Raw genomic sequence first — 64,505 nt, 5'->3', positions numbered from 1 at the left:
AGGGCAGCAACTGCAAAGGCTCGGTCACCTGTTGTACGAAGTTTGGTCATAGGGGGGTGAAGGTGGTAGGTATTTGCAAAACGGAGGTTTCTTGTAGCGTATTGTAATATAAGGAGTTCCTTAAGATATTGTGGAGCATTTCCATGAATACACTGATGAGTAAGCAAACAGAGTTTGTACTCAATATGGAGGTGAATAGAGGGTAATGGTATGACCAGAAAAGGAAATACAATTTACAGAGAAACGAAGTTGATAGGGGTTACCAATTAAATGAGCTTCAGTTTTAGTGCTGTTCAGTTTAAGGAAGTTCTTGGACATCCAGGCCTCAATCTCCTCCAAGCAGGAGGAAAGGGTTAATGGAGGTGTAAGAGAAGTCGAATCCAGTCTCTCATAGAGCTGCATATCATCAGCATAGCAATGGAATGAAACTCCATGCTTGCTGATGATGTGACCCAGGGGTAGCATATAGATGTTAAAAAGGGTTGGCCCAAGGACTGATCCTTGTGGAACCCCACAGGTGACAGTGTGGGTACAAGATTTAGCATCCCCAAGAGCCACATACTTAGCCCTATCTGTGAGATAGGACTCGAACCACTCCAGAGCAGTGCCAGAAAGTCCAGTTATATAGTGAAGACGATGGAGAAGAATATTATGGTCTACTGTTATCAAATGCAGCTGTGAGGTACAGGAGGATAAGGAGTGATGGAGAGCCCTGGTCAACAGCCATCAGGAGGACATTGGTGACTCTGACCAGGGCTGTCTCTGTACTGTGAGAAGATCGGAAACCAGATCGAAATTTTTCAAACAGATTGAATTTTTTAAGGTGATCCTGAATATAAAACTGTATATAAAACTGCAAAACCTCCAGTGTCTGTGCCTGGGTGTAATGTCGTCTGCCATCCACAAGAGGGCTGTAAAAAAAGAAAACAAGAAGCACAAAAAAAGAGGGACGTAGGCTAGAATAGCTGGTGAAAAAGGTTCGTAAATTTATGACATTATCGAAACAGACAAACATACCATTGTACCTGTTTTAGTAAATGGGGATTTCTCTATTCTAGTAGTGAATAAAATAAAACCTTCAATTAGTTTAATCTGATATTCCATTATAATTAATATAACACTTACATGAATTAAATATTTAACAATAGCGTACTAGAATTGGATGTTATGGTAATCTTTTATTTCTTTATTTACAGTCATGGGCTCAACTATTCCTTATTTTTCAAAGAGTAAAATTGTATATTGTATACACAGAAGAGACTTAAAAATATTAATCAAATATGACTTCTGATACATTTTCTGTAGAAAAAGACTTACAATGACACAACAAAGTCTGGTTACTGACATGCAGTGTCACGCCTCTCTGTATCTGCTCCAATAAAATGGCGACAGGGTGCCTTGCTTAACATGGACTTGGTAAACGCTCACTCAGGAGGAGAATTAAAAATTTTTTAAAAAGATGGGAAGAATGAATCTACAAAAATCAGCATTCTAGAAGTGCACCTATATTTTAACTTGCTAACCCCAAGTACTTTCTAATCCCAACACTCCAGTTCTTTTTCATGTATGTGCTCTAACCACACTTGGTATGACGTGTTAGTGAAACACTGCATCAGTGTAAATTTGCAAATTTATTATTTATAATTTGCAAGGTTATTGCAGCACTGAAACAAAAGTAAGGCTAAGAGATGCAACATTTTGGCTGTGTAGCCTTTATCAGATGCATGACTGTAAAGAAAAAAAGCAGCTTACATCTATAGGAGGGAACAAATCCACAGGAGATAAAAGGAGCTATTAGAAAAGATAGAAAGATTAAAATGTTAGGTGGTCCTTAAGTCCAGGAGAAGTAAGATAGATAGATACTTTATTAATCCCAAGGGGAAATTCACATACTCCAGCAGCAGTATACTGATAAAGACAATATTAAATTAAAGAGTGATAACAATGAAGGTATACAGACAGACAATATCTTTGTATAATGTTAACATTTACTCCCCCCCGAGTGGAACTGAAGAGTCGCATAGTGTAGGAGAGGAACGATCTCCTCAGTCTGTCAGTGGAGCAGGACGGTGACAGCAGTCTGTCGCTGAAGCTGCTCCTCTGTCTGGAGATGAAGCTGTTTAGTGGATGCAGTGGATTCTTCATGATTGACAGGAGCCTGCTCAGCGCCTGTCGCTCTGCCACAGATGTCAAACTGTCCAGCTCCGTGCCTACAATAGAGCCTGCCTTCCTCACCAGTTTGTCCAGGCGTGAGGCGTCCCTCTTCTTTATGCTGCCTCCCCAGCACACCACCGCGTAGAAGAGGGCGCTCGCCACAACTGTCTGGTAGAACATCTGCAGCATCTTATTGCAGATGTTGAAGGACTCCAGCCTTCTAAGGACGTATAGTTGGCTCTGTCCTTTCTTACACAGAGCATCAGTATTGGCAGTCCAGTCCAATTTATCATCCAGCTGCACTCCCAGGTATTTATAGGTCTGCACCCTCTGCACACAGTCACCTCTGATGATCACAGGGTCCATGAGGGGTCTGGGCCTCCTAAAATCCACCACCAGCTCCTTGGTTTTGCTGGTGTTCAGTTGCAGGTGGTTTAAGTTGCACCATTTAACAAAGTCCTTGATTAGGTTCATGTACACCTCCTCCTGCCCACTCCTGATGCAGTCCACGATAGCAGTGTCGTCAGCAAACTTTTGGATATGGCAGGACTCTGAGTTGTATTGGAAGTCCGATGTATATAGACTGAACAGGACCGGAGAAAGTACAGTCCCCTGCGGCACTCCTGTGTTGCTGACCACAATGTCAGACCTGCAGTTCCCGAGACGCACATACTGAGGTCTGTCTGTAAGATAGTCCACGATCCATGCCACCAGGTATGAATCTACTCCCATCTCTGTCAGCTTGTCCCTAAGGAGCAGAGGTTGGATGGTGTTGAAGGTGCTAGAGAAGTCCAGAAACATAATTCTTACAGCACCATGGTCTCTGTCCAAGTGGGAGAGGGATCGGTGTAGCATATAGATGATGGCATCCTCCATTCCCACCTAAGTGATCGAGAGCTGAGATTGAGCTGAAAGCCATGTCACATTAGACTTCATTTACATGATCTTATTGAGTTGGAGGCAGTTGGCAGTGCACTTCCATGAAAGCAGTTGCCTAATGTGACATTCCCAATGACTCACTCCAACTACTTTGCAACTTGCTCAGATGTCATAGGGGTGGGCTCTGTCAGCATGAGAGCTGACAACAAATGAAAGCTCATATGGAAGTGCAAGTCATATAGTGCAGTGATAAGGAATGAGGAGCATAGGTGTTCTGAGCCTCACAAACAGAAGAGAAGTTCATCTGTCTGGTATCTCATGTTTTACATAACATGACAGAATGGAAAAAGAAAAAAAAAAAAGGGCAGAGTGCAGCTGAATATGCCATACCTGTATGACCCTAGTACAGTGCAGCACATAACTGACCGTCAGAAAAAGAGTTGAGCAGAACTGTGCTGGATGATTGGTATGCGATCACTAAATGTGTCATGCTCGGTGATTTTCAGTCATGTAAAGTAAATTGTGGTCAGTGACTGCATTCAGCAAGTCTGACATACCTAATGCGACATTGTGCTTAGCTTCTTCTGTTTTTCTTTGAATCCTCTGAGAGGTCAACGTGGCTATGATCTAGGGATGTGAAGTATTCTAAGATAGGCTTTGGAAGGTCTTTGAACCTCACGTCTCGTATGTAGTCCATGGTACAATCTGCCAGCTGACTCCCAGTTTGACTCTTGTACATTAGATGAGTGGATACCTTTCACAAGAAGTGCACTAAGTAAGATTTTTGGACTAGCATGAGGCTTGTTGTTTAATATTAGATTTTCCAGAGAGACCAAATACAATGGTATTTTAGGTGACATATTTGTAAGTAACACAGTGGAAATCTTTCAGTTGTACAGGGTATGTAAGAGGGAAGTGTGACAGTGGTGAGGTCTGCGGTAGGAGTGACGGATGCATTCAACGTGGAGGTGGGATCGGCTCTGAGCCCTTTCTTATTTGCAATGATGATGGACAGGTAGACAGACGAGATTAGACAGGAGTCCCTGTGGACTATGATGTTTACTGATGACATTGTGATCTGTAACGATAGTAGGGAGCAGGTTGAGGAGACACTGGAGAGGTGGAGATATGTTCTAGAGAGGAGAGGAATGAAGGTCAGTAGGAACAACACAGAATACATGTGTGTAAATGAGAGGGAGGTCAGTGGAATGGTGAGGATGTAAGGAGTAGAGTTGGCGAAGGTGAATGAGTTTAAATACTTGGGATCAAAAGCACAGAGTAATGGGATTGTGGAAGAGAGGTGAAGAAGAGAGTGCAGACAGGGTGGAATGGGTGGAGAAAAGTGTCAGGACCGTAGTGAGACCAGCTATGTTACAGTATATGGGTTGGAGACGGTGGCACTGACCAGGAAGCAGGAGACAGAGCTGGAGGTGGCAGAGTTAAAGATGCTAAGATTTGCATTGGGTGTGACGAGGATGGATAGGATTAGAAATGAGTACATTAGAGGGTCAGCTCAAGTTGGATGGTTGGGAGACAAAGTCAGAGAGGCCAGATTGCGTTGGTTTGGACATGTGCAGAGGAGAGATGATGAGTATATTGGGAAAAAGATGTCAGGAAAGATGAAAAGAGGAAGGCCTAAGAGAAGGTTTATGGATGTGGTGAGAGAGGACATGCAGGTGGTAGGTGTAACAGAACAAGATGAAGAGGACAGGAAGAGATAGAACAAGATGATCCGCTGTGGCAACCCCTAACGGGATCAGCAAAAAGAAGAGGAAGAAGAAGACTATAACACTGTGGCTCCTGTTACAACTGAAAATGTCTGGCAGAGAACATGGCTCTGATTTGTGACACAACCTGCACAAGTTAGGAGGTCAACAGATGACAAGGGAGGATTGGAAAATAGGGCTACTGTAGAAGCAGTTTAAGCCTGTGAAAGGTGCTATATAAATAAAATATATCATTGTCATGTAACTTGGGCAACTAAGGAAAAATTCTATCCACCATGAACGAGTCTGGGTCCAACATTAACTCTACCAAATGCAAATTTAGTTTATGGAAAGGAACTTATTTGGGTAATGTGATTAGAACTAAATGGATGAAAACCCAGATGCCCAAGGTCATGGCTAAGACTCGAGGCTAAAAGGCGAATGCTTGCTATCCCTGGGTTTATGGGTCTTACCAAAGGTTTACTCCCCACTATTCAGAGAAAGCAGCCCTCCTGATCAAATTAATCAAATGGTTGCACAAAAACTAGCATGGACTCTCCAAACCAAGAAATCCCTCAGAGGAGGAGGAGGACAGAATTACATTTTAAACCGACAATGTGTACTTCAGATTTTTTATTACCTTCATTCTCCAGAAAGTCAGATCTGAGAAATGTCTGGGTAAAGTCCTGTCAAGCACAGATTTTCATTGTCTCACACATCTAGAAACAAAATAGGCAGAAGTGGAAAAGGAGGAGGTAGTGGTGACCAAGCACAAGTTTTTAACCACTAAGAAGGGTGTTCATTTTGGTGAAAAATCATGCTGCACTATAAAGTGGACTACACTTAATAAAGAAACCAGTGCAAGGGGATCATAGTGATTCCTGGATCTTCATTCATTCAACTTTACAATCGAGTACCACAGGAGTTTCCTCCACAATAAGGTGAATGCATTGTTCTAGATATATATTCAACTCCTACCAGTGGGCCAAGAGCTTGAGGAATGGTGTTGTGTCATTGTTCTGTTCTCCTTCTCATAACATCCAAGCCTGAAGCACAGGGAAAAACCTGGAGTACAGACAAGGAACTCCAGAAAGGTCAAAGCATGTTTTCTCTTCTATAAAGAAAGGACCACCAAATAGTTCATTAAGGAATGCTCAAGCAAGGATATCCAAAAATCTGTAATGTTAAGACTGCTTAGTAAAGTAAGGAATGGTCATAACAGGCCAGCCCCTTCTGGTCACTTGATGTCACAGACCACGATATAAGGGAGAGTTGGAAGCCAAGCCAGCTGTAATTTTCTGAATATTGTATAGAAGGGACGTCACTTACTACTGGCTGTTTCTCAAGATAAAGGGGGCTCCTACCTCTGGAGATTACAAACACACTGGTGCATGTGATGTACTACAAGTATTCTGTTTTACTTTGAAGGCCGCCAAGATACTTGAACCATCCCAACTAAATTTTACTTGTGGAAATAGATGTTGAGTTAAGGAATTTTCTTAGCAAGTGATTTCAACTGTAACTTTAGTCAAAAATGTTGCGAAACATAAAACAAAATGATTTGCAAGATTATCAGACCATGACCATGCACTGATAATATCATCTAATTGGGTCCAATGGCAAGTAAGTTCTGGTGCGTGATACCATTATGTGATCTTTCATCATCATTCTCCTGTCTTTAGTGATAGCTCACTTGACAGCTAATCCCTTCTGTAAGGACACAGGTCTTTCTATGTGTCTGTTAACAGTATTTCTGTACATACAGTAGGTGAAAGCACAGCAAAAAGGTTTTCTTGATGAATCTCTGGCAAAAGTAGGATGATAAACATTTTTGATTTTTATTGTGCATTTTTAAGAATATTTTTGTTTCAGTCCTTTACGTTCTATACATAAATTAAACCTAATGAATCACAGAATTGATAACATTTTCCTTCAGTTCATGACTTTAATACAACAATTAAATGATTCTGGTACACCTTCAAATCTGATACAAGTAAAATGTGTTACTTTGACTCGTTTTACAAATTTACTTCATTTAAATAGTAAGAGTAAGTGGTTGCAGTTTAAAATGTAAAACAGTTGTAATAAAATAGATATTCTGATTTATAGCTGTGAATCATAATAGGCTGATATAAATCTATTGCTGAAAATGTACAAAAAATTGAATATACTCCTAAGAATTAAAGAGGAGATATTATTCTTACAAATATGTTAAAATGCATAATGTTTTTTTTTTTGTACATTCTTCCTAAATGCATTAACTGCAAAAAATTGACCAACATAGTTGAAATAATTTAAAACTTTGCATTCTGTCTCAAACACTGTGATTTAATTTTTGCATTAATCAAATTAATTAACCAGTTGATTGGTTCCTTCTTTCCAGGTAACTTTTCAGTTGCTCAATTACCATCTCCTCTTCCTCCAAAGTCAAATCAAGATAGTCTTCTTCATGCTCTGGGATATCTGCAAGTACCTCTTGTATAAGATCTGCTTCCATTGGGTCATCCTCTGAATTTCCTGGAGAGCCTATTGGGAATAATGGACACAAATTGTAAAGGATTTGAGCGTGTGTGTGTTTGTGTTTTCAGTTTCAACACTTTTTAATTTCATTGTAATAAAACTAGCAATTGATAACTTTGAGGTTATTTTCCTCACAATCTACTGTTAAATAATCACACAGCTTCATTAAATATCAGGGTTAATAATAATAATAATAATAATAATATGAAGCACAAAATGAGCAGCAGGACATGCAGTTAAGAATGATAAAGATACAACCATGTTAAAGAAAAAAGTATGAAGCCTTAAAACATTTAATTTATCCCCTCGACTCCCCACCTTGCTAAAAGTGACACACATATTTGGAAATCTGCCACACAAAATTCTGACAGCACTGCCCATACAAATGAAACAGATATGCATCAGTCCTTAAATATTTATTCAATGGACTAACAGTTATGATCATTGATATTAGTAAATAGCTAGTAGACATCTTGTTAAAAATGCTTTCATAAGAAAAAAACGACAAAGAAAAAAAAATAGTCTAGACTTTATACTAAAAATTAATCAATAACCAGCAAGCAATACATCACTAAGTTTGTGTTTTAAAAGGCTTTGCAGATGTATACGCTCTATTTTTGCTCTATTAACACATTGATTTACTTTGCATTTACACATAAACATATTTAGCCTGCACTAAAGAAAAAAATATTTTACTTAATTGCGGGAAGTATACAAGTATTGAAACTACAACATTAGGCCCTTTTCAAGTATAAACATCCAAATTAGGAGCACTGATTAAGATGAAGGTCAAGCACAAGATTTTATAATATGTACCTACAGCTATATACTAAATGTATTACCAACTGAAATTGGTTAGATGGTTTACTGTACATAAGCTTGAAGGTGACTAGTATACTTGTGATGTACATAAAATTATGTGCAGATAGCAAGACAGGTATAATAATGAAACTTAACTTTCAAACAATCTACTGTAGCAGTCATAGTTATGTCCTGTATTTTGAACCACAATAGAAACAAAACTGATTAAAATGATAATATTTTCATTTCTTTTTATGGCTGAATATTTATGAACCCTTAATTACAGTATTAGAGAACAGTTTTTTGCAGATGAGTTTATCCTGACAGGAGCTGCTGATATAGCTGTACATACCATATCTGTTTGTTAGTCATTTGTACAGAAATATAAGTAACACAATAATTATAAACTATTACTAACCCTCCTCTATTCTGTTTTTTTTTTCTCGGTATCTTGAAGTGGTACTTGGTGCCACTGCTCTACTGCCTCAGAAAAAGGAGCACTGGAGTAATGGGCTAAAAGAGTCTCTCATCAGACTGGATGGCCCATCACAGACTCCACTATAAAATGCACTGGAGGACTGGTTTGAACTTTGTCTGTGACTTTCAATTTTTATTATAATCTTGTCCATTGTCAACTGGTCATATTGTAGTTCATCAATTAATCAATGGACAGATTTTGCTGTTTTCCATTTATGTTTATCAGTTTCTACTTTATATGTACTAATTTAGTATTTAGCAATTAGTGTAATCTGTGCTTGTATTTTCCCTGTTCATAGCACTCGAAGTCTGCACTCCGTGAAGAGCTCTATAAAAAAAGAAGTTGTATTGTAATGTACTGTTCTGAACAGTTTGGTACATCAATACAAAAATCTTCTAATTATATAATAGCATGACATGTATAACATTATGTCAATTAAAGAATGGATAGGCAGAACCCACATTTGACCAACATAAATATGGACAGGGTACACAAAATGTATTCATGCACAACACAGTAAAAGACACACATTAGTTTCAAAAATGGAAATATTGATAAATTAAGGCCCAAAACCTTTAAAACTTTGCTAAACAATATTATTTGAAATATCTTGTCACGTCCTTTGTGGTAGAGACATGAATAGGTTAGTTAAGTTTGCCATCTAGTGGTAAAAGACTTTATAATTGTGTACCAAAAGCAAACCTGTAGTGGTAACATTTAGATTCCAGCACTTCGCTTTTTTTTTTTATATAAAAACAATACAATGCCATAGGAAGGCTCATCAATATTGATAAACTTGCACCATATAATTGTGTAACCTTCATGTAAGAGTATCACATTCTGTAGAAGTATAAATGACTGTACATGTGAGTTAAGTAAGTCTATCAAACATAAAAATTAAGTAAAATGGGCTAGCAGTATACAAATATAAACCCTTAAATTCAGTAATTGTATAACAAACAAACTTGAATGTCAGAAGCACTTTGCATCTTATAGTACATAACTCTGAATAAATTCAGCAGAATGTATATTGTATGTATTTGCATGTTGTTTCCCTTTATGACCATAGGATTCCCATCTGTGATTCAACCACAAGTTCTACTGATACTGGTAATGATGTCTGACTCAATGCTTAACTCATACAAGCAAATTAAGTCAACATAAACTCAACTGTTCAGAAGGAATAATATCAGGTTATAGTCTCCAAAACTTGTGCATGTAGTTATGTAAGGTACAACAACTTATTAAGTATGGATTAATAGAAGAAATTACTTGTAGCTTTTTGTCTGATAAGCATGTTGCCTATTTGCCAACAGCAAAACAATACATATAACTGTACCTTATAAAGTGTAAAAATAAAGCTGTGTTTACACTATCACTTTCATGTGACTTAATTTCTGTTTTTCCATACAGATTACCGGTAGCTTTTTGGAGTGGTGGCTCTGAGGCTAAGGATCTGCGCTGGTATCCAGAAGGTTGCCGGTTCGAATTCCCGTCACTGCCAAAAGAGATCCTACTCTGCTGGGCCCTTGAGCAAGACCCTTAACCTGTAATTGCTCCAGGGACGCTGTACAATGGCTGACCCTGCGCTCTGACCCCAAGGGGTATGCGAAAACTAACAAATTTCTAATACGAGAAATCGTATAAGATGAAATAAAGAACAAAAAAAAAAAAAAAAAAAAAAAAACCCCAAAAACCACAAGCTTTCTGATTTTTTTGAGATTAATATGTGGCATTGAATTTCAAATAAATTGTTATCATCCATATACGAGACTTCTATCAAGGATGTAGAACTTGATTATGTAATTTTTGTGTATTATGCTACATGCTGAAAAGAGAGAGATGGTGTAGCTAGAGACAATTAAATAGATATATTAAAGTTTTTCATTTGATTCAAATGTTCTCCAGCCAACGGGAGCCATTAAAGTAGTTAACAATACTGATCCACCACTTGCAGCTCGTGTTGTGCATCCAACTTCTTTGAATGCAGGTGGAGGAAATTAGAGCAGAAAATACTAAGGCATATATTGCCATAGCCATTCTGTGCCGACTTACTGTATTTAGAAAACAAGCTCTGCTTCTAAAACGTAAAAAATTGAAAAGCGTTAGCAGATAAAGCATGCAGACCCTCACATTTATGCCTTATCTGCATCATAATGCATGTGCGGTGCATAAATTCCACATAAGCTGAATGTGTACATATATCCACAAGTCACATCTAGAAATTGTAATGTAATACCACAGACATCAAATTTGGAATTCTTCATGATTTCCGATTTGGGCATCAGGACCTGGTAATGTACTCCTCGCCTTAGATATACAATAGGCAGTTTTTTCTGCCTCAGTGTGCTTGCTTCTCATAAGCTTGCAAACTTGCACGTTAATGTGCGAGGCTTGGTATATAGTGGTCACCTAATAATGTACTATACACAGTCAAATGAAAATAAAAAAAAATAGTGAAATGAAACTTGATTAAAAGCTCCACATTCATCACTTGTAGCTCCTCATGAGCCATCTGCTTCACTAAATCTCCTTCCTCAGATCTGCCAAATAATTAAAATACATGAAAGTCACTCAGCTTTCAAAGAAAGCATTCAAACTCCAGCGTTACTAAGCTCTGCTTCTGCTTAATAAGATGGATATGGAAGGAAAGCAGTCTGCTTGTTCTTCAAGTTATTAAACTGCACTGTTCAGATTAGCTTCAAAACCAAAACTGAAACTGAATATTTCCCCCGTCCTTCAAAGGCAAACATCACCAAATGCAAACAAAGGGTGTCTGAAAATAAGTAAGGCTTACAACATTAAGTTGTAAAACATAAGAAAAAGTTTGGGAACCCCCCTCAGTCTGCATAATAATCTACTCTACTTTCAACAAAAAAGATAACAGTGGTATGTCTTTCATTTCCTAGGAACATCTGAGTACTGCGGGGTTTTCCTAACAAAGATTTTTAGTGAAGCAGTATTTAGTTGTATGAAATTAAATCAAATGTGAAAAACTGGCTGTGCAAAAATTTGCGTACCCTTGTAATTTTGCTGATTTGAATGCATGTAACTGCTCAATACTGATTACTTGCAACACCAAATTGGTTGGATTAGCTCGTTAAGCCTTGAACTTCATAGACAAGTTTGTCCAATCATGAGAAAACGTGGTCAATTGCAAGTTGTGCTTCCCTTTGACTCTCCTCTGAAGAGTGACAGCATGGGATCCTCAAAGCAACTCTCAAAAGACAACCCACAGATCACCTCTAAAGACCTGCAAGAACATCTTGCTGCAGATGTTGTATCTATATATCGTTTTACAATTCAGCGCAATTTGCACAAAGAACATCTATATGGCAAGGTATGGCCCTTTCTGCACTCACGCCACAAACAGAGTCACTTGTTGTATGCAAACGCTCATTTAGACAAGTCAGATTCATTTTGGAACAAAGTGCTTTGGATTGATGGGACAAAAATTGAGTTATTTGGTCATAACAAAAAGCACTTTGCATGGCGGAAGAAGAACACCACATTCCAAGAAAAACACTTGCTACCTACTGTCAAATTTGGTGGAGGTTCCATCATGCTGTGGGGCTGTGTGGCTAGTTCAGAGACTGGGGCCCTTGTTAAAGTCGAGGGTTGGATGAATTCAACCCAATATCAACAAATTCTTCAGGATAATGTTCAAGCATCAGTCAGAAAGTTGAAGTTATGCAGGGGTTGGATATTCCAACAAGACAATGACCCAAAACACAGTTCGAAATCTACAAAGGAATTCATGCAGAGGGAGAAGTACAATGTTCTGGAATGGCCATCACAGTCCACTAACTTGAATATCATCAAAAATCTATGGGATGATTTGAAGCAGGCTGTCCATGATCGGCAGCCATCAAATTTAACTGAACTGGAGAGATTTTGTATGGAAGAATGGTCAAAAATACCTCCATCCACAATCCAGACACTCATCAAAGCTATAGGAGGAGTTTAGAGGCTGTTATATTTGCAAAAGGAGGCTCAACTAAGTATTGATGTAATATCTCTGTTGAGGTGCCCAAATTTATGCACCTGTCTAATTCTGTTATGATGCATATTTTCTGTTAATCCAATGAACTTAATGTCACTGCTGAAATACTACTGTTTCCATAAGGCATGTCATATATTAAAAGGAAGTTGCTACTTTGAAAGCTCAGCCAATGATAAACAAAAATCCAAAGAATTAAGAGGGGTTCCCAAACTTTTTCATATGACTGTATTTGCCTTATAAACCCAACTTAAAAATAAAATCATCCACTTATAATTTAATGAATGATACTGAAGAGCCAAAAAAAACAAACATTTTTACCTCCTTTATTGTAGTACATTTTGCTACCAGAACTGTATATACTGAATTTATGAGTGAAACAGAAGAGCAGTACAAAACAGTCCTTTGTGGTAGTAAGACCAAAATTTGTTTTCTAAAATTAAAAATGCAACTAAACATTAAAATTTCTTGTGAACAAAAGTAAGCAAAGGAAATGCTGAATTAAAAAGATCACTGACTTGATCAAAAACTATTAAATAACTACTGTACAACAGGTTAAAGGACTGTTAAATGGTAAAAGCACCTGCAGAACTAGAACTGGGCTCCTCTGATGAAATGCTTGTGTCCTCAGGAGTGGAAGATGAAGTTGCTCCTACGGCCATTAAATTTTCTGGAAGATTCCCATTATAATGAAGAAGAAGCTGTATGGCACTCTCTAGGTTTCCATTTGCATGTCTCAATGCAGCCTCTGCAGAATCTTGGTTAAAACCAAGAGATACTACCTGAAATGAACATATAGCACAAGTAAAATAATTGAAGTTCTCGCTCAGTTGTTTACTTGTTGTACTCTGTCTTTATTTCAGCTTCAGCAGGGACTATAAAAATTAGTTGTCTTGGTAAATGTAATGTAGAAACACAGAAAAAGTCAGAATAGTCCGTTCACACCACAGCAACGACATCTAATCAGGTTCAAGAAGAAAAAAACAAGATTTTGTAGAGATATATCCTCTTCCTGAGTGTAATACAGAAACAGCGGTTTTTGGATGTTAATTTTTTTTTCTTGTGTAAAATAACAAACCTGCTATTTTCACAAAATGATCACCAATTTACATACTACATATATTTATCTATTAACATAAATCCACATATAGTATATCTGTGTCAAACAAGAAAAATGTCATGGAAAAAAGAATTTTTTGATGACAAAAACCAACTCTGGTAAAATTTTCTTGACAAAAGAAATTTAAGGCTAAAATTAAGTATATGGCATCTATCATATGTTGTGGAATTTAGAACAAGAAAATAAGCAAGGAAATTATATCAATAAAAAAAGACTTTTTCAAGCCCTACTTTTTCAAACTACTAACTATTGGTAGTTTTACAATTTTAAAGACAACTAAATAAAAAAGAGATCAAGATACACTAAGAACAGTGATTTGCAGTCCATCCAAGCCTTTTAAGACTGTAGTATTACATCAGGTTGCCACATCTAAGGATGAGGGATGGATTATGAAATGTAGAGATTCTTCATTTTCCATATTACCTTTTATTTTCTATAGGACTAAGTTTTTGGTTTTTAGATAGAGATGCATGTTAAGAGTGTAGCCAAAACAATCACAGGTGTAAAAATGTTCCCTCAAAACAGTATCTGCACTAGAAACAATTCACTTAATTTTTCATTTTTCCTTTGGAACTTTTGTAAAGTATAGTGTACCTGATTAATTTTTTCTTCTGTAACCATGTCATTGTTATTCAGCCTTTGGTTATTGTTTTCTGTTGCTATAAGCGGGTAGTTATCAAGAAGGTCCTAAATAGAAAAAAAGAAGGAAATGTTGATTTTAATGGTACTAGCAGTTTAAAGCAGAGTGGTATCTCGCAAATAATGGATGAGAAAAAAATGGAAAAAAAAACTTTCTATACATTTATTTTTCATCATTATAAGGTTTAGAGAAACAGGAACAAGGAGAGAATAAAACCTGGATGGGATGCGAGTTCACTGCATATCACACTCATATATACCACTCCTATTTAGAATTCCCAGTTAAACTCACTGGCACATCTTAGTGATAAGGGTATAAATAATATTCACTGAGAGAAGGTGAAAAGCCATGAATACTGTACAGTGGTGGTAGCTTTGCCATGAAGTAAACCCAGGACCCTGAAATTATCAGGCTGCAATGCTAATCACTGTACCACTTTCTTGCTCCTACTAAGAACATCTTTTGCAGATATTAAGCTTAGGTATGTATGTATAAGTTTGACAGCCAAACAACATTTATACATTAATGTGTGTTTCAGTTTTTACTGTTAATTACAAACACATGGGAAATAAAAGCCTGTTTGCTCAAGGCATTTAAGTCTGTGTAGGCTTGCATTTTTTTTAAACTATCTGTGTTAAATTTCACAACACAATGGGCCTCAGTTATAGTGCCATCAGTAAATCGAATGTACCAGAAGTAGTATGTAGCAAAGTGCTTTTCTGTATATGATATTCATAGGTTTTCCGATAAAGGCTAACAGTATTGATGGGCAGTGTGGTGTAGTGGTTAAGGCTTTGGATTGGACCCAGGACTTCAAAACCTAAGGTTGTGGGTTCAAATCTGGCTACTGTCACTGTGTGTCCCTGAGGCAAGTCAATTCACCTGCATGTGCTCCAACTGGAAAAACAGATGTAATGTAACTAATTGTATCTCATATGTTGTAAGTGGCCTTGGATAAAGGTGCCATTCAAATAGTAATAAAAATGTTATTAGATCACTGGAGCCACTTATTCTTGAACATGCTATTTACCAGGGGTCGGCAACCTTTCAACAGTGTCATGCCGAACCTATGTTACAATGTTATTCCGTGTGCCGACATAATTCTGCTAATTGTGTTATATATGGTACCAAAATTGGTCCAGTTACAATGAGCTTCAAAAGTATATACAGTGGAACCTCGAGATATGATCACCTCTGTATACGAGAAATTCAAAATACGAGGAAAGTATGAGCGAAAAATTCAGATCTAAATGCGAGCATTGGCTCGCGAAACGAGCCACGAGCCAGGCTGTGGGTATAGCTCGCGGCTTAGCGAGGGGGCGTGGTACCAGTTGCAAGCCGCGATCTGCGGTGTCTGCGTTTCTCACTTAAGTGCACAGGTGGGAAACTTCCCACATCCATGATTATTCCTGTGGCTGATGGGCTGCAGCTGCCATGTCCTCCCCGCATATATAGAGAAGCGCGAGCCGGTTAAGGGAGAGAGAGAGAGAGAGAGAGAAAAAAAAAAAGGCAGGCAGGCAGGCAGGAAGAAGTCGGTACGGGAGAGCGAGCGAGCGAGTGCAGGCTCGCGTGTAGCTGAACAGTGAACTGAACAGGCGAGCCAAACAGCTGAAGCAGGACGGTGTAAAGAAGGTCAGCTGCATTAAGAGTGTCTCGCCTGTTGCAGAGCCCGCAGGTGAGACGCTCACAGAGAAGAAGCACCGGGGATTGTCATCTGTTTTATAAAGACTGCATCCTTTTGACGTTTTAACCTCGTGTTAAAGGATTGTTATTCTTGTGTATTTTAAACCTCCACTTCACAACTGTTTTAAGGATTATTTATTTAAAGATTTATTGAATGCTCTACTGCACTTTGGACACCTGTTTTGATTCTTTTAATGATCAGTTATATTATTTACCAGTGTTATTTATTAAAGGTAGACTACAGTATATATAATTTATCAGTGTTATTTGTTAGGAAAATTGATTTTTATGTTAATATATTTGGGGTGCGGAACGGATTAACTGGATTTCAATTATTTTCAATGGGGAAGTTTGTTCTAGATACGAGAAATTCGCTATACAAGCTCAGTGCTGGAACGAATTAAACTCGTATCTAGAGGTTCCACTGTACTTTTGAAGCCCATTATAACCGGATCTTACTCATTCAACATTTTAAAATACATAGGATCATATATGAAAAAAATGTTTTGTCAAATGGTTTTATAACTGCATTTGGTGGCTTTATTTTTGGTTCTAATTATTTGAATAAAATAAGTAGTTTGTTTCTTAAAGCCAGAAACAGCCCTTTTTATAGCTTCACTTTTCACATTGGAGTTTTTAAACGTGGACTGATGTTTAGTTTGATAATGTCTTTGTACACAAGATGTACGACACACAACACTTTCACAGCATAATGCACAAACAGCACGATCCTTTTGTTGTACAAATCCATATCAATTCGTCCAAGAGTCTTGAAAAGAGCCAACATCAAGCTTTTGTCTTTTAGGAGTCATTTTAGGGCAGTATATTACTTAATAACAAGGTTTGTTTTAATGTTCCATGGCCTGCACTGAACACATTCTTTCCTTTTACATGTGATTCGCATGCGCAAAATGTATGTGGGGACATAGAGCGCAAACGCATGTGCTGTAATTAAAATAAAATAACAAGAGGTTGGTTTTAACGTTCCAAGGCCTGCACTGTACACATGGTTTCCATTTACATGTGAGTCTCATATACAAAACGTAGGTGAGGGCGCTACTGCGTGTGCTGTAATTAAAATGTATTTTCAATGCAACCAGAGTGCCATTGAAAATTGTTCTGCATGCCACATTTCGCCCATGTGCCGTAGGTTGCCAACCCCTGCTATATACAATTGCACATGAGTAAAACATTCCTGCATTAGATCTATTTCTGCTTTTCCTAGAGTCTTGGCTTTTGTTGATGGTCAATGCAAAATACCATTTTACAGGAAAATGTATTCTTTGAATTGAAATGGGTAATCAGTTGAATAATGTGTAATCTGAGTATAAATTATTATTATCAGATATTTACAATTTTCACTTGTTTATAATGTTCAGGCTTGTTTTTTTTATTTTATTAAATATTAAGCGGTTAAGAAGTGTGGAAAAGTGCAGTGGTTCAATTAATTTCAATGCTCCAGAAGAACGATATAAATACATTGCAGGACAATGAGAAGACATTCAATTATGTACTTTTGCTGAAGCTGGTAAATGAACTACAGAGTCATAAATTACAAAGTGTGAAGTTTAGACCTCATTTATCTGGCTCATTTTGTAATATAGCACATATTATTAGAACCTGGTAATTGTAGTAATACTGTATATATCACCTTTCCTATGCTCAAAGGGGAAAATAACAAACAGCTTACATTCTTTATGATGTCAAACAAACTGCATCTTTCATTTTCTTAAAGACAGCTTCAGGGTATACCTGAAAGGCTTTGTTCAAGTCCCCTCCTGCTTTAGCGAGTGCCTTTGCAGCATTTCTTCGAGAATAACCCAGCTGAGTCAATGAGGAAATATCATCCATTCTTTTTCTTCTCTTTTCTCTTTCCTTTCTTCTTACTGCTTCTTTTTCCTGAAAAAAAAAGAAAAACACTAAATAGGCAGGTTTACTTAGAAGAATTATTTCTGCGTGGGACAAACCTTGCATAATTTGCCCATCTTGATAGATTCTTGTCAGCAATTTGACTATCGCATTTAGCACATGATGAAAATCAGTTCTAAATGGGATAGCTGTCTATCATACAGCATCTGCACTCTCACATCCATATTTAATCACTGAGCTATTTTAGAGATATGAATTAACATGGTACAAATAACTTTGGGATAGGAAAAGAAAACTGGAATACCAGGACAAAAAGGGGGGAGGAACTCTGCATATGGGGTGCTGCAACTTAGAAATAAACTATATTTCAATTACTGTGAGGAACTCTAATATGTTATGGTGCATTATGCCAAAAAAAATTAGAAGATACCATACTTGAAGATGATTGTTATGATTTGCTCTGCACATATAATATTTCTAATTAAAATTCATAATTTTACTAAATTGTTTTGCCTCATTATTAATTATATATGGGCAGCCAGTTTCATTAAAAACAAGACATATTGTAAATTGTAGTACTTCAGACTATTACATCACAAAAATAGCTCATCAGAAGTATACACATTTATTAATGTTTATTTTTGACTATTACATAGTATCTTCTATTTATCAATATTTTTTGACATCCCTGCTTTAAGTTAGACATTTACTATGTAATTTAATATCAAATTTGAAAAGAAAATCCAATACTTCTTTTAAAAACTTCAAATAAAATCAACCTTAATACAACATGCCATCACATGAGAACATAAAACACTTAAACCTGCTCAGTCCATTTCCTTAAGGCAGCAGCACTAACCAATGAATCGCCTTGCCACCCCTGAATTTAGCAACAAAATGAACCACTGGTCCAGAATTCTCACTAGGTAAATTCAAGTAAGGAGAGAGAGAGGTTGGGAGCGTACACTAATTATAGTACGTTGCCACACCCACCACATGACAAACCACTCGGACTGGGACAGAGTGCAGCTGTATAACAGGTGACACCTCAGCACCACACTGGAACAGTGTGAGGTTTTTTTTTTCTCCCCCTCAAAGTGGCTGGAGTGTGAATCCTGCCACCAACCCCTTGTTTTCCCAGCAAGTTGCAGGACCTGCTTGCAGGGCTGGATGCAGGTTAATGTCAAACCCAGAACGAAGCAATTGCAGGTTAAGGGCTTAATGGAGTAGAGTCACTTCTGGCCTTTACAGGATTCGAACCAGCAACCTTCTGATTGCTGGTGCAGGATTCCTAGCCTCGGAGCTACCACTGAGTACGTGTAAAACTTACTAAATATACAGGCTACATTAGATAAAAACAATTAGTACAAAAAAAAAAAATGTAATTCAATGCGAACTGACTTACTACATCACCAAGAACCGGATATGGACCAAGCACACACAAACTCCGGTCAGGAAGGCAAAACAGCACTTTATCACCTGAGGCAGCTGAGGAAATTCAAGGTCTGGCCAAACATTTTGGAAACTTTTTACTTCAGCACTGTAGAGATTAACCTAACACAGAGCTGCACATCATGGCTTTGGAATGGCTCAGTCCAGGATCACAAAGCCCTGCAGAGACTGCTGCACTCAGCACTTCCCTCTCTGCAGGACATCTACACCAAGCGCTGCAGGACCATGCAATCAAAATAATTATGGACACTACCCACCCAAGCAACAGACTGGTCAGCCTGCTCACCTCATCCAAGTGGCTATGCAGCCTAATGGAAAAAACCGAGAGACTGATGAGGAGCTTTTATCCTCAGGCCATCAGAATCCTGAACTCTGACATGCCAACAAACATTTGAACCTAAAACTCATTTTAACTTACAGTGCAGCCACTTTAAACTTTATACTGTTTCAGATTTCAACTTAATTTCAATCTAGTTTAACTTAACTGAAATACATTTAGTTAATTTTATTTAACTTTTTTTGCACATTCTTGGAGTAGGCTAGCTTTTTCATTTCACTGCACCTTTTACCTGTATAATTGTATGTGTGACAAATAATTACCCTTGAGTAATTGAAAACATAAGATGCATTTTAAACTTACTTCTCTTCTCTGACAAATATGGTCAGCTGCATTGTTAACATTTCCATCACAGGCACGTAGACCAAGACGTGCTTCTTGCTCTGTGTATCCAAGATTCATGAGTTCAGCTATTTTACTAGAGTCAATACAGAGTTGCATATGTAGATTTTGTACCTAAAATTAAAATAAAAAATATCTTTATAGCAATCATTAAAATTGTTGCTTCAAATCATAATTATAAACACGAAGTGATTAAATGGTGCCGTTTTTTCATAATTAGTCTGTGCTTTCTGGACCAATGATCTTTGATGTATCACCTGGAAATATTCCAGGTTTTTAATTGATGTAAAGATATCCAAGAAACCTCAATTCCAAACATTAATGAAACCATAATATAGAATTATTTTTTACTATAGGGTACACACACATACTTAAAACACAGCTAAACTGGTAACAATCCTCCCAGCAGTTTCCAGCAATTTCTTTTTCCAATAGCATTCTGCTTTGATAATGTTTCGGATTTGCACAAGATGTTCTCAAATATCCTCATAGTACCGGCAGTTTCAGCTTTAGTAACATGGTACGTGCAACATTTTTAGCAATTTTTCACATAACTACAAACGTTTCATGTTCAAAGTATTTTTACTTTTTTTTTTTGATAAAATGGTGATAAATAATGTTGCATTCTAGTAATAGTTTTTAAATTCACAGCATAAAAAGACCTTGAAACAAATTAAATTTTACACAATGAGTTCACTGTATATGGTGCAATACTACAATTATTACTACTACAATATGCCATAATAAATATAAAATACAGCATTAAGCTGTTCTGAAATTCCAGGCATAGGCCAGGGAAAGACAATTAAAATGTGAAATTTTTGACTTTTCAGTATTAAGATTAATTCATAATCTCATTAGGAAAATGGTATTAAAATACAAAAAATAGTATTTTGATCTTAAAAGCTAATAATTACTTGCCATGTATTTTCTAATAAGTTCATTAAATGATACTTATGATTCTAACAAGACATCAGTTTAACTCGAACTACTCTGTCAGAAACCATTTCGATGTCTACATAACTGCAAAAGAGGAACCCTTATAGCAAATGTTTCCATAAAATTCTTACCTTGCTAAGTTTTTCAGCAGCTGCATTTTCATTACCTTCAATATATGATAACAAGCCCTGAAGCAAGTAAAGCCTTAGAAATAGCACTTCTTCCCCTCTAGAATTTCCCTGAAAATAATAAAAAAAAAAAAAACTGTCTTTATGTCGCTGCCAGTAACCACAGTTAAGCAAGCAGTCCAGTGTAAAGATTACAATTATTTTTAGATTATCAGGAGAACAGCATTTTCCTAAAATGTGCAGAAAAATATTTCTAATAGCATTTTATAACTGAGATAAGCCCTTGCCAGAAATGCCCCCAATTAAATTAGTGTACTAAAAAAGGCAAAATTAAATTAGCAGTACATGTGCATACTAAAACACCAGTTCTGAACAACTAGACCTTCAATTAAGGTATACATACAGTTACTGTATATGATAGACTTAATGTAGCATCTGCCTGATAAAATATAAATTGAATTACAAAAAATGGGGGGCTGGGTTCTTAAGATATATACACATATATTTTCATGTACCTATTTTCCCCCTAAAATTTGTCACTTTATTTTCTTATTAAAGCAGGATTTACTGTATGTTACTGGATGTGGCAGATTTGATAGATAGATATTTTATTAATCCCAAGGGGAAATTCACATATTCCAGCAGCAGCATACTGATAAAGAAAATATTAAATTAAAGAGTGATAACAATGCAGGTTGTAGGTTTTGCTTAAATTAATTCAGCAGCAGGTTAGAAAATGGAATATTGGATCACTTACAAAAAAGATACATTCAATTGATTATAAAAGAATAAATGCATTCACCAATAAATATTCTCATCCTGTATTTCCATTACAGCATCATGTTAAGGCATATTAAGCATGAAATGTAAGTAAAATTTCTAAGACACATACTGTACATGGTTTGCAATATTGATACAGGTTGAGTATAACTAATCCAAAATGCCTTGCATCAGAAGTATTTCATATATTTTTAGATTTTGTAATATTTGCATATACATAATGAAATACCATGGGTAAACCCTTAATCAAGTAGGGAAATGCAGCCACACCAGCTAAATGACAACTCTTGTGTAAAATTAATTCATATTACTGAGACATTATTATAATGTGCCTTGATGTGACAAATATATTAAACCTCTAAAGTGACTATCACTGTATAGACCTTATTTTAGCTTCAAATTGGACTCCTACCTACCCCCAACACTCTAAAAGTATAAATCAATTCTCACACAAATGTCATTCACACCCACTTTTTGGCACTACCATATTTTCATGCTCAAATGCAAGTAGTTTTATAAAAGTGACCCCTGCTGTGGACATTTCTTCTTGTGGCATCATATCAGCACTCAAAAAATTTTGGATTTTGGAATTTCAGATTAAGAATATTCAACCTACAATACATTTGATTGTAAACACTTTCAACTTTTTCCTGACTCATTTGCAAAATAAATAAATAAACAAATAAATAAACTAATTCTGATTGATTTTCAAATGTTAAAAATCGGTGTCAATTCCACACATAGCCCTAGTATAAAGGCACACCATATAAATTATGTTAGTGTGTCTAAAACTGGCACAACCAGTATCACTGCTGTTTCTCTGTCACATACACAACAACATACATAACAACATGGGCAATAAACATACAAATTAATGACAAACCTTAATTTGAACAAGTCTTTCTCTGTCCTTGCCATAGCATTTCAGGAAAGCATCTTCAGCTTTCTGCAATCTAGCCTTAGCATCTTCGAGTAAAGACATTTGCTCGAGAGCTCGATAACACCAAACAATGTCCAGCTGCAGAACTGCATAGTTGTCAACAGACTCTAATAAATCTGAATGACAAACACTATGAAAAAGGAAATAAAACAGTTTATTGTCATTAATCTTCTCAATGCAGTTTAAATAAAAAGGAGGGAGAAGACAACTGGGATAATAAAGAATAGCCCAAAAATGCATATTTAAAAACAGATAGAGAGCTAGAGAGATAGATAAATAAATTTCTCTCAGGATCAATAAGGTATCTATCTAAGTACTAGTAGCCAGGAGTTATACCATGTTAGATACAAACATTTAAGCACACACTATACAAATAACATGAAGTACGTACACTGGGGTTGTAATCTTACAGTCCAGTAAAGGTAATGTAGATGGTGCATACAATAATGCCAGTGCAATGGGAACTGTGCAAATAATAATAATAATAATAATAAATTTTATTTATATTAACATTACTATCAAAATGGCAGGTGGCACAGAATGATGACTCATGTATCAGTATTAGTGTAGACAACTCTTTGGTGATTTAGACTTAAGTATATAACATTACTATTTCAAACTCAGCTATTAATTACTGTGTAATCCAGGGAAACTTGCTTAGATCACCAGTAATTCAAATATACAAATGTTTAAATATTTACATGTTTGTTAAATCTTTCATTGTTGCACTACAAGGCGACAAACATGTTTTCTAAATAATGTAAGAAACATGGAAGAATTAGTCACTTCTAAAAATAAACCACAGATCATTAACACAAGTGTAGAATGTTTGGAAATATAAACCAATAAAGAAGAATATATAGTGTAAAATTAATACAAGACATTTTTACTAAGACTAGTATTTTTTGTACTGCACCAACTTTTGTCAGTTGTGGTTACCACAAAATGTTCAAATTGCCTTTACGTTTTGATATACCCACATATTAGTGTTCACAAGAAAAAGAAATATAACAGAATATTTAATCCTACCACATAACACATGCTGTGATTGAAATTTTACATTGCTACACGCTTCAGTGAAGAACATCGGATATGACAGTCTTCGTGATATTATTTGAAATTAATGAGACTGCTTGGTTACAGGTCTTCATGTTGTCAATGTACTAACACATTGCACAAAAGCAATTTCCAAGAATTCTTTCAGGGATGTTAAAGACTGGCACAGAATAAATTTTACAATAGAATTCTCTTTTACATCAGTCTCATTAATGTCATTACAGACCTCACATACATATGTATGCACATACTGTACACAGTGTATGTGCATTCACATATTATAAAAATTGTCTTACTCAAATTTCTCATCTGCTTGCAATAGGAAGCACAAAGCCATTGGATAATCTTTTTTCTTCAGAAAGGCCCTTCCTTTTTCATGCAGGCCAATGGCCATAATGAGTGCCTATATAGTAAAAAGAATAAAAAGACTACTCAAAAAGGGCAGTTAAAAAACCTAACAACTGGGTGAAGCACTATTAATTGCCCCTTAAAAATTACTGCATCATCAGCTTCCTAAAATACAAACTCCAAAGAATATAACAATCATATCCACCCTTAAATAAATTCATGGTCAGAGAACCAAAGCCTGGCATGGCAGTACTGGATGCAAGAAAGATAAGTTGCATAGAGCTCAAACTTACACCCACACTGGGTTGAATTAATAATTGCCAGTCAAACTAAGAACCACATCTTTGACTATGTGGGAGGAAAACCAAAGTACCAGGAATAAAATACATATAAAGTCCACATTGGCAACAAGTGGGCTCAGGATTTGAATCCATGATGTTGGATCCATTAGGCAGTAGCACTACCTACTGTGCAATGGCGCTCTCAAAATCATATTACCTAAAAAATATGAAAACTGGCATAAGACTATATACCATTCACCCACTAATACAATTGTTAAATCTTGTTTGTGAAACATTACCAGTCAGTCAGTCAGTCATTTTCCAACCAGCTATATCTTAACAAAGGGTCACGAGGGGTCTGCTGGAGCCAATCCCAGACAACAGAGGGCGCAAGGCAGGAACAAACCCTGGGCAGGACGCCAGCCCACCACAGAAACACATTACCAATTAAGTGAATAATTCAACAATAAAATACACCATTCAGCACAATAGGTGTCTTAAGGTAATAAATTAGCAATATAAGTGGACAAAAGTAAACACGTGATAAGTAAAGATGGTCAAAAAATAGAGTATAAGGCAACTTATCATTAAGTAGTAGAAAAGTGGAGTTTTTTTAAAAAAGTGTGATGGTAATGTGACAACTGATGGAGTAATCAAGAATAGAAGCAACAACATAAAATGAGAATTCACCAAGTGTTTCTTAATGAACATATGAAGTACATAGAAAGCCAAGAGATCATAGCTGTCTGACAGGTTGGAATTACGCAAGTAACAACACGTAATCAATAGTTCTGTAAGTCAAGTGCATTAAACTTGGTCTTGGTCAGAAATACACAAGAATCATTCATGCTTGCTCTAGTCCAGAGATGACAAGGACTTTAAAGTATTTTGACATCAGAGGAGAATAGAAAAGTTCAGACTCAAGCAATGAGCGGAGTGGTGGCTCTGAGGCTAAGGATCTGTGCTGGTATCCAGAAGGTTGCCGGTTCGAATCCCCGTGACTGCCAAAAGAGATCCTACTCTGCTGAGCCCTTGAGCAAGACCCTTAACCTGTAATTGCTCACGGGGTGCTGTACAATGGCTGACCCTGTGCTCTGACCCCAAGGGGTATGCGAAAACTAACAAATTCCTAATACTAGAAATTGTATAAGGCGAAATAAAGAACAGAAGAACAGAATGATGTGTCGATGGGGATACCTCACCACTGCAGAAGTAATTTTCAAAGGTTAGCTCAGCGCAGCAATATTGTATGGTTTAGAACAGATGTAGGTAAACATTCACAATGTTTCATTAAGATTCTTAATATTTTCCTAACCAATAAGAAATGCTATTTCGGGATGGAACCAAAATACTTGTAATGTTACCACACAAAATGCACTAAAAAAATACTCAAAACCCTTAGAACATTTCAAATGACATCCTGCCAAAGTCTACGTATTTACTGTAGACTCACATACTTAAAAGCAAAAATTTCAAAGAAGAAATTGGTTATATGTAAAAAGATTATTATACACATCGATCAGGCACAACATTAAAACCACCTGCCTAATACTGTATAGGTCCCCCTCGTGCCACCAAAACCGCTCTGACCTTTCGAGCATGGACACATTTTTGGACACCAAGATATTAGTAACAAATGCTTTAAGTCCTATACATTGTGAGGTAGGGTCTCCATGGATTAGACTTGTTTTTTCAACACATCCCATGATGCTTGATCAGATTAAGATCGGAGGAATTTGGAGGTCAAGCCGACACCTTGAACTTTTTATCATGTTACTAAACCATTTCTGAACAATTTTTGCAGTGTGGCATGGCACAGCTGAAAGAGGCCAGTGCCATCAGGGAATACTGTTGACATGAAGGGGTGTACATCGTCGGTAACAATCTTTAGGTAGGTGATAATTATCAAAGTAACATCCACATGAATGCCAGTTTCCCAGGAGGTTTCCCAGCACATCATTGCCCAGAGCATCAAACTGTCTCTGCCAGCTTGCCTTCCTCCCATAGTGCATTCTACTGCCATATCTGCCACATGTAAACGATGTACACACACCCAGCTGTCCACATGATCTAAAAGCAAACTATATTCATCAGACAAGGCCACCTTTCACTGCTCCATGGTTCAGTTCTGATGCTCACATGCCCACTGTAGGCACATTCGGTGGTGGACGGGGTCAGCATGGACACTCTGACAGGTCTGCAGCTACGCAGCTGCATAAGCAGCGAGCTGCAATGGACTACATTTTGACACATTTCTCTAATTGGCCAACATTAAGTTTTTCAGTATTTTGTGCTACAGTAGCGCTTTTGCGGGTATAGACGAGACCGGGTAGCCTTTGCACCCCACATGCATCAATGAGCCTTGGGTGCACATGACCCTGTCACTGGTTTACGAATTGTACTTCCTTGGATCACTTTTGGTAGGTACTAACCACTGCACACTAGAAACACCCACCACCACCCAAAACCAGCCACTTTGGAGATACTCTGACACAGTCGTCAAGCCATCAAAACTTGGCCCTTGTCAAAGTCACTCAGATCCTTGCCCATTTTTCCTGCTTTCAACATAACACCTTCAAATACTGGCTGTTCACTTGTTGCTTAATATATCCCATCCCTTGACAGGTGCCATTGTAACAATATAATCAATAGTTATTCAATTCACCTGTCAGTGGTTTTAATATTGTGGCTGATTGATGTGTATTTTATATATACATATATAGGTGAGAAATATGTTAATGCCTTTGTTCATCTAATGCTGTATTGTGCATAATACTGGTCTTTGTAATTTAAATATCTTTGGGATGGCAAACACTTGCAAGCAGAGTTTATAGAACATTAGTGTGAAAGTGCTCTTCACAAGATGTGGTTGAAAAGTACCCAATGTATTCTGACAGAAAAATAACATGTTAAACGTCTGACCTATTATTATACAAAACAGGATGTCTGCAAAAGGGAAAAAAGTAAAGAAAATTTCACGCTGAAAAGAAAGTGAGACAGAAGTACAAAGGTTTGGCTAATACACTTTCAGGTACATGTGTGTCAAGTGTGTAGTGACACTATACAAGTGACAGAGGAACAGGGAAGAATTAAAAGGCTAGAAAGCCAAAGTGAGTGTGAAAAGAAGATATAATGGGAGGTTAAAAGTTAATTTCTGAAGGATCGTGTAAACTCCATTTAAGATTATGTTTAGAGAGAAACATTAATATGTTATGCTGTAATATCCTTATATGTATTTTCAACATACTTGACTGCATCTTGTCATTATATTCAGCAACAACAAATATTCAGCAATTTGACAAAAGGTAATTAAAGAAGTCTTTATCTTTCAAAAAAAATCTTCCAAGCAAAATATTCAGCCAATATTTCCTATCCACTTTATTACATGTGCTTTGTTTACTGCTAAAAAAATAATAGTATGCAATAAACTAAATAATAAACTATATGCAATAATAGACTTATTACAGTTTGCTCATCTTTGAATGTGCACACAGTCAGTATCTGCTGCTAAGGAAGAACAGAATGTATGCTTCTTTCACAAAAGTAGACAATTATTAATAGAAAAATGACAGATGAATATGTTGAAAATTAATTAGAATGCAACAACTGCTGTTTTAGTTATATTTTCTACAAAATGTAAAAAGTAAATCATAAAACTTTTTATAATAGTTTGAAACCTTATTTAGAAATAAAACTCTCAATGATCTAACCTTTTTCTCTTCTGAGGGAAATTTAATAGGATTTCCCTTCTGATCAGCAATTTCCAAGTAGGGGGTAGTTTCTGGATCCATACTTTCATCTAAACGATTTAAAAAACAATGACTTTTCATTATTGCACAACTATTTCAGTGCTTATCACACTTTGTTGCAAGTATCATTATAAAATTCAGATGAAATCTGTAAAAAGCCAAATTCCTCTCTGGGGACAAATAAAGTAAGTTTGTTCATGATTTCTTTCACTTTCTTTCTATCTAAATGCTAAATGGCTCATACTTACACTGCCTTCATTAGATCTACAACGTTTTTATTACATCTTACCTAGACTTATTTTGCTGGATTACAATACAATTCTTTTTACACATACCTTGTACCATGGCCTAAAGCTAAAGAAATACAAACCCAGTTGTACTTCAGTTAATCACCACTTATAAACCAATCTGCATGCAACTTTCTCCTAAAAAGACGCACAACTTTCAATAATTAGGCGCTCTGTATATTAACTGTAAACTCTGATATAATTCAATAACATTACTCTTAGGTGATTTTTCCATTCACAATTTCACATACTTAGAACATTTATATTATTGTAAAATTCTTGATTTTTGACATTCTAAGTTGGATACACCAGGCTAATCTATCAATGTTCTTTTTTGTTTTTAAATGTTTTCTATCTGTAAATATGCACTGCATCTCACCCTGTACTGTGCTATATAATAATAGATGTAATAGAGTTTTCACATATTCTTCCACATATTATTTATTCTGAACAGTTAATCTGGATTTTCTCATTTTGTGAATATTAGTGCAAAAATTTTATTTACATTGTGCATTTTGTTTCACCTCTGCCTTTGTTATGCTGTCTGTCTAAACAATGTTCAGATGAGCAGATTTCAATATACTGATACTGCAACACGTGTATGCGGCAGAGCCTCCAGTTTGGAAAAAGTGTAACTGTAAAATACTAATTAAACTAGTATAGAGATTTAAATGGACACATGTGGGCCAACTTTTAACATTACTAATTCAAAATCTATTAACATAGGAGTGACAAGTAAAACCATGACCACTCTAACATAGGGTTGACATTACAACCAAGAACTGGCCCCAGTCTACAGTAAGAATCTGCACCCACTATGGCCCTCCATGGAAAGAGTTGACGGGCCAGCTTTAATTATACCAAAAAACTGTTTACTACAGTAAAATTCACTATTTTAAGCTATTATAAAATGTTACACATCTTTAGTTGTGTTGCATCTAAAAACAGGCATCTTCTAGCTAGATATACTATAATTCTCATAATCAAATCAATTATAGTATTCTTGATTTTTCTGTAACCAAAAATGGTTGGATAGATCACGTGTTAAAGTACTAAGACTTAAATATGCTCTAGCCAGGTCATATTTTTTTTAAATTATAATCCTACCCTCTCTCTACTGTACCTTCTATTTTATATTAGAGACAGAATGAAACCACTTTTCGAAAAATGCTTAAACAACAAAACAAATTCAGTCAACTTTTTAATTTATTTTAGGTAAACAGCATCCTATTAAATGCTGTATAAACTCCACAAACTCTAATATTAAATTACCAAACACTTACCTCTGTTTGACAGTATCTGAAATCCTTTTTGACTTCTTTTAAGCATTTGGTTTTGTTTTTCCTCTTCTATGATTTTCGATTTACTTTTACTTTCTAATTTCAGCACCATTATTTTTGAGTTATGTTTAATGTTCTGCTCAGCAAGAGTTTTATCTGATGAAAAGAACAATGATAACAACATCAACATATCTGTTAAGCAAACTTTCAAAGAATTCAGTCATATGAAAAAGTTTGGGAACCCCTCTTAATTCCTTGGATTTTTGTTTATCATTGGCTGAGCTTTCAAAGTAGCAACTTCCTTTTAATATATGACATGCCTTATGGAAACAGTAGTATTTCAGCAGTGACATTAGGTTAATTGGATTAACAGAAAATACAGTATGTAATATGCATCACAACATTAGACAGGTGCATCAATTTGGGCACCCCAACAGAGATATTATATCAATACTTAGTTGAGCCTCCTTTGCAAATAATAGCCTCTAGACATCTCCAATAGCCATTGATGAGTGTCTGGATGGAGTCTGGATTCTGGATGGAGGTATTTTCGACCATTCTTCCATACAAAATCTCTCCAGTTCCGTTGAAAGTGATGGCTGCCGAGCATGGACAACCCGCTTCAAATCATCCCATAGATTTTTGATGATATTCAAGTCAAGGGACGGTGACGTCCATTCCAGAACATTGTACTTCTCCCTCTGCATGAATGCCTTTGTAGATTTTGAACTGTGTTTTGGGTCATTGTCTTGTTGGAATATCCAACCCATGCGTAACTTTGTGACTGATGCTTGAACATAATCCTGAAGAATTTGTTGATATTGGGTTGAATTCATCCGACCCTCGACTTTAACAAGGGCCCCAGTCCCTGAACTCGCCACACAGCCCAACAGCATGATGGAACCTCCACCAAATTTGACAGTAGGTAGCAGGTGTTTTTCTTGGAATGAAGTATTCTTCTTCCGCCATACAAAGCGCTTTTTGTTATGACGAAATAACTCAATTTTTATCTCATCAGTCCAAAGCTCTGTTTCAAAATGAATCTGGCTTGTCTAAATGAGCATTTGCATACAACAAGCGACTCTGTGGCGTGAGTGCAGAAAGGGCTTCTTTCTCATCACCCTGCCATACAGATGTTCTTTGTGCAAATTGTGCTGAATTGTAGAACGATGCACAGATACACCATCTCCAGCAAGATGTTCTTGCAGGTCTTTGGATGTGATCTGTGGGTTGTCTATAACCATTCTCACAATCCTGCACATATGCCACTCCTGATTTTTCTTGGCCTGCCAGCCCTGGGTTTAACAGCAACTGTGCCTGTGGCCTTCCATTTCCTGATTACATTCCTTACAGTTGAAACTGACAGTTTAAACCTCTAAGATAGCTTTTTGTAGCCATCCCCCTAAACCATAATACTGAACAATCTTTGTTTTCAGATCTTTTGAGAGTTGCTTTGAGGATCCCATGCTGTCACTCTTCAGAGGAGAGTCAAAGGGAAGCACAACTTGCAATTGACCACCTTAAATACCTTTTCTCATGATTGGACACAACTTTCTATGAAGTTCAAGGCTTAAAGAGCTAATCCAACCAATTTGGTGTTGCAAGTAATCAGTATTGAGCAGTGACATGCATTCAAATCAGCAAAATTACAAGGGTAGCCAAATTTTTGCACAGCCAGTTTTTCACATTTGATTTAATTTCATACAACTAAATACTGCTTCACTAAAAATCTTTGTTAGGAAAACACCCCAGTACTCAGATGTTCCTAGGAAATTAGAGACATACCACTGTTATCTTTTTTGTTGAAAGTAAATTATTATGCAGGCTGAGAGGGGTTCCCAAACTTTTTCATATGGCTGTATATTGTAGAAAACAAAGGGTGTCCCACACCCTGACCCCAAGTACTTCAGGTGCAAAAGACATTTTCATTTTTACAGAATATCTTGAACAAGCTATCTTTATAAGTAAAAATGCTCTCAAGCTCCAAGATAGCAGGGGAGCATACATACATACTATACACACAGACATCCCCAAGTATTTGTATATATGTATTTTATATGCAACAACTAATAACCAGAGCATCTTTTGAAATGTTTTTAAAATATATCTGCCATTGTTTTTACCATTTTACCATTGTTTTTAAGAAGATCCTGAAGGAAAGGCCTAAGAGCTCTTCCTGCCTGCTACGTTTTGTCTTGTTTAAAGAGCAGATTTTATCACCTACACGTTAATGCTTTTAGCTCTCTAAAATTCATAACCAAATTTTCATGGTTTGATTTTGATTTCTACAGCTTCAATAAAACACCTAGAAATAATGTATCCATTCTTCAAAACTGTTTAAGCTAATTTAAGTTCTCTGGGGACCAGACCCTAAATTAGGCCACATTAGATCTTGCTCACTCATACTAAGCTAATTTATAGTTGCCAAATAGTCTAAAACATTTTAGGAAATGATTTTAATCTATTGATATATTTTTTTATTTACACTTGAAAGCTTTTGTAATATGGCAATGTATGTTAATCTTATTAGCAACTCACATTTGGCCTGGTGTGAGTGTTGGCAAGTGGGGTATATGAGTGAGCGTGACAGAAGGACACTCTGTAAATTGAGTGTAAAATTAAGTAAACAAATGATCATTCTGCTTGTTCAGCATATACTTTGTTAATGTTGTTATTCATTTACGTCATTGTGCATATCAAGCAAGGTGAATGGGCTTTCAAACTGAAGCAACTATATTAGGAAAATAACCAAATAACTTGTGCTTTACCTTGAAGAGTTTCAACATTATAATATTAGTGGAGGTTCTACCATTACCGATACATTGGCAGAAGCGCAATATCAGTCTGAAATATTGGCACCAGTATTATCAATATGGTCCAGTTTGTAAATGTGTAAGCATTCTGAGCCAGTACTGAGTGAAGAGAAGCATACAAACTGAATTGAACAGTGAACCAAACACAAGAAATTTTTTTAAAGAATTCTGTATGCAGTATACTTCACAATTGGAAAATTAAATTCACTGTTTGCATTTACAAAATGTGTTCATTAGTTCTAGGGCTATACAGTTATTTTCTTATTTGCTATCATTTTTACTTGAAAATTGTTCAATGTACGGATATTTTTCAGACTAAAAAGGTACATTTTCATTCACACTCTTAATTATAGTTGACTTTATCAAAATTAACCCACTCTACTTAAACTCAACTACACTATGAAATAAAACATATAAAAGCAAAAAAATAATTTTCAAATTTCTCAGCACTCTCAAATTCATTGTTACTCACCAACTTTAAGTTCTTTGCCCTTAAAAATAAGTTTCATTTCAATTCCAAGTCCAAATTCTTCATTAATCCTGTCAAAATATTTTATATATTTTACATTTCTTTACTAGCAGAAATATTAAAAATCATGGAAAACAAAGTGAAAGAGAATGAATGAAGGGCAATGGCAGATCAAATGGTAGGAAGCACACAATATTTTAGATAGGTCACATTTGTAGATATTTGTGGGGTTAGTGCTTTATTATGTGTAAAACAACCCAAGGATAACAATCTGACCAAAAGAGATCCCAAAATTTTAAATTTACTCTCTTACTTCTATCTGCAATCAGGAATAAAACACATAAAGGGAGCAAGGAACTCACACCAAGTACTAGGGTTCACAGAGCATATTTAATGCAAGAGGAGTATCTCTTCCTTAAACATGCTAAGGGTGGGACAGTGTGCTTGTCTCGTAGACCCAGCATTTGGTGTTTGAATCCTATGCCTGGGTATTGTGGAGTTTGCAAGCTCTCCCTGTGTTTGTGGTGGTTCTAGTCCATAAACTCCAGTTTTCTAGCAACTCTAAACTGGCCCTGAGTGAGTGCGACAGTTAGCGGATCCAGTTATGGCATACTGTCCAGAGCTGAATCCTGCCTTCCATCCAGTGCTGCTCCAGTCCAGCTACACTTCTGAAATGGATAAAGAAAGTATGAGAATGTTATATTAAGCATACCAAAACCCTGCATAGTACTAGTTACAACAGCAAACTGTTATGGCCTACAGCAGTCGTTACATCCCTTGTTAAATATTTGCACATATTAAAAATAATACATTTTAACAAGAACAAGCCTAATAGTGAACAAAGATTATTATTCATTTCTGGTGTTGTGAAAAAAAATCGGCATGAAGATAAAAAGGTGTGATATATTATGCTACAAGGTACCTGCAACTATATCTCTACAACTCTTTATGTAAAAAGTGTTTCAATGTTTTTGAAATATATATTCCTATTTAACTTTCAACCTTACCTCAGATCTTTACTGATCTACTTATTTTAAATGAATATCTAACATTTAATTAATTTTCTTCATGCTTTAGATTGCTTTCCATTTGCTTACAAGTTAATTTCCCCTATATCTAGTTGAAGTCTATTCTTTTAATTACATTACTTAAAACTGAAACACTTCTTAGTACTGAAGAGGAATAAATAGGGATTCTAAATTTAGCTAGCGCACTTGTAAAGGGAAGCTAATATGGTCTCTGAACCATAAGAGCCAGTGGCTGTAAATAATAACGATGATAATGATGAATGTCGATCTTCTTCCAGTGCTCTGCAAGAACACACTTTATTGCAAATTAACAAAAAAAAGAACACCTGGCTGAAAACACAAACCATATTCTTGATTGCAAGGTACTTGCAAAATATCACTACAGGATATTGTACATATATATTAGCGAAAACTGTTCATGACACAAACTGAAATTTCTTTGCTTGAACATTAAGCAGTATGTGAGAAACAAATCAAAGAACATCATTTTCGGACTCAGGGACTTGTTTATTTGTTTATTTATTTTTTTAAATTCTGGAAAAAAATTGATAACAATAATTTTTCAATGTACAATATGTACTATACATATTATAGTAGAAGTGTATGAAATGTGTGCTCTAAGAACAAGATATACTTTTTAACTAAGCACCCTACTTTCCTTTTTACATGTCAAGAGCAAGTAATAATCTCAACATGGCAACTAAAATTTCAAACACGGTGCTGTCCATTCATTCATCTACTTTTATGACATGGTAGCAGTGTTATTATCAACGGTATTTTTACCCACGCATCTCAGTGCTAGCAATTGCTGTAAAAACAAGCAAAAGCTACCATCTCGCTTTTTTTCAACTTCTCAACCTAATCAAGTACAGCTGAGGAACTGTTTGCCATCCTTCTGAGCAAAATGTGATGCATACACTAGCTACTAGCACATTCATTTTGTCAGTTTTAATACCATGAGTTGTCTTACAAATATGAAGGTTTTTGTTATTGGTGACGCACATGATTTGTACAGAAACGCATCAATATGCGCATGCATGCTCTTTCAGAGGACAGATGAGTTCATATTACAGTTAGATATGAGTCACTTGTACTTATGAATGCGAGCCATCAAGACAGGCAAACCCAATCTGAGCAAAAAATCAGAATTGAGCAATAAGGCTTTTAATGTGAACATAGTCCAACTCATTTTGCCAGTGCGTTTGGAAGGTGTGTTGTGCTCTTCGGGAGAAGGTACATTAGTCTCCCACAAGGGAAGCAATTCAGTGAGGCATTGCAATCAATGGGTCATGTATTCCTGTCACTGCCCCCAAAAACAATTTGACATGGATTACTGCAACTGAAAGGAACACCACTTAATTTAACTCCAGGCTATAACAGGCCATTTTCTGTACAAGTGTGCAGTTTTGGAGTTGAAGGCTAACGTATGCAACTTAGAAAGAAAAACGCTTAATACTTTAACAACAACACAAAGAGAATGCATAAAGCAAACATAATTCACTGACATAGATAGATAGATAGATAGATAGATAGATAGATAGATAGATAGATAGATAGATAGATAGATAGATAGATAGATAGATAGATAATGGACACGCCAAAATATTTACATTTTTAGCTGACACTTTTACTCAAAATGATTCTGAAATTACAAATAGCAAAATAATTCACAATTTCTACAATCCAAGCAATGGAAAATTAAGTATGTTACTCACTATTAACCAAGACTCAGATGTGTGGAGACTGAACAGACAACCTTGAGACTTACAGTCCTGCTCACACTGTGATTTGTCTCCTAGACAGTATAATGTGCACAAACAAAGTGCAGAGGATCCAAAACTATCCACTACATCAAACTTGTAATTTGTTATTAATTCATTTTCTCTTGAAAACATTAAGCTTCAGTTTGAAGGAGTATCTTTATTTCCTTATTTTGAAAAGCTCATTGGTAGTTTCATTATTATATTTTATATGGTTTATACTGCAACATAATTATTTATTACAATTCCTATTAAAATAATGTTATCCATATACTGGAAATTAGTTAAAGTGAAATTAGTTATAGGTACCTGAGATTAAGATTAAAAAGTTGCTATTATAAAGCAATAATCCTAATTATTATTTAATAAAAAATACACAAATTAACTAAAAGATTTATCAAGTATTTCCAGTACAAGCCACAAATTAAGATAAGTTCAAGCATATATTCACATTACTATAACAAACAAGATCAACCATCCATCCATGTTCTTAATCGGCTTATCCAGGGCAGGGTCGTAAGGCAGTTGGAGCTTATCCCAGCAAAGACTGAGTACAAGGTAGGGACAGCACCTGGAGAGGGTGCCAGTCTATCACAGACTGAACACACTCACACACAAACACAAACACTAGGGCCAGTTTAGCACTACCAATCCACCTAGCCTACATGTCTTTGGACTGTGTGAGGAAACCCATGTGGACAGGGGGAGACCATGCAAACTCCACACTGGGAGCAACCAGGATAGGAACCAAAACGAAATAATAAAAATTCAAATTAATAACATCAATAATAAACACTGTAGATATCCACTTGTTTTGCTCATTAAAGGTACAAGAACATAAAATATTATGTCTAACATCATAATTTCTATATTTAGCAAATGTTTAAAAACAGATCCAAGTGATCTGGGAAAATAAACCTATATTTAACTTGTGTATCAGCTCACTGCAATCCTATGCACTTACTTTGTCATGAGGTCAGTGGTCTTAATGTCAAGCTGCATTTCCAAAATGTTTTTCTTGCAGTCCTGAACACAAAACAAACCCTGGTATTATTAAGCTGCTGTTTATAGTGAATTCACTAAACAACATAATCACAAAAAGAAAATAAATAGATGTGAAATGATGTCCATCATTACATAATTGGTAAGGAATAGAAAAAGAATCAAGTGACATAAATTACTATTTTTTAGAACAAAGTAGTTAATCTCAATGGTTCAATTTTAAGTAGACAATTATAGTCACACCTCAAGTAATAATGTATTTATTAACAACTTAGGCAATTACCCCACCTATCCATTTCCTATACTCTCAACACAAAAATGTATTTTAATATTCTTTTTCGTCTCGGGAATATGTTTAATGTTAGTCAGACATGAAAGTTAAGACTTCTCATAATCTGTACCCATGACAACCCTACTACTGCTTTCCTTTATCCTAGAAAAGACTTTTGAGGGTCTAAACAGCAACAAAAAATTAGGAGAAGCATTTTTTGTCTTTGGCAAAGCTGCAGAATTTTCACTATTTACACTTTAGGGTTATTTACACATAGGCTCTTATCTTGTGATAATATGCCAAATTTTAAGTTTTTCCTATACATTTATTACCAAAATTATTTCTCTGCAAATAATTTTTTAAATGTAAAAAACTTCTATATGTCCTCAAAGAATCATCTTTAAAAGTTTAACATTTACACACCGACTTACTTATTTAACAGAAGCATACACTCCCTGCATTTGATTTATTTTAGCAGCAAATACTTACCTTTGGCAAGGCAATATATAATGTGGCGATTCCAGTTTCCTTGTAGGCCTCATTTCCTTTCCCTTTTCTAACTGCAGACAGCCTTATATCGTCAAGTGCAGCTTCCACTTGAGTAACATTAAAACCAACTTCTGGGGCATACTTCTCAGAAAGCCCCTAGTAAAGAAAAAAAAATGTTTAACAACATATAAAGAAATCAAATAAGACTCATAAACCTTTCAAGAGGTTAAATTTCTTAGGAAGTACCCTTTATAATTCACACCATTAAGCCAAGCAATAAAATCATAGCCAGTGTTATTTTTTTGACTCGGTATTCCCTATACAAAACGAAAAGCCATACCTATCACACTGAAGGAGCAAAAAACAAATTTACCACATACTGTATAAAAACCTAATTATTTCTAAAAGCCTACAGTCATGTACCTAAAAATAGCTTTTATGTTTAAACCATAAAATGCCAGCTGTAGCATGTTATTAAAAGCTTAGAAACAAGTACTAACTATTAGACAATGTTAAAATGAAGATGGCAGAATTATTTCATGGATCCCCGAAAACAAAATAATACATTATCTACAAATTACCTCTAAAACATGCTGGCTCTGTAAAATGTCACATAAAAATATCAGAGTCTGATTCTTCAATTATTGCAAAGGAGAGAAAATAAGTTTACAAGCCAATTCAAAATATTTTACATAATAGTATCATTAACCCTGAAAAATCAGAGTTTACATTCTTCAAAGCATCTTCTGTTCTGTTTAGTGTTTAACTGCATTATGCAAAGATGTGCAGATAGAGCTTATGCTTAAAATCACAGATATGTCAGTGAATCAACTGGGCACAATACATACATTTTTGTTCTATGCAATTATACAGAGGTAAGTAAGATTTAAAAACATTCAAAAGTATACATTTATAACTGCTATGGTAAAATTACAGAAACAAAAAAAAAATCTAGAGTTAGAGCAATTACTGTGGCTATTTTAAAACATAAGATATCAGTTTTATAAATATATACTACCGGTCAAAAGTTTTAGAACACTTTGTTTTTTCTAGTTTTTCTCCAAATTTAAATTAGTTGAAATGCAACGAATGACCCAAAACGGTGAAAATGTAAGCGGTAAACTGAAAGAGGTGTAAATTTAAAGTTTAGGTTAGCAGAAATTGAAAAAAGGAAATATCAGAATATTACAAATGGGCCATCTTCAGGGAACAACTATTAGGTTACAACTTACAGATGTTCTGCAACAATTAAAGTAAATGAAGCCTTGAAAGTTGGAACAAAAATTTGCACAGGTGTTTCAACTTCTGTTCATTACTTAAAAACCCCCTGTCTTAAAGTAGAGCTGTAACAGACAGTGTTACTACACACAGTGAAGTACTATTTGGACAATACTCCAGTGCAAAAATTACAAAAAATAAATAAAAAAATCAAAGTGTCAGTGAGTATGGTGTTCTAGACAAACCAAAGGCAATTACAAACTGGAAGAAACTCTGGTAAGATGAGTTCTGGCAAATCCAATGTCACAACCCAATCAGAAGACAAGTTTCTATGGGTTTTAAAAGGTATGATATTTTCTGCAGTTCTTTTTAAGGCCCATTTAATATCATGACATATTAATTTCAGTAGCACATATAACACGTGTTTGCTCAATCTGTAGTGTTCATCCTATGTTATGCATGATTAAAAAACAACTACCAGAGTTAACTACTAATGTTTTATCAAAGTACTGATCAGTATATTCAGAGAAGGCAGAAAGTACTATTCAACACCAGCTGCTAGAGGTCAGCAGATCATACAAACTAAAACTTACCTTAAGATCACTTTTTTCCTCCTCATTGTTTTCTGTTGTATACGGAGGTTTCCAGAGTTCAATATTATCCTTCCTCAAAAGTTTTACAAGCTTGTTCTGAAGGTGATTCTGTTCTACCATTACTGATTCTACCAAAAAGACTAAATAACATAAAACATGTTATTAACATATTTTAACATACAATAATGATACAGCATATATATGCATATTCCAAAAATGAAGTACATCTTTTTAGTGTACATGCCATCTAATTTTTTATATTATGCAATAATATTTGGTAACGTCTAAAACACTAGCCCATGTCTCTTATAGCTCTCCTTAAATGAATGCTGCTTCCATTCCTCTTGTATCAATGCAACATGCCTAAAAATGTTAAAAAGTGCTTGATGGAGTGTTTGTCTCCTTATTTGAACACATGATACCATCAGGTCAGGAAGGCAGTAACCGTGACCAAAATGAAAATCTTGGTCTGAGTAGAGACTGGAAGGGCCATAAAGGTTGATATCTGAGTTCAAAAGGACACTCTCAAACCTTTTGATTCCTCAGAAACTGATCAGGCCATTTTCAGCAAGTGTGGGGAAACACTCATCTGGAATCTCTTTCAACTGCAGATTCTAGCAAGCACGGCCAACTCAGAAGTTGTGGTGTCTGGACCACCTACAGGATTCTGAACCACTTTAATTTCCAAAGTTTGTGAAATCTGTTATTTAAAATTGTCTAGAAAACAAAGCATCTCTAAAAATGGTGTTAAGATGCTGGAGTATTTTCAGGATATATGGTGCAGCATTTTGCAACTGCAGTCTGTGAGATTATACTCCACTCTGGTTTCACTCTGCCTTACTTAAAAATACTTTTCTTAAAAAGTTCTGTAATTAGTTTAGGAATACAAAAAAAAAATCACAAAGTTTTTTTAGCAAGCAATGTCAATTCAATTTTCGAAGAAGCAAAACTAATGTACATATGCATTGTATCTTCTTAAATAATACTCTACCGCGGCTGTTCGTTTGTCTGTCCAGGATTTTAAATTGTAGCTCGCAAACCGTTTGACCTATTGACCTGAAATTTGCTACACATATATTACGTGACGTCTACCATCCGCTTTCGGGGTGACGATTGACCTCCAAGGTTATTTCTCTTTTTATTTTTATTTTAATTTTATTGTAGAATCAACTCTTGGCAGCGGGCTGCAGGGCGGCCGTGCGGGTGCCGTTCACATCCCCACCACCTTCGCCGTCACTTCCTCTACCTCTTCATATCTTAAATCATTCTTGAGGCAGATTGAACACTTAAGTGCCAACTTAAGTGAAAAATTAAGAAAAACCTACTAAGTAATTGCAACACAAAAACTGACTTAATCAGTTTTAACAAGCTGCTCAGGAAACAGCAAGCACATCAACCTCTGAGCAAACAAATGCTAAATGTACAGAGAGAGTATAAAAACTGTAAGTCAAGTCTATTCACTGCACGTTATCATGTAGTCCGCCGTTGCTGGTATTGTATAAAAAAGAAGCAGTTCACTTATATAAAAAAGAAGCAGGCACAAGTTCCCAGTGACAGACAATTACACAAAGAATTTCAATAAAAATGCCAGAATGTACAGTATAGCTATAAAGTAAACTAACAAGACAGTGTCTATTAGGACCATAGAAGTCAAGCTTTTCCAATTTTTACTTAAACCTGCTAAAAAAAAATTGATTTAACCTAACCAAGTAATAACACAATCCTCAAAAATGTATACCGAAATCGGATTCTCCTTACTAGTATCAACGCCAAAATTTTGACAAAGAAACTGGGACTCTCCATCCTTAACCATTTACATATACACATAAAGAAGAGTGACATTCCAGTTATCAGATTACTTTGCATGGAGAGCATTAACATATACTGTAGAGGAATGTCAGTTTGGTTCTCTTTGTTAGCCAAAAAAAAAAAAAAAAAACAACACAGTAAATGTTGCAGGATGTCTGTAAACTAGCTAGCTATCTCCCCCCCCCCACCCCCCTTCACCATGTTCTTAACTCAAACTTGGAAAATATCAAGATTATTGTTTTTTACCTCAAATGAAAACTCTGTTCATTTTCCTCAAAGGCAATATATTTGCATTCTTATCAGTTTTCATTAAAATTCATCTATTTCATTTTGTGCTTAGAAGAGTAGTACAATAATTTGTGATTCTGCTTCTCATATCTTTCTTCCTGAGCTTAAATCCCACACCCTATCACTGTTCATATAGAGCTCACATGTTCTCCTCACGCAAACAAGGATTAGGCCAGTTTGGACTCTCCAATGAACCTATGTGGGAGCGTGAGCATCTATGGAAGCTGCTTTAGTATTTAATCAATCTTTTTTATTTTAAAATCTGAATTTTGACTCTGATCAAAACCATCAAAATTAGCATGACAGACGCACATTTTAACCCAACTACAGTTAAGTATAATCAATTTCATTCCTCTGCTAAGACATCAACATTTTGAACCTTCATATTGAAAAAGAGATACTAAATGCTAAAATAGCTCGCCATAAACAAAGGCGCACATTTGTGTGAGAATACCCTGCAACAGACTGGTGCCATTCTCCAAGGCTGCTTCCTATCTTCCCCCTTAATCAGTTCGGAAAGGCTCTGCAATTCTGAATTGGATTACGTGGGTTTGAAAATAAATGAAAGTTAGTTCATTATGGGTCAGCATGTTGACACAACTGTTAGTATCACTCTCTCAATGACCCCATGCCTGAACACTGTCTGTGTAGAGTTTGCAAGTTTTTCCCCTTGTCTGTGTGGCATTTCCTCCCAAATCCCCAAAAACATGCATGCATTTTCCAAATTGATCAACTTATGAATTAATTAGTATGCATGAATGAGTTGTGCAATGGCTTTGTACCTACTGCTGCTTGAATAGGCTCTGGCTGCCATTAATCCTCAAATAATCAATCCAAGTTTAACAATATACATATACAACAAGTCAAAAGTTCCAACACACCAAAACATTTTCATGTTTGATAGAAACTGTTACCTTTTTTAATCAATATACCATGCAACTGATTTCAAATACAGCCAGGAAATTTCTAGTACTGCTATTGGCTATTACTGCCTGAAATAACTGTTTTTTTATTATTTCATATATGCCTGCAAAGCCCCATTTTCAGCAGCCCTCCCTTCAGAGTTCTACTGGTAAATTCCCTTACTTTTCCATATTTAGTCACATAGAAATTTTAATTAGTTATTAGAGTGGCCTTTGTACTTCTATTGCAATTCCGAAACCGGTCATTCTGTTCACTTTGGTTGTGAGGCACTGATATTCCCAAAGTTCGGTTCTGGGTTCAAAAATGGCCAAAATGAAACAGCTTTCCCTGTAAACATGTCAGTTTATTGCCCTTGCTTTGCAGAATGAAGGTTATTCCATGCAACTGATTTCCAAGGAACTGAAGCTTTCAAACAAAACTGTATATTACTGTCTTGAAAGAAGAGGACAGATTGGGTCTAACCAGGACAGAAAAAGAATTGGAAGGCCCAGACGCACAGTTGCATAAGAGGATAAGGTCAACTGAGTGTTCAGTTTCTTGAATAAAAAAAAAATTTAAAAAAAAAGACAGTCTTAAGTTAGCTTTTCCCTTTAAATACACGGCAAATACTAGTGTCATCTGTAACAGTGAAAAGATGACTCAAGTCGTTAAGTTGGAGCCATTTTTGAACCCAGAACTGAACTTTAGGAATGCCAGCACCTTCTAACCTAACTGAACAGAATAGCAGGTTTCAGTGGTGCTAATGCAATTCCAAAGATTTTATTAAAAAAACAAAAAACAAATAGTATATAAAATAACTAAATTAGGGATAAGCTAAGGGTGTTTACCATGTAGGACACTGAAGGAATGGCTGCCAAAAATGGGGCTTATGTAAATAATAAATTAAAAATCAACCATGTCAAGCAGTAATAATAATTAACAACACAAGTATTGTCTTGGCTGTATTTTTAAACCAATTTAATAGTGTTTCGTTAAAAAAATAAATAAATAGAAGGTATCAATTTCTATAGAAACAATTTTGGGTGTGTCCAGACTTTTGAGCAGTTACGTATTTACCTTTTATTTAAAGCTAACCTAACAGAAACAATGCCTAATAGCTCCTGGCACTTGGACATAAATTCTGACCAGGTCACTCTTTAGTGTTCACCTTCTCCTTGTGTGTGTGTGTGAGAGAGAGAGAGAGAGAGAGAGAGAGAATTTTCTTCCAAAAAGGCTAATACTCAATACTACAGGAAAAGTCTCTGGCTCCCAAACAAGGATTTGAAAAACTGGGTTCTGAAAATGTAAGGATGATGGCTGGGTGTTAGGCTAAACCTATTATAAAGATCTAAGTTACAGACCGGAACAGATGTACTAAATTTTTTATTCGATCAATCACCCACACCAAACCTTGCACCACCAACATCACCACTACTACCCCATATTTACCCCGTCAGACAGTGTTATGTCATGGGACTTTTGTTGCATTTTAATCAGCAGGAGTGGCTCTTCCAACCCCAGGAGAAAACCTTAACTGTGCTCCTCAAATTTCAAGTCTAATACTCTGAATCACAGCCAAGTGACATTTGTTGGTAGGACGTGATGTGAAAAGACTACTGCTTTGACTCGTCACGCAAGATTATTACATCCCATTAGATAAAGCGTTCAACTTTTGATAGCGATGCATGCGCAGTGTCCGTTTACCGGTTAGCTGTATTGTTAAAACAGACGACTGCAGGATTCTTTGGCCGATCACGGACCTGTATTGTGTCGTGTTTCTGGAGGACAACTAGATGGAAGCTTAACCGATTGATCTGACGGAACATTCATTATCCCCGTCCAGAGGCCACTAGTGTAAATACCTTTAAGGCATAAAATCACATACACTCGTTCGTTATGTCAGTTAAATGGCAAATATTTTAAGAAATATAAGCGAATGCCTGCATCTAGGGGGCATAAAATAAAACTTGAAAACATTCCGTAAAGCACAGTCAAGAATAAAAACTAGAACACTGTGCCCTCTACCAAACATGACTCAGTGGTACAACCCACACAGCACGAAATCAGATACAATGAGATGTGCAGGCAAGAATGTACATTAGTTCTACAGTACACAGAATAAATCAATCTTTCGGAGAAAAGACACGAAGTGAAACTGGTAACTGTTCGTGTGACATCAGTCTTTTGCGTCTCTTAATCGTACGTGAAACCTATAAGCGCTGTCCCCGTCCAATATGAAAGCAAAAGCAAAGGCAAGCACTTCAATACGCCAGGTTTGTGTCACAATAACCGGACATTATCAGAAGAAGAAGAGAAAACGAAACTGGGGTTAACACTGGTGAATGAAGGTATAATCACGAATGTAAAGTTACAGCAACAAAACTATCCAAAGAGTAACAAAAGTACTATTCCAGATTTTATTTTTTACCTATAAAGACACCAAACGGCCTACCTACGTAAAATAATTTTGATAATTTCTGAAATACTGAGATCTCTGCGATACACACCTTACCTCACCTATTCGCTCGCAGGTAGTGTTTATCAGTTGTTTTTGTTTTCTTTTTTCGCTTCCGGACTACGGGGCTCCGTGAGGGTCAACTCGTCTTTTGTATTTATTTCGATTTCCACGACCGAACTCTTTTAAGCGATTCGTTATCTCGTTACTCAAAGCGCCGCTCGAACTGGATCAGTAGCTTCCCTAAGGGTTCCGGCGGGTCTCTCCTATTAACTGTCATATTAACTTAAAATTCTGCGGATCATTCCGTTCCTTGCTGTTTTTGTGGGCGGTACCTGCTTTAAAAGCGTATGCACGAAGTGATTGGGCAAACCCTTCCATGCCAATCAGATGTACAGAGGGCCTTATACGTCACTTGTTAAGTGGCGTAGTAAGATTGTTTGCCCCATTTTCTAGAATGTAATCCCAATCGTAGATGCATCACGATTTGGTAGGTTTTTATGGCAATTCATCTGTTAATCAGAGGCTGATGTCTGCCTTTTTAACGAACTAATTTCATTAATAGGATCTGCAATTCCCTTTTCACTGCCACTGGGGACTACAGATTTTCATTGTTCTGCTTTGATTGATGTTTTTATGAATACTTATTGTTATGAGTCGACATTTGGAACAGGGATTACAATAAAAAAAGTCTACTTGCCCTGCGGTGGGCTGGCGCCCTTCCCGGCGTTTGTTTAAACGCCTTGCGCCTTGTGTTGGCTGGGATTGGCCCTAGCAGACCCCCGTGACCCTGTAGTTAGGATATAGCGGGTTGGATAATGGATGTCTGGAAGTCTATTTGCCTATACCAACGTATCAGTTTACCTGCTGAAACATTAAATCATTAAATCCATGCACCGATTCCATAATGAAGTGACTTCATTTCGAACTGCATGTCGTCCGTATCGAATGAATTTCACTGTTGAGGAATTTAGACTTATTTTTTGCGCCCGACAGTGCTGGGAAAGGCTTCTTCTACCCGGATGTCATGCGTCTTAGGGTGCAAGAAAAAGTAAAGGATTTAAAATGAATTAGCTTATGTAACAGTAGGTTGTTGGCTTCAGTGTTATGAGGGAAGATGTTCTGGGTTTGGGTTAAAGTGTAGCGACCTTACTCAGAATCATTCCATATTTCTCCAAAATTAAACCCCTTTATTTAACCCATGGACCCTTCACCCTTGCCTTTTCAATTGACCAATCCTGTTGCTCTAATATTACAGTATGTCGCTCCTGGAACCAGCCCACTCTTGCATACCAATGAACCCCCCGAAAGTGCATGACTGAAAGAACATGACTTGCTCTTATCTACCTATGCATTGAAGGGAGGGGGCCCTGGCCTTGATCCATTGTTTGGGCCTTACTTAAGTTTTCCTAGGGAACCATAAAAAAACTAGTATGTAATGTTAGTGCCTGAAAAGGCTCTACACAAGAAGAGCAATGTAGTGTGCAAGGACACAGTAGGTCAAGGCCATCTTAACAGCATCCTAGGTCCCCGAGTCTGGTGGGACCCCTGTTTTGAGAGCATAACAGAAATATACATAGGCATCAGAAACATCGTGGGCTCCTGGCCAGTGCCCATTGTGCCCTTACGTTAAGATGGCCCTGCGTAGGTGTATGGATATTAGCAGAAACAGCATATGATATTATAAAAGATATAGAGAGAGAGAGACAGAGTAGGTAATGCTAAACCTTAGAATTTTGTCAAATATTAAAAACAGAATATGAACTGTCTATTTAGAGAGAGAGAGAAGGAGACAGGGAGGGAAAATATCTTTAAAAATATTCTGGCACCTAGTTAACTTTACAGTTTGAGGATTTTTTAGCTGTTAAAATAAAAGTAAGAAAAATATAAAAGTAAAAATAAATAAAAAATAAATGTAAAAAATACAATTAAACATAAAATAATATCAGTAAGTTTAGTTTTTCACCAGTGTTCAGACTTCAAGCATTACCTGTTCTCAAGTATACAACAATTTCTATAGCTCATTTTCATACAAAACATGTAGCTCAAAGTGCTTCACAAGATGCCAAAGAGAAAGTTACATGAAAAAAATCAAATATGATTAAGTAAGATTAAAAATGAATAAGTAACAAAGAAAAAAATCCATACAATATTATAAAACATAGATACATAATTAGTAGAAGAGTAGCAACCTTGTATACATTATCATATTATAAGTCTCTAAAGTTATGTCCAATTATAAGGACACATGGCTGGGAGGACAGAAAAAAAAAACTGTTAAGCTCCAGCCCAAAACACCACCCAGCCTCAACTGGGCATTCAACCTAATACTGTATAATGTTAAATGTTCTTAAGTCATTCCTCATTGTTTCCAGGCTTCTTCTGAGAGGCTACAATGCAGTCTGTCTTGTGGACAGCTGGAGCACGCACTATTAATCAGGTGGTGGTGGTGCAAAACGCCACCACAGAAGAACTGGAAGAGGAAGAAGAGAAAAGTGGTGATTAGTAAAGATTGCAAAGACACTGAGACATAAATCAAATGAATAATTATGCAGTACAAGGTACGCTCAGGTGTATAAACTGTAGGGAAGGGTTTTATTTTCAAAAAAGGATTTCTTATTATTGATAAATTGGCAACTAAATGCAAACTCCAATCTGAAATGTTTGTCTCTTGTGATCCATATCCAGGATGGTTCATAATTTGCATTAATCAAGTGTTTTGTTGATCGGTATGTTCCATTGTCAGGCTTTTGAATTATTAGTAAAATAAGTGCAAAGAAAGCCTACAGCTCGTCATAATTGACATATCAGATGACATAAGCAACTTTTTTTTTTTATTTAAATGTGCGATTCTGGATGAATTTCTCTACCTATCTGTTGATCTCAGTCAAAAATGCATTGAATATGCCATCACTTATGAGAACATACTGTTAGGAATTATCTATATATGATACATTTGTGAATTTGTGAATTTCCCCTTGGGATTAATAAAGTATCTATCTATCTATCTATCTATCTATCTATCTATCTATCTATCTATCTATCTATCTATCTATCTATCTATCTATCTATCTATCTATCTATCTATCTATCTATCTACATCTGTCCTGCACCCTGCAGATCAGTCAATAGTGGCCTTGAAAGTTACCCAAAGCTTTTGTTACACCCTGTACATTCAGAAGTACCATTTTTACCCCTCACTAAACCTATAATTTTTGTCACTTGCCATTTCTGAAGTACTGTCACTGTTATAACCACTGGCAGAGTTTTGGGGTGTGGGGTGGGGGCACAAAGGATGCACTATGCTACTTAAATAAATATCAAATAAAGGGTTGTTTTTTCCTAATTTTTTTAAGGTCACAGTTGATATAGGCTAAATATGCTAATAATCAATGAATATTGTAATTTAATATCACCTTAAAACAGAGAGAAGCATTCTGTACTATTCAGTTTGAGAGAGGTAAATTTTTTCTTTCCTATTTGATATGCAGTATTTTTCTTTTTTACATGTCGGGTAGCTGCTCCTCAAGTAGCTGTTTGAATGGCCACAAAGTCAAGCACATGAAAAGAGACATTTGACCAAACCTTTATCTAACCTCACACACACCTCAGTAACAAAATATGTAATACTCAAAACTTAAAAGTGCTTTAACTTTCCATCAATCTATCCATTTTCTAAACCCATGTATCCAGAGCAGGGTCGCGACAAAGCTAGAGCCTAACCTAGCAAGCATTGGACGCAAGCTTCTGTCATGTCAATATCCTTAGAGGAAATTGTTCACTTTTTCATAATTTCAGAGTTTTAAACAAGTTTTTCTAAGTGTGATTTAGGTAACATTGTAACTTTATATTATAGCAATTTATGATATGCCACTAGGGAATGGGATATGATGAAAGTACAGTATATACCAGTACCATTGAGACTCTATAAAATACAATTATTTTTATAGTTTGTCTGCCACCCCAAGGCTAATCTTGCTGAAACCAGACATATAATATACAGTATATATCTGGAGACAACCGTGAGTGAATTGTGCTTAAAACTGGGTGGGAACAATTAAACGGCTCACTGAGTGTCACATTTCAAATCCAATCCAACCCATCATGAAAGGGAAATTATTTTTAAATGCAAAGATCAGAGGTGCTCTTGTTAATCCTATCCAACAAACAGCAAGCTTTAGTTTATGATGAACCCACAGTTGAAAAGACTCCTTAAAAAAACCCTATTAGACATATAAATGTGTGTCATATGTGCAGAGAGGACATTACACGTTCTAAAAATATATATAACCTGTTTCAAGGGAAAAATCATTTCTGTAGCATGAGATTATACATTGTCATTTAATGGCATCAATAGATGAATGTAAAAGTGAACGATATGTTGTTGAAGGTGCTGTGTGTGCTGTCTGTTCAGTGTTGCAACGATAGCATAGGAGTCGATGTACGCTTGGAAGAACTGGAAGCTATTCTTGTGAAAACATGAACTGAAACATATGCATTTGAAGTAAATGGTGTGTCACATTCTGTCAAAAGGACTGCTGTGAAGAGAGCTGATAATGAAGAGCCCCAGGAGATGCAGATTTCATACTCAAAACACCAGAATGAACAAATCTCCCTAACAAAACTAGTAGATACACAGATGAGGCTGCACCACATCCTCCTTCTGACTGCACATCTAATCTAATTGTTGTGATGTGATATTTTGCATACAAGTTGATAAATATTTTGTATGTCTTTATTTGTAACTTAGGCAAAACTAAGTCAGGAAAGTGAATTTTAAGACAGAGTTGGGGGGAAGTACTTGAAACAAGTTTGGCTAATGTTTCTCTGAAGTCTCTCAGTCAACCCCCATAGGAAAGTCAGGCTGCCTAACTGGCAAACTTTAGCTCAACAAATGGTTTTGGGGGCAGATGTGGAGGTGTTCTATTCCCCCATTGGTCTGAAGTATGGCTGTTTGGAACTGGCTTGTATCAGAAGCCTTTAAGTACTATGACGCCCTATTGGCTCTAGGGGTTGGACAGAGAATCTATAAATTTGCACACACCCTCACTCTCTCTCTCTCTTACCAAACTGATGCATGAATTGAAAAGGACAACACAATGAAGAGCACAGCACGGCAGCCATATTGAGACAGGGATATTGAGTGCACCCGTTTAGGAGTTGGTTTGAATGAAACAGGACAAGCCAAAGAACAAAGGACGGGGGATGGTGTAGCAGGAAGGTTTACAAGTTCAGGCTGCAAGTCAGGAATGCACAGGGGTGTGAAGGTCCTATTAGCTCTGCTAGGCCCAATAGTAATTAAAAAGCACACACACTTAGGTTCAGTAATTTGAAACCTGACTGACCAGTTGTTTAAAAAGACAGCCTATGGAACTCCATGCAATAAAATGGAGAAAAGTGAGCTGGTCTTGAGTAAAGAGCAAAGGTCAGTTTTAGGAGAGATGCTGGATTTAGCACTGGGATTCTGGAGAGGTTTTAGCCCACACTTTTAGGTAGCAGTTACCATAAAATAAAAAAAGGACACACAGGCAATGAAAAAAATAGAAGGATAGTGCAGGAAGACAGGAAAGGGAAAATAGGTATTTCTGATTCAATTTTCTGGCCTTTAGCAATAGTACTACTTCTGTTGTAAGGTTTTATGGACTTTGGGTTGGTGCAGGTAATAAATAGTGAAGGCAATGAGCAGAGTAAAATCCATGCAGGAGATCAGGTTACAACTAGAGCATTGGAGTAGAGTGGCACTAGTGGCCAAGCTGTTCAAATGAATGCTCAGAAGCAAAGTTTGAGTGTTGGCACCAAGTCGACATCCAAGAAAATGAGATGTACAGAAACTGCTTTGTCACCTTCCATTTTGCAGACCTGCCTACATAGCGGAACAAATAAAGAAGCTAGGAAAAGACGATAAGCAAAGACTAAAGACAAAGACATGAAGAACTGAAGAGACAGGAAGAAAAAGACACTTACTGGGGTTTAAGTGAGTAACAAGTCCACAAGTCACGCAATATTAGGACTAGTCACAATAGCTATAGTTAAAAAAGGTTTGTTCATTACTGCAACAAATTTATATTCCAAGGGGTGGAAACTGAACAAACCAGTTAGGAATGCCAAAATAAGGGGATTAATTTTGAAGTATAGATTCTGGGTATTAATTAATTAAGTGGGATAAATAATATAATTAATACTATTATTAAGGAAAATGTCTACTAAGAAAATTGGTGAACTTTTCAGGAAAGCAGGTGTAGCTGGTACATTTGCAAGTCATATGGGCTCCGATGTTTAGGTATTGTCTAATTGGAAAATATGGAAGCCCTGCTGCGGATGTCAGCTGTGGTACAAGCACAGGACCAGTGGGTCAAGTCTGAACTGAGGTGTTTAGCACAGTTAGTATGCATATGGTGAGCAAATAACTCTAGGGGTGGCCTACAGGGGGAATGATGAGAGTTACATAGCTGTGATGTCTCATGGTGGTGATGCCAGCCTAAACTGGTAAAGGCTGATGGCAGTCAAGGGTTGCACCATGAGTAGAAAAGCACAAGAGGCAACTAAGTCAACCCCAAATGCGTGAAGAGGGGCCACAAATGTTGGTGCAATGGCGCATGTGCTGTCACTTGGGCAGAAGTGGTTGTACTGGCACCGGTGGTATGTTACCTTTCAAATTTTGAAGTTAATAGTACAGCTGCAAATGCTTAAATGGATAGTTTGGGACAGGGGTCTAATTAGCAGTTAGACACAAAATCAACACAGATTAAGAAAAGAATTCACACAATAGACTAAATTGCAGTGGGTTAGGTTAGTGGGAGGTGTGGACTTGTTTCATTTTGAACTACCAGATCTGATGACGTATGAAGACTGCAGAATGCTAAAGAAACAGTTGAAGCAATCTGGAGCAGATACAAGTCCTCAGGAGCACATCCAAGTTCTTCAGTTTGTCTTTGAAATAAAGAAGATATGTAATGAACAAATGGCCACGCACAACTTTTAACACTGGGAGAGCAAATACTGCAAATCAAAGCAAAAGTTATGCAACAGACTCTACAAACAATTAAGACTGTTTAATTATAATATAAAGACATTGTACAAAAGATTTATCGGGGTGGAGTGTTGTGATGTGATATTTTGCATTGAAGTTGATAAATATTTTGTATGTCTTTATTTGTAACTTAGACAAAACTAAGTCAGGAAAGTGAATTTTAAGACAGAGTTGGGGGGAAGTACTTGAAACAAGTTTGGCTAATGTTTCTCTGAAGTCTCTCAGTCAACCGCCATAGGAAAGTCAGGCTGCCTAACTGGCAAACTTTAGCTCAACAAATGGTTTTGGGGGCAGGTGTGGAGGTGTTCTATTCCCCCATTGGTCTGAAGTATGGCTGTTTGGAACTGGCTTGTATCAGAAGCCTTTAAGTACTATGACACTCTATTGGCTCTAGGGGTTGGACAGAGAATCTATAAATTTTCTCACTCCCTCACACTCTTTCTCTGTTACCAAACTGATGCATGAATTGAAAAGGACAACACAATGAAGAGCACAGCTCAGCAGCCATATTGAGACAGGGAAGCGGCCTGTTCTAAAGAAAGCTGACCACCAATGATGCCTTAACTAGAGACATTTTTAAGTAACTAACAAGTCTGTATGCCACCTGAAACTACACATCAACATTTAATCAGGTTGTATGGTTGCCAATATTCAAATGTACTTATCATATTGTTATTATTTATGAATATTATCAATAATACATTGTTTAAATTGTAACTTAACTCCTGCTTGTCTTTTACTACACCTAATTGCCTGAGGTTATAGATGTAGGAAGGAAGGTGGGGAGAAGTTATATACTATAATACCTTATAAACAGTGGTGAGTCTGTGAGATTTGAGGCGTTCTGACAGAAGCTACATATTAATAATACAAAAGGGGAAAGTAGAGTAATATAATACTCTACCAAGACAAAACACTAATAATGGAAGAAATTTAATATTACTGTCTCTTGGAGAGGGCAGCACAATGGTGCAGTGGTAGTGCTGCTGCCTCGCAGTAAGGAGACCAGGATTCGTGTCCTGTGTCCTCCTAGTGTGGAGTCTGCATGTTCTCCACGTGTCTGCGTGTGATTCCTCCCACAGTCCAAAGACATGCAGTTTAGGCGAATTGTCGATTCTAAATTGGTCCTAGTGTGTGGTTGGGATGTTGGTGTGTGTGTGTGTGTGTTTGTGTGCATGTGGACTGGTGCCTGCCTTGTACGCTATGCTAGCTGGGATGGGCTCCAGCAGACCTCCACAACCCTGTTCAGGTCTAAGCAGGTTAGAAAATGACTGACTGTCAAACTGGAAATGCAAACATGTCATGACAAAATGGCTGCTGTGTTTTAACATGTTATATTTCCTTAGACCACACTACTTATCTAAACTCTGTTTGCTGTTGTTATGTCATATAGCGATACAATAGTTAAAATGACAGAAAGATATTGTAGCAGACAGAAGCACTTTTTAAAGGTGTGGATCCCCCGTAGCTGCGGTGGTCTACATGTGTGTGTCTGTCTGTCTCCACTGTCGCTGCACTCATTACAATGTGCAAATTAATTAAAAAAGCTTCAGTTACCTTCTGCTACTGAGTTCCTGAATGAAAAACAGCAATTTTAGTTTTTTATTTTCTCTCAGCAACAAGTCTTTTTGTTCAGTATCTTTTGCCCTCTCCCTGATACCCCGATGGCAGTTTAAAATGCACAGACTGAAGGAACTAGGGGTGGGTGTTTTAGGAGGAGGCACTGTGGGTGTAGCCTTTCCAGCATGGGGTTTCATCGCTGTTCACTATGCACTTTTTAATGCATTGTCTTCTTCACGCATTTTCTGTTGCGACATCCCATTCTCTGCTCTCTACCTTTCACTAATGCTGTCCAGAAGCCTCTCTCTGTCACTACCTGCATCTCACTTGAAACACATAAAGGTAGAGATAACAGTGTGCTTGCAACTAGTGGTGGACAGGTTATCACGAGGATAATGGTAAAGGAGTTAAAGAGGACTGGATACGTTAAGACAAGCTGCTGAGGTCTTAAGTATAGATTGAGCAAACGGCCAGTTTATTATGCCTACATGCCTGTTCCAAGTAACTGAGCACTGTATTCATGAACATTCAGACAATAATAATAATATTAATTATTTGCATTTATATAGCGCTTTTCTCACTACTCAAAGCGCACTACAATTGCAGGTTAAGGGCCTTGCTTAAGGGCCCAACAGAGCAGAGTCCCTTTTTGGCATTTACAGGATTCGAACTGGCAACCTTCCGATTGCCAGTGCAGATCCCTAGCCTCAGAGCCACCACTCCAAATGCCATTGATTGCGACATGGTTGTTAGGTTCAAATAGGGCTGGGCGGCATGACCAAAATTCTATACCATGGTATTTTTCAAAATTATACCAGTTTCACAGTATTCAACAGTATTTTTTTCCCCATGCATGAGTGGATGTTAACCACATTTTCCACTGCAATTACTGCAGTAGACTGGCTAAGAATAACCTATTCCATCATCAAGTCCTTCCATGAGAACTCTGAATACAGTGAGGACTGATTGATGTCATTTATTTTAGGTAGAATGCCTATTGGGGGCTGGGCAGTCTCATGGCCTTGAACCCCTGCAGATTTTATTTTTTCTCCAGCCATCTGGAGTTTTTTTTTTTTTTTCTGTCCTCCCTGGCCATCGGACCTTACTTTTATTCTATGTTAATTAGTGTTCTCTTATTTTAATTCTTATTTTGTCTTGTTTTCTCTTTCTTCATCATGTAAAGTACTTTGAGCTACATTATTTGTATGAAAATGTGCTATATAAATAAATGTTGTTGTTGTTTTTGTGGAGAAATCGGGTGGACTTCAGTCAGTCAATTAATACATTAATACAGCACTAATGCTGAAAGAGGCCTATCAGATTGTACAAGCCACAGTACCTGTCATAGACTATGGTAACCAATGACCAAACCAAGTTGAATCAATATTTAAGAAGAAGTCATGTTTGCATTGTGTCAGGAAATATAAATATAGGAAACACATCACCTTTTCTGATCCATCCCAGTTGATATTGATTCATGCCAATGGAAGGATCAAGATGTGGTATTAGCTCCATTAGTCTGAGGACCAGTCATGCCTAATGTCAACAATGCAGGCTGTTGTTGGTGGCTGTAAAGGTCTGGAGTTGTTTTTGTAGTACACAGTGAGTCCCTAGATCTAAATAGACCAATGTTTAAATGTCAAAGTAAAACTAAATATTGTTACCAATCATGTGCATGCATACTGTCATGAGAATTGTACATTGTACAAAAACAATTTTAATGTCCACAAGTATTAATACAGGTTTGCATGGCCCCATAAAATGATAGTTTTCAAGGGGGTGGCACTAATGAAGAGAAGGAATCACATTTCATGACAGTTGCAGTCAAAATATAGAACCTTTTTATTGAACAAATTTTGCAAACAACTTAAACTATAATTTTGACAACATATTTTAACCATCCAAAGAGGCATTTAGACTTAATAAAATATTCAGAGGTGTTTGTCAAAAGTTGTATTGCACTGAACATGTCTTAGAAAAGGAATAAAGAGTAAATATTTTTTGTAAACCAACTACACTTTCTGTTAATGTTATCAATCTCTGTCCACTGACACGTTAGCTATATGGATTGTAATGGCATTGGTTATCTTGATCCATCGCTTGCTTTTTTCGTCGTAGGCAGTACCTCTAACAAATGCATCTACAAGTAACGTCTGACTCGAGTGTCCTCTAGCTTTTTCAGTTTTACTTGAGGATGTGGAGGGTGCCAATCTTAGTTCCATACATTCATGGTACTCCAAAGCATGTTTGCGGCTAAGGTGGTGCAGCAAATTGCTTGTGTTGCCACCTCTGGAGACAACTTTAGCTCCACCGCATTTGCAGTAAATAGTTGTTTGGTCCACATCCGACCTTTTAAAACCAAAATCTCCAGACAACAGACACGGCTCCTTTTTTCGGCAAAAGGTCTTCTGTGTCATCATGTTCAACTTTATCATCTGCTACAGCTTCAGTTTCGGAATGTTCTCTGCCCATTTTCACCGCTGAATACCTCCACTAACACATGTACTCCGTTGCATGCGTGTTTAGCGTGTAGCAGTGAAAAAGTTCCCCCCTTAAACATTTCCCACTGCGCCACGTTCCGAACATTGTTTAGGCTATTTAAACCAGTATTGCGGTATAAGAAAAATCCATATCATAACAAAAATAAAAAACGGTTTTCGGTATGAACCGGTATACTTCCAAGCACTAGGTTCAAACATAGTGGTATAAGTATATTGGGAACAGAACCCCTGCAGTGATTTTCCTGTGCTGGAGAGTTATGCTGCCTCTGTTACTTATTATCTATCTGCTACTTATTATTTATGTTTATCTTTATACGTTGGTTTTGTCATTTGGTGTGGACAGCAAAGAAAGAATTTCATTGTACAGGGAAACGTGTTTCCTAAGTATGCACGTGACAATAAACTTTGAACTTGAACTTAAGGGACATCAAAATGATTCACTGTCCTCTTGTTGTCAGTTGATTAAAGGGGCCAATGAAATCGGACATTGATGGATTAAAGACCAGAAGTCCTCATGACCATCATCATCAAGTCCTTCCATGAGAACTCTGAATACAGTGAGGACTGATTGATGTCATTTATGTTAGGTAGAATGCCTATTGGGGGCTGGGCAGTCTCATGGCCTTGAACCCCTGCAGATTTTATTTTTTCTCCAGCCATCTGGAGTTTTTTTTTTTTTTTTTTTTCTGTCCTCCCTGGCCATCGGACCTTACTTTTATTCTATGTTAATTAGTGTTCTCTTATTTTAATTCTTATTTTGTCTTGTTTTCTTTTTCTTCATCATGTAAAGTACTTTGAGCTACATTATTTATATGAAAATGTTCTATATAAATAAATGTTGTTGTTGTTGTTGTTGTTTTTGTGGAGAAATCGGGTGGACTTCAGTCAGTCAATTAATACATTAATACAGCACTAACGCTGAAAGAGGCCTATCAGATTGTACAAGCCACAGTACCTGTCATAGACTATGGTAACCAATGACCAAACCAAGTTGAATCAATATTTAAGAAGAAGTCATGTTTGCATTGTGTCAGGAAATATAAATATAGGAAACACATCACCTTTTCTGATCCATCCCAGTTGATATTGATTCATGCCAATGGAAGGATCAAGATGTGGTATTAGCTCCATTAGTCTGAGGACCAGTCATGCCTAATGTCAACAATGCAGGCTGTTGTTGGTGGCTGTAAAGGTCTGGAGTTGTTTTTGTAGTACACAGTGAGTCCCTAGATCTAAGTAGACCAATGTTTAAACGTCAAAGTAAAACTAAATATTGTTACCAATCATGTGTATGCATACCATGTCTCCTTTTCGCATGCCAAAAGCCTTAGGAAGACCTGTAATGTCTCATTTGATCTTATTTTATGAAGTTGCTTTTCCTGGTGAGGGTTATAGTGGCATGTCTTCCATGTCCCCAGCTGCAGATTCCAATTCTTTCTGGGAAATTTCCAGGCATTCCAAAGTCAGCCGAGAGATATAATCCCTCCGGCATGTCTTGGGACTGCTGCAGGGTTTCTGCCCAGTGGGACTTGCCTGGAGCAACTCTAGGGGAAGCCGCCAGTGAGACATCTCTATGACATGCCCAAACCATCTCAACTATCTTCTTTCAATCCAAAGGCTCTCCAGAATCACTGTGCTTCTCCACCTATCCTGGAGTGTCAGCTTAGCCACCCTGCCAAGAAACCTAATTTCTGCCACTTCTACTCATAATGTAATTCTTACAGTCATTACACACAGCCAGAAAAATGTCAGTGAATCCAACATAATGAAGCAGCTTCTTCAGACACAAGGTCTCAATTCATTGTAGGTGAAGATCTAGTACAAGATAATTTGGTGGAGTAATCCGTTCATCCATTATTAAACGTATTTTATCGAATTTAGGATCACAGGGGGCCAGAACATACCCTGGCCAGGTTTCCAGTCTTCCACAGGGCACAGTGAAGAAACAAAGTCAGGCCAGATGAAAGCAGAAAATATCAGAGTAGGTGAGAAAAGGCTGCTGTTAGAAAAGATGAAGGGAGAGATTGAAAAGTTAGTTGGTCATAAAGATGTTGATAAATATGTAATCCCAGGCTGAAAATTAACTTAGCTTCTTGTGTTTCTTTGAAAAGTGTCTTTTAAACCATGTGAAAGAACACAAATGGCATACCTTGCATGCTTCATCTGCACAGTCTTCTGGTCATATAGCTAATCACTTTCAAAATACCGGTACTGACTTACACCTTATAAACCTATTAGACAGTTGAGATTCTTGCAAGACACACCCTACTTACAACCAATATCAAATAAGACCACAGGCAGCAAAACATTCAGTCGTGTAAAGGATTTGAGCACACACAGATCGAGGGCTCTCAGCACATATAAAGCGTATAAGGACAATATGTTATAGATAAAACAGAGCAGCGTGGAGAAAAGAGACTCAAAAGCGTTGGAGAGAAAAAAAATACAAAAAAGAAAAAGAATAATCGAGGTGCAAATTCAGAAAATAAGGAAAGTAATAATCAGCCCGGAAAAAGTGGAATTGAAAAAAAGCACGTCCAATCGGACTCAGAATTAAAAGACAAAGTAGAACTTCATAAAGACATTCAAAAACATTGGCGCTATACACATGCAGAGCAGGTTAGAGATTATGAAAGCAGTGGAATTTGAAAGGCTCAAAAAAACGGCGCAATACAATGCAGAGAAAGTTAAAGAATATGAAAGCAGGAAAATTAGAAAGTATCAAAAAAAAGAAAGTAAAGATTGCAGTAGCGCAAACAATCGGAAATTATTACTCAAAAGAAGGGAAAATAATTACCACGGACCAGGTGTCATTGAAAAAAAAGCAGGACAAAGCAAGGAATGGAGATTGAATATATGGACATAGGTGAAGTATGTAAATATTGTAAGGCTTTGAAGTTTAAGTCAGAGTTATTTCAAAAACGGGGTTTACCTCACATGCATTTATTGGTTACTTTGCAAAAAAAAATTAACTGCTGATGATGTAGATCGTTTTGTTTGTGCTGAAATTCCAAACAGAGAAACCCATCCTGAATTATGGTACAAAGTCATTAAACACATGTCTCACTGACCTCATTTAAAAGATTCAGCATGTTGTTACTCGAAGTTCTGAAATAAAAGTGAAACTAATGAAATAGCAACAAATCAAAGAAAAAAAATCTTTAAAGTGTATATACGGAAAACCAAACACACGGGTTGGCGAGCGATGCGAGCAGGGGCAAAGCTCCCTAGTATTAAAAAATAGTAAAACATAATAAATTGAAAGAAAATTATGTTGCGTTAGAGGTATTTATTGCGTTATATGTTTCATTCTGTTTGGCTTTGAAATTAACATGCAGATACTGTTTAAACTTACTAAACTAATCTTGTCATATTGCATAGCCCATCACTCAGATATAAATTACACCATCACCACCAACTGTTTCAGCATAGTCTATAGAGTACCATAGTTTATGCAGTTAAGTGCCAGGAGGAGTGCCGTGAATTGTACATCGGGGAAACCAAGCAGCCACTGGCTAAGCGCATGTCACAACACAGAAGAGCTTCCTCGTCAGGCCAGGACTCCGCAGTCTATTTACATCTACAGGATAGTGGTCACTCCTTTAAAGATGAAGAGGTGCACATCCTGGACAGGGAGGAGCGCTGGTTTGAGAGAGGAATCAAGGAGGCCATTTACGTGAAAAAGGAACGACCATCTCTGAACAGAGGAGGGGGCCTAAGGGTACATCTGTCGCCATCTTACAATGCTGTGATTGCAGCCATTCCTCAACCCTCTATGAAAGGTTCACACGTCTACTAATCAGTGGACAATTTGCATATCACTGATCAACTGGCCCTTTGTCAATGGTGCTAGTCTCTGTGATTAAGCAAAGGAACTGTTTATAAGGTTGGGGAAACCTGCAGTCAATTGAGACTGAGGAAGAGACTTGGATAAGTCTCGAAATATTTCTCCCACTTAAAAACTTTGTCCAGATGAACAGAATCAAATTTCTAGGACTGCTGTATAACCGATCAACAATTTATGCGTTAATTCGTTTGACTTCATCGTTTCTCAGTGCTAGGATTGCCTGTATACTCCTTTGGGATGAAATTCTTCAATAAGATTTGGACATAATAAGTCTTCTTTTATTGGGAAATTAAAGTGAGGAACACTTAAATATTTATATGAGCCGAGAGCGCAGGAACTGTGTCTGACAAAAGCATTCACACGAATGAGGGGTGAGAGGACCATGGGAGTGGTTGAACATATTTGAGAGGAGGGCGGGACTTGAAAAAATCTCTTGGCAATAGTCTCGTCTCGAGATTTTCTTTTATAATAGAGAGATGTATTCAGGTTTTAATCTGACATCCCATACATGCTGGCAGCTGTAAATTGGCTCACTATAAACAAGTGTGCTTTGTAATTGACTGTCATGTTGTGAAAATTTAGTTCCTGTCTTCCACTTGCTTTTTCTCTGCAGCCCTGCACCGTATGGTGCAGGAATTGAAGGGCTGGATAAATGCTGGCGTCAATGTAATAAGCTGCTCTATATTTTATATGGCTGTGCATCTAATTCATTTTTCTAATGTCATCAAATACCCACTAGATGGCACCCGACAACTGCCTGTCTGCACAGCTCTGTCCAATAAATGTGAAACAAACTGGTGCTGAAGTGAATTGCAAGATTTTATTTTGGAAGAAAAGTAAAGCTGAAAACGTTTACATTTTGAATTATTTGTCTGCTTTGATTTCAAAATGAACATTTTCTTATTGTAAAAAATAAATATAAAATTATTTTTTGTTTCAGTATATAATTCTAAAAATAAAGAGTGAATTTATACAAATCACCTGCCATGACTTACAGTGGATTCAGAAAGTATTCAGAGCCTTTAACGTTCTGCACCCTTCATTGTGTTGTAGATTTTTTTTAATGGATAAACTTGCCCTTGTTGCTCATCAGGCGCCACTCAATAACCTGAAATGCATATTGGGGTTCTGTGTGAAACAAGATTAGATTTGCCTTATTACCCCAGGTTTTTTGTGTTCTTCCAATGTAAATAAAGTAAATATGTATGTTAATACCAATCATTTTATCATACTTGTGGAAGATGCATGAAAAAGCTGCAGCAGTAGCTACATTTCTGGCGACAGCTGTGTATGTATATGTATGTTGCAGTGAGTTGAATGAAGATGCAGGACAAAGCCAAATGTTTGGGTTTAATTGGAACAAAACTAAGAAAACTAATGAAGAAAATGTGCCTCAATCCACCTTTTTAGAGAATACTTGTGGTTCTCTCTGGAACAACAATCTATCAATTCTGGCTTAGGTTGGGACAAAAGCAAGGTCAGCATTGAAATGATACACTTCCTTCCAGGAGCATTCTCCTTTTATATTGGGCAGACCGGAAGAGGCAGATTTTCCTTTGCTTCAATGCCCTCAAAGGCTGGTTTCTCAAGGCTGGAAACAACACTGTTAGCGATAGCACCTCCACTCATCCCAGGGCGGTACTACTTAAGTGTTGGCAAATGTGGAAGGTAACCCTCAAGATTGCATGTGTGACTATACAGTAGATATATTGTAGCAGGGTGAGTGATGAGGCAGAGCAAGTCCAAAAACAATTGGAATGCCAACCAGGGCAAACCCCAAGCCAACAGTTGTTTGCTTGATGCCTTCTAAGCCACCCTGGTGGCATTCTTAAAGACTTTCCATCTACCTTTGTCCCTGTTAGTTATGCCATCAGGTCTGAATAAGATGCCATCTTCCAGGAATGTTTCACTTTTCTACCTGTTGGATCAGAATGGGTGGAGCTTCTTTAGCTCTGTTTGCCCTCAAGGGGTGGTTTCCTGATGCTGCGAGGGAAAAAGGAAATAAGACAGTTAATGACAACCCACCCTGTTATCCTGGGGTGGTACCACATACCTTAGGTGAGCCCAGAAGACAATCCTCCAGCAAACATACTTGACAATATACTGTGCATATATATATATATACTAGCAAAATACCCGCGCTTCGCAGCGGAGATGTAGTGTGTTAAAGAGGTTATGTAAAGATATATATATATACATAAACATATATACATATATATATACATATCTACATATACACATATCTATATATACATATATATACATATACACATCCACATATACATATATACATACATATACAAATTTACATATCTACATATATATATATATATATACATATAAATATAAACATACATATATACATACATACATACATACATTCACATATATATATATATATATATATATATATATATATATATATATATGGTTGAAATAGTTTACTGTCAAATAAATGCAAAGAGTACGCGACACGTGTTTCGCCCTCGTTCTGGGCTCATCAGGCGTACACACTCCACTGCACTCCCTCTCGGGAATCGAACCTCGGACGTCAGCGCCAGAGGCGATGCCCCTAACGTTGCGCCACGGCGTGTGGTTCATTTATTTGACAGCATGTAGATCGGGGTAATTACATTCACGGCATTCGAAGTCTGTGTCACAATCTGATTGTATGGGTGGTTACCTACCTATATATATATATATATATATATTGTAAAATAAAGACACACACGATCATAAAGGTTTGGGGTTTTCCGGCCCCGTATACTGTAAAGAAGATGCAATATAGTTATACAGTCCAAGTACATTCACTTCGATAACTGCTAACAGCCATGTGAGTTGATGGGGGAACATTTATAGAGGGGACCAGAATTGAACAGAGGAATGCTGGGTAACGAGGAGTGGTGCAGTCTGGGGTACTGACGTCATCAGAGGGAAGTAAGTTGTGGAACTGGATTAGCGGGAGGTGATTCAGTGTGTCGTCGTTTCCTTCTTTCTGGGAAAGATAAAGAAAATAAGGTTAGCTGCTTGCCCGTCCCATGGCTTTCGGTTTTCGCGCTCTTACCCGGGTCGTTCTGCGACTCCCCATGCACGCGTGCGTGACAGGGCCCCCCCCTCAGCCCAGCCCCATCGGGGCGGGCGGACCGGACCGAGAGGTCGTGAACCCGGGAGAGGGCATTGGCATTGGCCTGAAGGTTACCCCGCCTATAAGTGACGGTAAACTTGTAAGGCTGAAGGTCCAAAAACCACCTGGTGACTCGGGGATTCGACTCCCTGTGCAATGCCATCCACTGTAGGGCCGTGTGGTCTGTCATAAGGGTGAACTCCCGACCCAGCAGGTAGTACCTCAGATGTGTAACCGCCCACTTGATGGCGAGGGCTTCCCTCTCCACTGCCGCATACCTGGTCTCCCGGTCCAACAGTTTCCGGCTCAGGTAAAAAACGGGGTGCTCGACACCATCGATGCTCTGGCTCAGCACTGCCCCCAGGCCTGTGTCCGAAGCATCGGTCTGGAGAAGAAAAGGAAGTGAAAAATCAGGCGTGTTCAAGACAGGTGCCGAGGTAAGGGCCGCTTTTAAGTCACAAAATGCTTTGTCAGCTGTAGGATCCCATACCACATACAAAGGAGCCCCCTTTCTTGTCAGGTTAGTCAAGGGTGCTGCCCTCTCAGAGAAACGGGGCACAAACCGGCGGTAGTACCCCGCCAACCCCAAGAAAGCCTGCACCTGTCTCTTGGTACTCGGACGGGGCCATTCCAGGATGTCTTTGATTTTGGAACATTGCGGTTTCACCTGTCCCTGCCCCACTAGGTAGCCTAAATATTTGGCCTCCTTTAAACCAAAAAAACACTTCCGAGGGTTTATGCGGAGACCTGCTTTCGCTAATGTGGCCAGGACAGCATACACCTGCACAATATGTTCCTCCCAGGTGCCGGAATAGATGACGACGTCATCCAGATAGGCGGCACAATAGGACTGGTGGGGCCGTAGCACTCTATCGACCAGACGTTGGAAAGTCGCAGGTGCCCCGTGCAGCCCAAATGGGAGAACCTTATAGTGCCAATGCCCACTAGGAGTACTGAAGGCGGTTTTCTCCTTTGCGGATGCCGTTAAGGGAATTTGCCAGTACCCTTTGGTCATATCAAGAGTAGTCAAGTATTGAGCCGTACCCAGTCGCTCAATAAGGTCGTCTATCCGGGGCATAGGGTAGGCATCAAACTTGGAGACCTGATTCAGACGTCTAAAGTCGTTACAGAACCTCCAGGAGCCATCGGGCTTAGAGACGAGGACGATAGGACTGGACCATGGGCTGTGACTTTCCTCAATAACATCCAAGTCCAACATCCGCTGGATCTCGAGTTCGACCTCCGCACGCTTTGCCTCCGGGAGGTGATAGGGCCTTTCCCTGACTACCACCCCGGGATCCGTACTGATGTCGTGCTCAATCAGCGCGGTGCGGCCCGGAGTCTCGCTTACCACCTCGGGGACTGCCAGTGTTGCTTGTTCCAACTCCTGGCGTTGGGACGAGGATAAATCCGGTCCGAGGTTAAGTGGCAATTTTTTTGAGAACAGGGAGAGGGTTGTACCGGAGATCGGGGCCTCTTCCCGAACTCTCCACGGCTTCAACAAGTTCACATGGTAAACCCTTTCGCGTGGACGAGGGTTTGGTTGTCGGACCAAATAATCGACCAGCCCCTTTCT

At 37.3% G+C, this 64,505-nt stretch overlaps 1 protein-coding gene across 5 annotated transcripts; it reads right to left on the bottom strand.

Moving 5' to 3' along the window:
* Nucleotides 1–6,553: 6,553 nt before the first annotated feature.
* nub1 (negative regulator of ubiquitin-like proteins 1) lies at nt 6,554–45,194 on the bottom strand. Of its 5 annotated transcripts, none has more exons than XM_028804174.2 (15): nt 44,920–45,194; nt 39,413–39,552; nt 37,602–37,757; nt 36,804–36,865; nt 33,055–33,122; nt 29,773–29,925; nt 28,164–28,252; nt 24,121–24,227; nt 22,712–22,898; nt 21,052–21,159; nt 19,943–20,095; nt 17,734–17,880; nt 14,253–14,345; nt 13,122–13,320; nt 6,554–7,265 (listed from the first exon to the last, which is right to left on the bottom strand). In XM_028804174.2, exons 2-15 carry the CDS (start codon nt 39,530–39,532, stop codon nt 7,093–7,095), a joined length of 1,815 nt encoding a protein of 604 aa, XP_028660007.1. In that variant the 5' UTR covers nt 39,533–39,552; nt 44,920–45,194; the 3' UTR covers nt 6,554–7,092. The 5 variants fall into 5 exon arrangements, with proteins under 5 accessions (XP_028660007.1, XP_028660008.1, XP_028660010.1 ...); XM_028804175.2 differs by having other exon boundaries at nt 44,925–45,194; XM_028804177.2 differs by having other exon boundaries at nt 44,930–45,194.
* Nucleotides 45,195–64,505: the final 19,311 nt, after the last annotated feature.

The sequence above is a fragment of the Erpetoichthys calabaricus genome, chromosome 6 (assembly GCF_900747795.2).
Source record: "Erpetoichthys calabaricus chromosome 6, fErpCal1.3, whole genome shotgun sequence".
NCBI classification, from domain to species: domain Eukaryota; kingdom Metazoa; phylum Chordata; class Cladistia; order Polypteriformes; family Polypteridae; genus Erpetoichthys; species Erpetoichthys calabaricus.
Note: the sequence above shows the minus strand (reverse complement) of the source record. Positions and strands in the feature narration are given on the sequence as shown.

Excerpts from the sequence above, each read along its gene's own strand:
- nub1 (XM_028804174.2), bottom strand. The coding sequence starts at position 39,532 with ATGGTAGAACAGAATCACCTTCAGAACAAGCTTGTAAAACTTTTGAGG. Across the intron at positions 33,123-36,803 it reads ACCACTGACCTCATGACAAA|GATTAATGAAGAATTTGGAC; the intron begins GTAAGTGCATAG and ends ATATTTTGACAG. Across the intron at positions 13,321-14,252 it reads CAGAAGAAAAAATTAATCAG|GTAGTATCTCTTGGTTTTAA; the intron begins GTACACTATACT and ends TGTTCATTTCAG.